The following is a 64,494-nucleotide window of genomic DNA, read 5'->3' as shown; positions in this document are numbered from 1 at the left end:
TGTCCAGTCACTCTGTCATCCATTCCTGCTGCCATCTGTGAAGGTGGCCAACTCTGCCTCGGGGCTCTAATCGCCCCGGTTCCTGCTGCCGCCCAACGCTGCTTCCCCTTGTCATAACCACAAGACTCCAGCTTCTAAGTTTTCTTTTCCTATTTGCCTCCTTCTTCTCAGTTCTGAGGCTCTTAGGATGGAGGGATAGAGTGAGTAACGTAACACGTCTTGCCCAGCGAGTATTCTTCCCAAATCTTTCTCTCTTACACCCTGGACCGAGACATGAAACAATAACCTAAAACACGAAGAGTATGTTCTGCCCTTCTTTTGTGACATCTGCATTGGAATTGAGACCAGCCTCCTGTGTCACGTCCTACCTCAAAAGGTCACAGGGTTGAGGTTAGAAGAGAGCTTGGGTAATCTTTATAGATTACCCCTTGGATCCATCAGAGTATAGATTAAATGCCGCAAATAGATAAAAACTGCATTCAAGACTTGGTTGGAATCCTTGAATTTTGTGCTTTAAAAAAAAATCAGCTTGCTTATTACTTTAATAATTTTTGTGTTTAACCTCCAAATGATGATATTAGAGAGATGGTTTTACTTTGCAGATGTGGCTAATTTTTATTCCTGATAAACGAAAAACTGAGCTGAATTCAGCCATGACTCTATTTTCTCTTTTAGGGTTTTCAAATTACTAGAGAAATCTTTATGTGCTATGTAAGAATTTTGATCAGATAAATGCAGCTTATGGGCCTGATGAGTATCACCTTGAGAATTTGTAGAATTTTAATCATTTTTACGGTCTGTATTTCAACATCAGCATCCCTTTGATTCTTTGCGGATATATGTCAAACAGCTTATGACCAGTAAAAAATAATTTAACACTCTATAAAGGTCAAGACTGAGATGGCAAGTTAGAAGTATTCAGCTGGATGATCAAAAGAGTACCTGAGTCATGAGCACACCCATCTGACTGCCACTAGCCACTGCACTTGTTCAATTCCTAAGGGAAATGCTGGGTAGAGCATAACGTTTGTGAAGAGTAGACTTGGGAGGTAAATCTGGAAAGATTTGTTCAGGACAGAATCCTTTTTAATAATTTTTAACTCCAGTTTCTGAGGGAAAGTAGGCCTGGGTGCTGCCAGACCTGGCTATGGGATTTGTGAAGCAGAAAGGAGATCCTAGTCAAGCAGAAAGAAATAAGGGAGGAGGGTGAAGGGAATTAAGAAACTAACCAGGGCATGGGAGTTCCCTGGTGGCCTAGTGGTTAGGATTCCGCACTTTCACTGCCGTGGCCTGGGTTCAGTCCCTGGTCAGGGAACTGAGATGCGTGGCCAAAAGAAAAAAGAAAAAAAAGAAACTAACCAGGGCAGGAATGAAGTAGCTAAGGGAAGGTGAGATGTAGAGGGGAGGAGGAGGGTCTTCAGGGCCTCCTCTGCCTGCTGTGCCTGTCCCCCCTTCACATGAGCCTTTCTCACCCCAAATTCCATAAGGAATGAAAAGTATAAATGGAAATATATAAATAAAAATGAGCTCTTCGTTATGCTGCTCTGCATGGAAAGCAATATCTATGTTGGATTTGTGTATATGAAAAGCAAGGCTTTTCAACTACTGGGGATTTAAAAATCAATGAATCATTTATGCCTCGGCTCGGCCTGCCTTCCAGCCTCTGGCTGCTGACTCACCTACTCGAATCTTCCTCCCCAGCCTCATCTGTGTTAGGCAGGCCTGTTTTTACCTTTGCAGGCCCTACGCTCTCTTACTGGTGAAGGCTTCAGCCAACATCATATTAAAATGCATCCCCGTCCTGCATTAAAAATTTATATTTTTGCTATAAATTTTTGAAAGGGCTTTTGTAATTTCGCTCTTGAAATTATTTGTCCGTGCATAACTAATTTAATTTATAATGGCTGTGATTTCTCCATAATCATTATGCATACTTGGAAATTGGAAGTGAGAAGATCCAACCTAAAAATTATTTGCAAAGGCAATAGATTTTTTAATAAATTTACAATTAATAAACTTGATAGAATGTTATATTCTGTGTCCATTTAATTGAATTATTATTTTTGAGTTTTTCATTTTTTTTTAGTATTTTATAGTCTGTTTTTAAGATCTCACTTTTTAATTTTGTCTCCAGAAAGCCTGTAAGTCCTAAGCACTTAGTTATAGTTGTTTAATGGATAAAAAACAGGCACCGAACACCCATTCACTCATTTGTGTGTTTTGAGGGGGTGGTTGCGGTGAGACTTGGGCTTTCTAGAAGGTAGAGTTTCATTTATTTGAATTTTGTTCAATGACCATTTAACTCTTTGCATTGGATGCCTCTTATATGTCAATACAAGTATAGGACATAAGATCTTTATTCAGTTAGACAAAATGCCATCTGATGATGATAAGTGAGAATGATCAAAGCTATACCTTAAGGAACTTACTATAAAATTGACAAAACTTGAGTTATTGGATATTCGAGATGAAGGAGAAGCAGGGTTCCCAAATAAACCTGAAATTTATACAACAATTTGCTGCAGAAGCAGAGGCCTAGGGAAATGATGAAATTAGTCAAGCTTGCCTTCACCCCCCTCTGCTGTCCCTAGGCCGAGTAGATACAAATCTTTACTCAACTTTGACTCCAGGGTCAGCTATTTCAATACATCCTAAACACCACTTCAGACTCCCTCACCCCATGACCTTCTGCTCTGCCTGCTATACTAATTCCCAAACTTAGCGTACCATCTTGGGATATTTTCGCTACTCCTGCTTTCCATCTGCCAAGCATTGCCAGAGACAGTTACAGACTCATGCTGATTTGGACCACTATGGAAATCCACACCATCTGCCTCCAACTGGGCTCTTTCTGTCACTCTAAAACCTTTATTAACTTTTCTGGATTCGCTATCACTCTCCACCAGTAACTGTTCCCTCCTCCTCTGCCTTGTTCAAGTTCCTAAACCCTCTACTCTCAACTTAAATTTCATTGGAAATTTCATCAGATTAAATGTGGTCATTCAGGTAGAGCAGTTACCATAGTGCCTGGCACATAGAGGGTTCTAAATAAAACACGTACTGTTATGACTGTTAATATTGAATGAATGCCATAATGTGTTGGATTAAAAGCTCGGGCTTTGGAGTCAGACAAACCTAAGGTTGAATCCTGATACTGCCATCTACTAGCTAATGAGCAAGTTGCTAAACCTCTCTAAGTCTCCGTTTTCTTATCTTGAAAATGGAAACAATAATATTACTACTTTAAAGGGATTTAGTGATAATTAAGTAAAAGTACTTATGTGAAACCATGAGAAGAGTATCTGTCACATGAGTACAGTGTTAAGCCACAAGGATTATTATTGCTGTTATTACTGTTAATACATCCACTTATTACTCTTCTTTTTCTTTCTTTTTTTTTTTTTTTTTTTTTTTTTTTTTTTTTGAGAAAATCATCATCTCCCTTGTGACAGACCACAGTTTTTAATGTCCTCACCTCCTCGGTATATTTCCATTTCTTCACAACTTCTTATTCTTTTTTTTTTTTAAGATTTATTTAATTTATTTATTTATTGGCTGCGTTGGGTCTTCGTTGCTGCACACAGGCTTTCTCTAGTTGTGGCGAGCAGGGGCTACTCTTGGTTGCAGTGCGCGGTCTTCTCATTGTGGTGGCTTCTCTTGTTGCAGAGCACCGGCTCTAGCGCGTGAGCTCAGTAGTTGTGGCGCACGGGCTTAGTTGCTCCGCGGCATGTGGGATCTTCCTGGCCCAGGGCTTGAACCCGTGTCCCCTGCATTGGCAGGTGGATTCTTAACCACTGTGCCACCAGGGAAGTCTTTTTTTTTTTTTTGCCGAGAGGCTTGTGGGATCCTGTTTCCCCGACCAGGGATTGAACCCATGCCCTCGGCACCGAAAGTGGGGAGTCCCAACCACGGACCACCAGGGAATTCCTGACAACCTCTTATTCTTTACAATAAATATTTGAGTACACCACTGTCTGCTGGGCACTGTTTTACGTGCTGGGATACTGGAGCCTTGGAGGAAGAAATCTCTCTTCTCTAAGGTCAATTCCTCTATCTGTACCTTGGATCCTTGTCCTTCCCAATCACCAAGGGATTTTTCTTGCAAACTTTCTGCCTCCCTCTTCTAGTATCTTAAACGGCCCCCTCTTCGTTGGCTCCTTCTCCTTTGCTTTAAAGAGGCTTCATGTTTTGTCAAGAATTTCTGTTCAACCCTTCTAACTAATTTAATTAAAATTGTATTTTTTTCCTTTTTATTTCCAAACTTCTTCAATATGTGGTCTCTCGTCTCCATTTACTCAGGATATCATCTCTCCTCAATTCCCTGTAACCTTGTTGCTACCCTCTAACTGACCACTTACCAAAACCACTTATTTTGTGATCTCCAGTGAATTCCTTGACACATCCAAAGAAAGTCTCTCAATCTTCATTTTCCATGTCCTGTTTTCAGCATTTGAACTGCTAACTCTCACCTCCATATTAATTCTTTATTTTTCATTTTCATTGATTGCGAACATTTTCAAATGTAGGAAAGTACATGGAATAACATAACCAGTATATGTACCCTCCACCCAGTTCTATCAAATCTGGCCAGATCCACTTTCAGATTGTGTTTAAAGAAATAAATATTTCAGATATAGTTATTTCTTGTATGCCCCTCCCCAGTCTCAGTCCTCTCCCTCTCTTGAATTTGGTGATGATCCTGCCCTTTCATGTTTTATATATTATTACTATTGCATGTATGTAGCCATAAGCAACAGGTAATATTTTCAGACTTTATATACTGTACATGTTTTGTAATTTTCTCTTTATGCTCAACATTATATTTTTGAGATTTTACTCTGTTCATACATGTAGCTTGAGCTATTCATTTTAATTTCAAAATAGTATTCAATTTCATGAATACCATGATTTATTTATTCATTCACCTACTGATGGACATTCAATTTGCTTCCTTTTTTTTTTTTTTGAGATTACCAATCATGCTGCAATGAGCATTCCTTTACATGTCTCCTTGTGCACAAAGGTTAGAATTTTGCCCAGGTCTGTAGCTAGAAATGGAATTTCTGGGTTGAAGGGTATTACCTATACAACTTTATTATACAATGTCAAATGGCTCTTCATAGCAGTTCTACCAACCTATACTCCTTATAGCAGTGATCAGTGTTCTATCTGTTCTACATTCTCAACAGCAGTTGGTATTGTCTGAATTTTTACATTTTTGTCAAAGCAATGATTGTTTCATAGTATCTCATGGCTTGAATTTTTTAAAATTTTTACTGGGGTATAATTGATTTACAATGTTGTGTTAGTTTCAGGTGGACAGCAAAGTGAATCTATTATACAAATACATAAATCCACTCTTTTTTAAGATTCTTTTCCCATATAGGTCATTACAGGGTATTGAGTAGAGTGCCCTGTGCTATACAGTAGGTCCTTTTTGTTATCTCTTTCATATATAGTAGTGTGTATGTGTCAATCCCAATCTTCCAATTTATCCCTTCTCCCTTTACCCACTGGTAACCACAAGTTTATTTTCTACATCTGTAACTCTATTTCAGTTTTGTAGATAAGTTCATTTGTAGCCTTTTTTTAGATTCCACATATAAGCGATATCATATGATATTTGTCTTTCTCTGTGTGACTTACTTCACTCAGTATGAGTATCTCTAGGTCCATCCATGTTGCTGCAATAGCTTGAATTTTTTATTTCCCTGAGTAGTAATGAGGTGAAGCACCCTTTCATGTCCTTTTGGCCCATTTGGATTTCCTTGACTCTGAATTGCTTATTCATATATCTTGTCAGTTTTTCTGCTAGGTTTCTTTCCTTTTTTTCTCACTGATTTGTAGGGGTTCTTATACATTCTAGATATGAATTCATTCATTCATTTAATCATGGGACTTCCCTGGCGGTCCAGTGGTTAAGACTTCACCTTCCAATGCAGGGGGTGCAGGTTCAATCCCTGGTCAGGGAACTAGGATCCCACATGCCTTGCGGCCAAAAAAACAAAACGTTTAATCAATATTTTTCTAGCATCTACTTTGTTCCAGGAATGGTTCTAGGCACTGGGAATGCAGGAATAATCCAAACAGATAAAAATCCCTGCCCTCATGGAACTTACATTCTAGTAGGGGAAGCTAAACAATAAACACAATTGATACGTAAAATAGAATAATGGATAATGATAAATCCTCTGGAGAAAAAATTAATAGGGAAGAGGAATAGGGAGTATGTGTGTATGGGAGTGGGAAAGGAAATTGTTGAACTGCAATTTTAAGTAAAATTCTCTAGGAAGACCTCACTGGGAAAGTGAGTTTTGAACAAAGACCTGAAGAAAGTAAGAGTGCAGGCAGAGTGAACAGCAAGTGCAAAGGCCCTGAGGCAAGAGTGTGCCTGGCAAGTCCTAGGAATAGCATGGAGCAGTGTTTAATTAAGCAGAGTGAGTTGGAGAGAGTGGTGGGAGAGGAAGTCAGAGAGGTGATGACAGCTAGAGTGTAGAACCTCATAGATTATCCTTTGTTAGTTATATGCATTGAAAACATATTTTCCCAGTCTGTGGCTTGTCTTTTAAGTTGCTTATGTTATCTCGAAGTGCATACATTTTGAAATTTAATGTAGTTAAATGTGTCAATCATTTCCCTTATTGTTTGTGCTTTTTAGTGTCTTAAGTAATCATTCTCATTCCCTATTCCAAGGTCATAATGATATTCTATTTTCTTCTGAAAGTTGTAAAGATTTGCTTTTCACATTTAGATCTTTATTCCACCAGATATTGATTTTTTTTTCTCTGTGGTGTGAGATAGGGATCTAATTTTATAATTTTCCATGTTGATTATCAATAGTTCCAGCACCATTTAGTGGATAATCCATTTTCCTCACTGATTTGAAATGTCAAATATGCTGCATAACAACTTTCCATATATGTGTAGATCTGTTTTGGGACTCTGTATTTGGTTCCATTGTTCTGTCTACCTCCATACCACACTGTCTTAATTACTATCGGTTTAAATCAGTCTTGAAATATAGGTCATGGTAGATTCTTGACCAAATGAATAACACAATTGAAACATTACTCTGGGAAGAATATTCTTATGACTGTCAACAGAGTAAAATGGTCAAAGGTGATATCACAAGGGCTTACGCTAAAGTGATGGCAGTTTGAATGGCGAGAAAACAAGGAATCTAAAAGTAATTCCAAAGAACATATTAACAAGATTTGTTGGCTGATTGCCTACAGAGCAATTAGGAGAGAGGAAGCAAGCACATGGCTTTGAAATTTCAAGCCTGGGTCACTGTGTGAAATAACGATGAGTTAGTTTTTTCATCCAATGCTTTGGTAACAATGGGTTATATTAGGCAAGGGATCTGGGCCAGAGATATATATTTGGTCTTTGCCTGCTTAGAGGTGACCTAGAGGGGGACCAAAGAAAGCAAAGGTCTGAGCTTTGGGGATTTTCCCTAGTTAGGTGGTGGAAGGAAGAAGTAGGGGGGGACATCTGAGAGGTATGGTAATCGGTACGGTGCATTCTATTAACCATAACAAGGATTTTTTGAATGGATGACGTAGGTCCTAGTAGCCCCAACACCTTTGAGTTCCCTCATTGGTATGACTGTGCTTTGGTTCTATGGCAATCTTCAAAGTCACCGGAACAAGTCTGTTGTCACAGGCAGCATTGAAAGCATATCCCTTGCTGGATGTGGGGAAGACGCCCCCGGTCCGACGGGTCTCTCCCTGCAGTTCCGCAGGTTGGCCGCAGGGGGCGGAATCTGCGGCGGCCTGGAAAACTGGCGGGGGCGGGAGGCGCCGCTCTCTCTCGGGTCAGGCTCCCGGCTCCCGGCTCCCCGCGCCCGGCACCCGGTGCCCGGCACGGAGCCGCTTCTCTAAGGACGTGCAGCCGAGGCGAGGGGGTGTGAGGACGCGGGAGGCAGTGTCGTCGGATCCGCCCGCAGTCCGCAGCCCCGCCGAGCCTGGAAGCTGCCGGGATGGAGCCGCCGCTCCCGCTTGGAGTCCAGCCCCTTGCCGTATCCGCCTGAGAGAAGGGGGGAGGGGAGGCCGCGCGGGGCGGAGGTGGGGGTCCGCGGGACTGCGGATCGCAGCAGAGGGGCGGCTAGGGGCCGGTCAGGACCCCAGGCCGAGCCGAGCGGGGGAGGGGGGCCAGCGCGGGAGGCGCTGTCTCCGACCCTGGGGAGGGAGGGTGGGCTGAGGGGCGGGAGCCTCCCTCCACCCCACACCGCGGGTCCCCTTCCGGGCAGCGCTTCTAGAAGAGACCCTTGACTAGCGCCTGCATACTATCGAGGGTATGGAGATAAAGGGTCCTGTCCGGGAGCCCTGCGCCCTGACCCTAGTCCAGAGGAACGGGCAGTATGAGTAAGTAACCACCTGATACCCACAGAGGAGGGGAGCCTACCATTACCTCCCAACCCCAAGCCGCGACAAGCCACCCACCCTCCTCCCACTGAGGCCGCGCAGGCAACAGGTTCGGGCCCAGGTGTGACGTGCCAGTGCTCTAACCACCGAGCTTTGTCCCCAACTTCCAAGCCGGTGGATTGATTGCTCCTGTCCGTGTGGCTCAGTGGAAGGACTCAATGGGCGGGGAAGCAGGAAGCCTGGGTTCTTAGTTCCTGCCCCTGCAACTGACATGGGTTGTGTAATCCTGGGCTAGTCAGTAAAGCTTTCTGGGCCTTAGTGTCCTCATCAGTTTAATAAAAACATTAACTGCTTTAATTTATAGCCTTTGGAGTTTTAACTGGGAGAATAATAAATGCGAAAGTGGTTTACAAAAAGTATAAGTACTGTAGAAACGCTTCATTGTTAACCTTACAGAGGTGCCTTTTCTTAACCTCATTCAGCTGGTTCCTCCAGTCTCACCACCCCCTTATTCCATGCGCTTGGAGGCATATTCATTAATTCAGTAATGGTTTTGTGTAGGCCAGTAACTGCCTCACTTATTGACTTGACAGTTAGAAAAAGTAATGAAATGTGTAGAAATGTAGACAACATTTGACATTTCATCAGGGTGTGTTACCTTCCACTCTGCCTTGCACATAGGAGCTCAGTAAAGACTGTTGACTGATTGATCAAAAGATTTTGATAAGCCATCACTATACTGCTGATCTCCCTTGCCACTAATGCCTCATCTAAAGTATCCCTGATGACCATCACATATCATAGGTAGGTCCCTATCGCTGTGTGCCCAAGCCACCTCCCCTGGTTGTTCACTGGTTTCTTGACATCAGTGAAGAATTGTTGATCACTGAAAATTTTTAAATTGTTGATCATTTAAATCCTGCCATCCCCCAACATTGGATTCTGCTTAAAAACAATTTTTCTCAGTCCCTGCTTTTAGATTGTCCAGACTCAATCTTTATCTATGCTGTCCACTTTACAGAGAAGAAATTCACACTGGCCTAGCCTGCCCTTTTCTGAGGCTCTTGGTGCCACTCTCAACTGGACGTCAACTGGTTCTATGGAGGTAGCTCTTCCCTAGATCCTGCTTGGTCAGTTCTGTTGATGTGATAAATTCATTTTATTTTTCCCAGATTTCATCAAACCCTGGAAGACCAGTTTAATGAAAGTAAATTCAACAGAAAAGTGAATTGAAAAGTGGAACACCACTGCCACTTCCAAAGGCAAGAATAGGGTGGGAAGATGTAAGCCTTGGGCAAATCAGTAAATTTTTTGTGCCTCGGTTTCCTCTTCTTAAAAACAAAATTATAAGGATTAAATAAAATAGCTACATTGTTGAGATGACCACATCCCGAGGTCTGGTCCCTTGGTTTGGTAGGTTTGGAACTCTATTCAGCTGATAAGGGAGTGAGCAGCTGGCCTTGAGGTAAATGCCTCATTCTGTCTGGTCTCTCGTACTGGAAGAACTTTTAACCTTGCAGTGGTAGCTCTCCTGATTATTTGTGTCCTCCCCATAGAGAAATCAAATTCTGTATTTCAGTTCTGTAAAATTTAAGGGTATAGCACAACTAACACTCAATGGCTTGATGTGTATCAGGTACTCTTCTAAGCATTTCATGAATTAGTTCATTTAACCCTCATGTGAGGGTTACTGTGAAATTGTAATATCATCATCATCATCCCCCTTTTCTAGATACAGAAGTTGAGGTGCAAAGAGGTTAAGTCATTTGTCTGAGTCATTACATTGTCTGAGAAGTTTCTTTTGAAATCATTTATTGGAGACACCTGATACTGTCAAACCATATATATATAACCCTCAAATCCTGGTCTCTTGGGTGCCTTCTCTGACTTGAGTGTCCAGAACTTTTTTACTTTGGGCCTTTTTATCCTAGAACTTGAAGCCTATTGCATTCTTTAGTTCTGTAGTTCCTGCTATCAACCATAGGAGAAATTTACTTGAGAGACTAAAATTACAATTAAAGGTAAGGCTTTTTTGCACACAAGGAATCAAACACTAACATTCATTTTTTTCAAGGCAAATGGATTATGATGCCACCTGTTGTTTCATCTTTAGCCTTCCTTGAACAAATCAAAGTATTTCCTAGGGATAATGCTGGGTCTGCATTCACAATTTTTTACTCTTTTCTGTTTCCAACTACCAAATTCTGATTTCCATTTTTTTGCCATATACCTATTATTTTTCACCTTTCTGTGTTGAAAGGAATGATTAGATTTAGGTAGAATTTTTATTCTTATTCTTAGCCCTACTCTCTTGTTATAATTTATTTAGTGACTAACACGTAGTAGATATTAAATAAATATTTGTGGAATTAACTTAAATTCCCAGTTTATGTTTTGTGATGGGTATTTTTTTGGGGGGTTGCATTTCTTTTTTAAATTGAGAAATAATTGATGTATAACATTGTATTAGTTTCAGGTGTACAACATAATTACTTGATATTTGTATATATTGTGAAATGATCACCACAATAATTCTTGTTAACATTCATCACCACACATAGTCAACAATTTTTTTCTTGTGATGAGAACTTTTTTTAATAAATTTATTTATTTATTTTTATTTTTGACTGCATTGGGTCTTCGTTACTGCGCACGGGCTTTCTCTAGTTGCGGCAAGCAAGGGCTACTCTTCGTTGCGGTGCACAGGCTTCTCATTGTGGTGGCTTCTCTTGTTGCAGAGCATGGGCTCTAGGCGCACAGGCTTTAGTAGTTGTGGCACATGGGCTCAGTAGTTGTGGCACATGGACTCAGTAGTTGTGGCACACGGGCTTAGTTGCTCCACAGCATGTGGGCTCTTCCTGGCCCAGGGCTCGAACCCGTGTTCCCTGCATTGGAAGGTGGATTCTTAACCACTGCGCCACCGGGGAAGCCCTGTTGTGATGAGAACTTTTAAGATTTACTTTCTCTTTATTTTTTAATAGATCTTTATTGGAGTATAATTGCTTCACAATACCCTGTTAGTTTCTGTTGCACAGCAAAGCGAATCAGCCATATGCATACATATGTCCCCATAGCCCCTCCCTGTTGAGCCTCTCTCCCACCCTCCCTATTCCACCACTCTAGGTCATCGCAAAGCACCGGAGCTGATCTCCCTGTGCTGTGCTGCTGGTTCCCACCAGCCAATTATCTTTTTTTTTTTTTAACATCTTTATTGGGGTATAATTGCTTTACAATGGTATGTTAGTTTCTGCTTTATAACAAAGTGAATCAGTTATACATATACATATGTTCCCATATCTCTTCCCTCTTGCGTCTCCCTCCCTCCCACCCTCCCTATCCCACCCCTCCAGGCGGTCACAAAGCACCGAGCTGATATCCCTGTGCTATGCATCTGCTTCCCACTAGCTATCTACCTTATGTTTGGTAGTGCCCAATTATCTTACATTCAGTAGTGTATGTATGTCGATGCTACTCTCACTTCGCCCCAGCTTCGCCCTCCCACCCGGTGTCCTCAAGTCCATTTTCTATGTCTGCCTCTTTATTCCTGCCCTGCAACTAGGTCCATAAGATTTATTCTCTTAAAAACTTTTAAATATACAGTACACTGTTATTAAGTATAGTCATCACTCTGTACATTACATCCCCATGACTTATCTGTTTTATAACTGGAAATTTGTACCTTTTGACCCCTTTCACCCATTTCATCCCCCCCACCACCACCTGCCTCTGACAACCACCAATCTGTTCTCTGTGTCTATGAGTTCAGTATTTTGTTTTTCTATTTCACACATAAGTGAGATCATGTGGTATTTGTCTTTCTCTGTCTGATTTATTTCACTTAGCATAATGCCCTCAAGGTCCATCCATGTCATTGTCTGTTTTGTGATGGTTTTTAACGATACAATCCAGTTGAATCTTTACTGCTGATGCTCAACACCATTTCTATACTGTGTTACTTGGGAATTATATTGGTTTTTGTTCATTTTCCTCAAAGTAAGCTCTTCCTCCTTGATCCTTGCTTTGTCAGTCTTATCTACTTTCTGGTCTCCATCTGGGTTTATAGGATTCTCTGCTTGACTCATGAACTTTGCAGTTTGAAAAGGGCCTGCCCCATATTCTTGTAGTCACCTTAAAATATTAAACCCCTGCAGATTAAGCAAGCAGGATCAGAGCAGAAAGACAGCATCAATACTTTTATTTCCCTTAGTCCTGTCTAAGCAGTTCCTTTCCCCAAGTTAACTCCTTCAAAGTTAACACATTTGAAAAAACTTTCAAAAAGCTAAAACGATAAGCCTCCCCAAAAGACAACAAAATGGAAATCAAACCTTTCAGAACAATGACTTCTAATATCACATGTTGAAAAGGTGTATTTAGAAATTCATCTCTGTTTATAGCTTAATTAAATGTTTGTTTATTCAACCAATATTTATTGAGCATCTATTAGGTAGGTGACAAAATTGAATATGATAGGGTCTTTGCTTTCAAGGAGCTCAAATCTGAGGGAAATAAATGTAACTATAACAGAGTGTGTTAAGTGCTCTATTTGAGGGGCAGGCAAAGGGCATGAGGCCAAGTTTCACAGAGGAGGTGATAGTTGAGCTAGGTCTCAGGAACAAAAGAAGAGAGTTCCTGGCAAAAAGAACCACTTGAAGAGTGATTTGGGGGGAAGGTAGGAGATGTTCAGAATGGCCATTTACCAGTAGGTTATACCTTGACTGTGGGCCACTAAGAATAAGTAGTAAATGAAAAATAGTATTTAAGGAGTACATAGGAATTTAGAAATCTTGCATTTCATACTGGGGGGCCATGTTCAGTCATGCTTACCAGAAGTACTATCATGGAATTAGAAACCATGGTAAAAACACAAGGGACGTAAAGGCAATCTGGTTGTGATATCTGCTACCTTATTGGTCACTGGGATTATTTTGACTGATTCAGCTGGCTGGGCACCTCCTCTTACTTCTCCATGAACCTGTATATTTGTTTGAAGAGATAGAATTATTCTTTGATAAAAGCCATGGGAATATAACCAGAAAGCTAATTGATGAAATTTATAATACACTTATTCAACAAACTTGAGTGGCTACTATGTGCCAGGTACTGTACTAGGTGCTAGAAATACTATGGTGAAAAGACAGCCATAGTCCCTGCCCTCATGGACTTCACACGTAGCTATTAGTTCTTCTCTCTGGTATGTGTCATCTGAAGGTGTGTGCACTGTAATTCATGCTCTTAAGTTTGTAAAGTGTTTTTAGGACATAGACTATTTTATGTTCTCTGTGGCATAGAACTGTGGGTATTCAGATACTGATCACCACTAATATGCTTTTAGACCTAAAGCAATATCATCATGATACTCAGATCCAGGGAACAAGATACAGCAAGTCTAATAAATACAGACTAGATTTGTATAACAACACAGCAATGTATTTTGTCGTTAAATGTTTGAGTTTTTCAGTAGCTATTCGTTGATGCATTCTTCTGTTTCCTAGGCTAATAATCCGGTTGCACAAGAAGGAACAGCATGTTCAAGATATCATTCCTATAAATAGCCACTTTAGATGTGTTCAAGGTACTAGCTTTAATTGCTTAGCTAGTTTTATAATGTTTTTCCTTGGTCATTATTGCTTTGTATAATACCATACATATTTAAATTTGTCACTGCACATAAAATGAAATGTATTACAGTCTGTGCAAAAAGATAACATTACTCATCTACCATTGAGAAGATGATAAATGCTGTTTAAGAACCCTGAAGGATTATATTGATATATATATATATTCTTACCTGCTACCCTGGCTGGGGTTAGAGATGTATGTAGTCTGTTACCTACGTAGGTAGTCTTTTATGCTGATGAACCTATATGTGGATTTTAATCACATTCTTGGGTTTAACTGATACACTGCTCATTGTAAGGTATCAAGGTCACTTGAATTCACATGCGTTCAGCACTTTCTCCCCACACTATTTGAAATTAAAACATTTGGCAACAAGCCTTGCCAGATTGTAATACCTTACACTCAATTGTGCTGATTCTCAAACCTTTGCATTGGTGAATCATAAGAAAATCGACTCTGGGGAGGAAATATTTGGCTTCCTGCCTTCGAATTTGGGGAAAGAGAACAGAAAATCTGTTGTTTCATCTGCTACAATGAGACTCAAAAATTGGGAGGTTTGTGTAGGAGGTGTTGCTTCTGTCATTTCACATTGCTCTAGAAAGGAAATAGATTATTAGAGAACAAATGCATTGTGTTTCCAGTGGGTTCATTGGCTTCATCAGACAGGCATTCTGTGTCAGCTGTAGCTTCTTGGAAAACTTGAATCCTACCTTGCATGGTTCTTTCTTAAACTACATTCAACTTTTTTTTATCACAAAACTAATATATATATATACTGTAAAAAGTTTAGAAAGAACAGAAAATTATAAAGGAAATAAGTAAATTCACATCCTTCAGAGATAAACACCTAACATTTTCCTTTTTTCTACACCTGTAACTTTTAGGGTGGGTGGGACTCATACTGTATGTAGATTTTTGTCTGTTCCACATGCCATCATATTATAAGTGCTTTTACATGCTATTAATAGCTGTCTGTATACTATTCCATTTTATGAATGGCCTATACTGTAGTTATTCCCGGTGTTTGACATTCAGGTTATTTTTTGTTAGTATAAATAAGTAATGAATCTTCCTGCATGTCTCTTATTTCCTTAGGATTTATCTCTGTAAGTAGAAATACTAAGTGGGCATGACTTTTTAAGAGAGCATGTATTAAGAATTAAAAATACCCACAGTGAATAGAATCCACATTGTATAGAAGAATGAAGTCTTTTATTTAGCCATTTAGCCTGCCCTGTGTGAGAGAGACATATTGAACGAGGCACCTGCATGCTCTAGTAAGTTACTGTGGTCACCTCACTTTTCATAGTGTAGTACCCTTTGTTACATGCTCAGCCCTTTAAGGAGGAGAAGAGCCAAAGAACATGACGTTAGTATCCTATTAACTCTGTACCTTTTTGTGCTATCAGTACTTCTAGAGTCTCGTTTACCCTGTTTCTCTTAGTCTTATTTTTAATAAGAAATAGATGGCAGGTTGCTAGATTGGAATCTAGGAAAATATGTGTGCACACACACAGTAGTTCCCCATGACAAAAGGAACGGTTACCTCCTTGAGTTTTCACATCCTTTGTTTCCCAACCTGTACATCTATTTTGAAAAGTCTCTAAGTACTTCGGTTTTAAAGAATTAAAGTTATCAAAGAGCAGTTGTGAACATGTAATACCTATGCCCTGATGCACTGTTGTCCCTTGCTTCATTCATCATGCTAGTAAAAGTATCAAGACTATTCTCTAATATTAGACAACTTAGGTAATTATCAGTTGCTTCTGTTGCACCTGAGTAATGGAGCCAAATATACAATCCAGGCTAGTGAGGGAACTAGAAAAGGCTGAGCCTACTACATTTGACCAAGGTAGATCCAAACGAATCCCAAGGAGTCAGTACCCAGAGTTTAACTAGCCAGGAGGGTCGGGCAGGTGCCGTTGGCCAAATCCAGGGAAGTCAGAGAAGAAGAGATGGGTTGGGTCTAGACACTAGAGGTAAGGAAGAAAGTCCAGGTGAGCCATAGAGAGGAAAGAGGACTCTGAACTTGGAGACTGTTTTTTGGCCCATTTTATACTTCCTTGTTGGGTGTGGTAAGCCTTGGATCCACAAGTGTTAGTGGTAGACTGAAGATAAAGAACTTCAAGTATTCTCTGCTCCTGTATGGGACAGGGGTGGAGGTAATGAGGTCCCTGGGAAATTTTCAGAGACTAGATTTGAGTTAAGAAGGTAATTCACTTTTAGGCCTTTGGGGTCACTTTCTCGGCTTTTTATAAGAATTATCTAAGTGATACAGTTAGATTATATTAAGTTAGTGTGTTATAGTTGAGGGGAATTAAACACCTTCACTTGGATTAACATGTTATATTCCCTACTATTGTCATTGCTTGATTTGCTTTGAGGCATTCCATGTGGTTACTTGTTCAGTTAATTTTTCTTTTAGTTGAATTGCTCATAGTCTTTAGAACATAGTGCTGTTAAAATCCCCTTTAAAAAAATGCTAAACAAAAAAGCAAAGGATTTTTTTAATGTGTTCTAAAACCTAGGAGTGGTGATTGAGAGAAGTAGTTATTTAGTTAGGTGTATACTTCTTTTGGTTGAAATGAATGGTTTTCTCTTTCCTGATTCTGTTCTTTCTTCTTTTCCTTCAGAAGCAGAAGAAACTCTTTTGATTGACATAGCTTCAAACAGTGAGTATCTTTCTGAATGGAGTTGATTTTCATTCAACAAATATTTACTTGAATACCCACTGTATTTAAGACACCTTTTTTGCACAACTTTTATCTTACCATTTTATCCTGTATTCTCCATTTTCTTAAGGCAGCCATACAAATAAGCATTACCTCCCAAAAACATTTAGCCTAAGCTTAAGAAAAAGCAGGTGGCTGGCAAGAATCTTTAAAAAGTTGAAAATATGATCTGCTTTTCTAATGCTGAACTTCTTTGAACTACCAGTATTGTTGCTAGCAGTTAAGTCATTGCTGTGGAATTGAAAATTGTAGGAGGGGCCAGTAAGTGTTTAAAGCACATAAGGTTTATGAGTGTTTTTTTCAACTGCTATTATGTTTTAAGCTTTTCTCCCCCCATCCATTTTTTTATTTTTGCATGTTAAATCATAATGTTTTCCTTTGTTTGTTATATTATTTTGGGAGGCTACAGAGTCCCTCTTGTACCAGGGATACCTTTTTTTTCTTAAAATAATTTTGGTCTTTTATTTAAGCCCATCCTCTCAAGGCATTTCTTTATCAGCGAGAACATGGTCTTCCTTCTCACTGTTTCTGTTCTCTCATTTTTATCTATTTGAAGCAAATCATCACTGACTTTCTGTGCAAGCTGTTCTCCATTTATCATCTAAAATTGTACTCTGTTAACATGGGGAGGAGAAAATGGGCACTTGAAAGCTACTGTATCTACTCTGTGTTTGCTGTGGGAAAGAGTATATGACCACATGAATCTAAATCAAATGGGTTACCTTATCTCTTGGCTGAGTCCTTGGATGAGTGGGACTTGGCCCTTAGCTTGGGACTATCAGTTTATACATAATTTTGCTTAGACACGGTCCCTGTCCTTGGCACTATTATTTTGTATTGCAAAGTTTAGATAGACTTTTTCTGGTTTGGGTTTATTAATTCTTTGTTTTGGTCATAGATTTTGGAAGTCTTAAGGGTTGATCCTGAAAGGCTGAGCACTTCCAGCTTCTAGCTTCTACTACAGATATCCAAGAGAGCAAATAACTTAATAGCTATGTCTTATTGTACAGAAAAAGCAGAAGGCAAGAACAGCACTAATAAAGCAAAATTTGAGCAAAGTTTGTTCAGCAGTGACTGACATTGCTGCTGAAATCTGCTGAAATACCTAAATGTCCTGTTCTTAGTGTGGAAATAGGTATTTGATCCAAAGCTGAAAAGTTAAACTGAGCTGTGCCTTTTCTCTTACAAACACCTAATTTATAGCATCCGTTTTGTTGGTCTCTCCTACATAGAAATTAACCATGTGTTGCTCTGTCCAGAGTTCAAGTCACTGGATCATATGGGAAGTAGTTAAGTAACCACTTGAATAAAATCCTTTGTTATTTCTGCCCATTTACTAATATTTGCACTGAAACTAGATTTTTATCTTGATGCTTAGGCTTCATACATAAACCTTTAGAGTACACAGTATGTTGCTGGAGAGAGACCTTGGGTTTGTTAAGCAGGCCTGATTTTACTGTAACTGTGTATTTTCCCACTGTCTGGATGTTAGTATTAAACATTTTTTAAAAATTTCTGATTATACAGGTAATACATCCTCATTATGTACAATTTGGAAAATTCAGAAAAGTTTGGAGTATCAAATTAAAATTACGCTCCTGAGACTTAGAGATCACCACTGTAATTAACATTTTTATGTATCTCCTTCCAGTCTTTTATTTATATTTTTACATAATTGGAATCCTCATATGTAGTTTTTATTCTGCATTTTCATTTAACAGTATATTGTGACCTTTTCCCATGTCATTTAAAATTATTTAAAAACATGATTTTTTTCTTTTTTTTTTAGTATTAGTTATTTTATTTGTTTGTTTGGTTTTTTATACTGCAGGTTCTTATTAGTCATCAATTTTATACACATCAGTGTATACATGTCAATCCCAATCGCCCAATTCAGCACACCACCATCCCCACCCCACCGCAGTTTTCCCCCGTTGGTGTCCATTCTCTACATCTGTATCTCAACTTCTGCCTTGCAAATCGATTCATCTGTACCATGTTTCTAGGTTCCACATACATGCATTAATATACAATATTTGTTTTTCGCTTTCTGACTTACTTCACTCTGTATGACAGTCTCTAGATCCGTCCATGTCTCAACAAATGACTCAATTTTGTTCCTTTTTATGGCTGAGTAATATTCCATTGTATATATATACCACAGCTTCTTTATCCATTCACCTGTCGATGGGCATTTAGGTTGCTTCCATGACCTGGCTATTGTAGATAGTGCTGCAATGAACATTGCAGTGCATGTGTCTTTTTGAATTATGGTTTTCTCTGGGTATATGCCCAGTAGTGGGATTGCTGGATCATATGGTCATTCTATTTTTAGTTTTTGAAGGAAGCTGCATGCTGTTCTCCACAGTGGCTGTATCAGTTTACATTCCCACCAAGAGTGCAAGAGGGTTCCCTTTTCTCCGCACCCTCTCCAGCATTTGTTGTTTGTAGATTTTCTGATGATGCCCATTCTAACTGGTGTGAGGTGATACCTCATTGTAGTTTTGATTTGCATTTCTCTAATAATTAGTGATGTTGAGCAGCTTTTCATGTGGTTCCTGGCCATCTGTATGTCTCCTTTGGAGAAATGTCTATTTAGGTCTTCTGCCCATTTTGGATTGGGTTGTTTGTTTCTTTACTATTGAACTGCATTAGCTGTTTATATATTTTGGAGATTAATCCTTTGTCCATTGAATCATTTGCAAATATTTTCTCCCATTCTGAGGGTTGTCTTTTCGTCTTGTTATGGTTTCCTTTGCTGTGCAAAAGCTTTGAAGTTTCATTAGGTCCCATTTATTTATTTTTGTTTTTATTTCCATTACTCTAGGAGGTGGATCAAAAAGATGTTGCTCTGATTTATGTCAAAGAGTATTCTTCCTCTGTTTTCCTCTAAGAGTTTTATAGTGTCTGGTCTTACATTTAGGTCTCTAATCCATTTTGAGTTTATTTTTGTGTATGGTGTTAGGGAGTGTTCTAATTTCATTCTTTTACATGTAGCTGTCGTGTTTTCCCAGCAACACTTAGTGAACAGACTGTCCTTTCTCCATTGTATATCCTTGCCTCCTTTGTCATAGATTAGTTGACCATAGGTGTGTGGATTTATCTCTGGGCTTTCTATCCTGTTCCATTGATCTGTATTTCTGTTCTTGTGCCAGTACCATATTGTCTTGATTACTGTAGCTTTGTAGTATAGTCTGAAGTCAGGGAGTCTGATTCCTCCAGCTCCGTTTTTTTCTCTCAAGACTACTTTTGCTATTCAGGGTCTTTTGTGTCTCCATACAAATTTTAAAATGATTTGTTCTAGTTCCGTAAAAAATGCCATTGGTAATTTGATAGGGATTACATTGAATCTGTAGATTCCTTTGGGTAGTATAGTCATTTTCACAGTATGGATTCTTCCAATACAAGAACATGGTGTATCTCTCCATCTGTTGGTATCATCTTTAAGTTCTTTCATCAGTGTCTTATAGTTTTCTGCATACAGGTCTTTTGTCTCCCTAGGTAGGTTTATTCCTAGGTATTTTATTCTTTTTGTTGCAATGGTAAATGGGAGTGTTTCCATAATTTCGCTTTCAGATTTTTCATCATTAGTGTATAGGAATGCAAGAGATTTCTGTGCATTAATTTTGTATCCTGCAACTTTACCAAATTCATTGATTAGCTCTAGTAGTTTTCTGGTGGCATTTTTAGGATTCTCTGTGTAGTATCATGTCATCTGCAACCAGTGACAGTTTTACTTCTTTTCCAATTTGTGTTCTTTTTATTTCTTTTTCTTCTCTGATTGCCATGGCTAGGACTTCCAAAACTATGTTGAATAATAGTGGTGAGAGTGGACATCCTTGTCTCGTTCCTGATCTTAGAGGAAATGCTTTCAGTTTTTCACCCTTGAGAATGATGTTTGCTGTGGGTTTGTCATATATGGCCTTTATTACGTTGAGGTAGGTTCCCTCTATGCCCACTTTCTGGAGAGTTTTTATCATAAATGGGTGTTGAATTTTGTCAAAAGCTTTTTCTGCATCTATTGAGATGATCATATGGTTTTTATTCTTCAATTTGTTAATATGGTGTATCACATTGATTGATTTGCATATATTGAAGAATCCTTGCATCCCTGGGATAAATCCCACTTGATCATGGTGTATGATCCTTTTAATGTGTTGTTGGATTCTGTTTGCTAGTATTTTGTTGAGGATTTTTGCATCTATATTCATCAGTGATATTGGTCTGTAATTTTCTTTTTTTGTAGTATCTTTGTCTGGTTTTGGTATCAGGGTGATGGTGGCCTCATAGAATGAGTTTGGGAGTGTTCCTTCCTCTGCAATTTTTTGGAAGAGTTTGAGAAGGATGGGTGTTAGCTCTTCTCTAAATGTTTGATAGAATTCACCTGTGAAGCCATCTGGTCCTGGACTTTTGTTTGTTGGAAGATTTTTAATCACAGTTTCAATTTCATTACTTGTGATTGGTCTGTTCATATTTTCTATTTCTTCCTGGTTCAGTCTTGGAAGGTTATACCTTTCTAAGAATTTGTCCATTTCTTCCAGGTTGTCCATTTTATTGGCATAGAGTTGCTTGTAGTAGTCTCTTGGGATGCTTTGTATTTCTGCGGTGTCTGTTGTAACTTCTCCTTTTTCATTTCTAATTTTATTGATTTGAGTCCTCTCCCTCTTTTTCTTGATGAGTCTGACTAATGGTTTATCAATTTTGTTTATCTCCTCAAAGAACCCGCTTTTAGTTTTATTGATCTTTGCTGTTGTTTTCTTTGTTTCTATTTCATTTATTTCTTCTCTGTTCTTTATGATTTCTTTCCTTCTGCTAACTTTGGGTTTTGTTTGTTCTTCCTCTAGTTCCTTTAGGTGTAAGGTTAGATTGTTACTTGAGTTTTTTCTTGTTTCTTGAGGTAGGCTTGTATAGCTATAAAATTCCCTCTTAGAACTGCTTTTGCTGTATCCCATAGGTTTTGGATTGTCGTGTTTTCATTGTCATCTGTCTCTAGGTAGGTTTTGATTTCCTCTTTGATTTCTTCAGTGATCTCTTGTTTTTTTAATAACGTATTGTTTAGCCTCCATGTGTTTGTGTTTTTTTACGTTTTTTTCCCTGTAATTCATTTCTAATCTCATAGCGTTGTGGTCAGAAAAGATGCTTGATATGATTTCAGTTTTCTTAAATTTACTTGTGGCTTGATTTGTGACCCAAGATGTGATCTATCCAGGAGAATGTTCCATGCGCACTTGAGAAGAAAGCGTAATCTGCTGGTTTTGGATGGAATGTCCTATAAATATCAATTAAATCTATCTGGTCTATTGTGTCATTTAAAGCTTGTGTTTCGTTATTAATTTTCTGTTTGGATGATCTGTCCATTGGTGTAAGTGAGGTGTTAAAGTCCCCCACTATTATTGTGTTACTGTCGATTTCCTCTTTTATAGCTGTTAGCAGTTGCCTTATGTATTGAGGTGCTTCTGTGTTGGGTGCATATATATTTGTAATTGGTATATCTTCTTGGATTGATCCCTTGATCATTATGTAGTGTCCTTCCTTGTCTCTTGTAACATTCTTTATTTTACAGTCTGTTTTATCCGATATGAGTATTGCTACTCCAGCTTTCTTTTGATTTCCATTTGCCTGCAATATCTTTTTCCATCCCCTCACTTTCAGTCTGTATGTGTCCCTAGGTCTGATGTGGGTCTCTTGTAGACAGCATATATATGAGTCTTGTTTTTGTGTCCATTCAGCAAGCCTGTGTGTTTTGGTTGGAGCATTTAATCCATTCATGTTTAAGGTAATTATCAATATGTATGTTCCTATGACCATTTTCTTAATTGTTTTGGGTTTGTTTTTGTAGGTCCTTTTCTTCTCTTGTGTTTCCCACTTAGAGAAGTTCCTTTAGCATTTGTTGTAGAGCTGGTTTGGTGGTGCTGAATTCTCTTAACTTTTGCTTGTCTGTAAAGCTTTTGATTTCTCCATCGAATCTGAATGAGATCTTTGCTGAGTAGAGTAATCTTGGTTGTAGGTTCTTCCCTTTCATCACTTTAAGTATATCATGCCCCTCCCTTCTGGCTTGTAGAGTTTCTGCAGAGAAATCAGCTGTTCCCTTATGGGAGTTCCCTTGTATGTTACTTGTCGTTTTTCCCTTGCTGCTTTGAATAATTTTTCTTTGTCTTTAATTTTTGCCAATTTGATTACTATGTGTTTCGGCATGTTTCTCGTCGCATTTATCCTGTATTGGACTCGCTGCACTTCCTGGACCTGGGTGGCTCTTTCCTTTCCCATGTTAGGGAAGTTTTCGGCTATAATCTCTTCAAATATTTTCTCGGGTCCTTTCTCTCTCTCTTCTCCTTCTGAGACCCCTATAATGTGAATGTTCTTGCGTCTAATGTTGTCTCAGAGGTCCCTTAGGCTGTCTTCATTTCTTTTCATTCTTTTTTCTTTAGTCTGTTTCACAGCAGTGAATTCCACCATTCTGTCTTCCCGGTCACTTATCCGTTCTTCTGCCTCAGTTATTTTGCTATTGATTCCTTCTAGTGTAGCTTTCATTTCAGTTATTCTATTGTTCATCTCTGTTTAGATGTTTGTTCTTTTATTCTTCTAGGTCTTTGTTAAACATTTCTTGCATCTTCTCCATCTTTGCCTCCATTCTTTTTCCGAGGTCCTGGATCATCTTCACTATCATTATTCTGAATTCTTTTTCTGAAAGGTTGCCTGTCTCCACTTCATTTAGTTGTTTTTCTGGGGTTTTATCTTGTTCCTTCATCTGGTATATAGCCCTCTGCCTTTTCATCTTGTCTATCTTCCTGTGAATGTGGTTTTTGTTCCATAGGCTGCAGGATTGTATTTCTTCTTGCTTCTGCTGTCTGCCGTCTGGTGGATGAGGCTATCTAAGAGGCTTGATGGGAGGGACTGGTGGTGGGTAGAGCTGACTGTTGCTCTGGTGGGCAGAGCTCAGTAAAACCTTAATCCACTTGACTGTTGATGGGTGGGGCTGGGTTCCCTCCCTGTTGGTTGTTTGGCCTGAGGCAACCCAACACTGGAGCCTACCTGGGCTCGTTGGTGGGGCTAATGACAGATTCTGGGAGGGCTCAGGCCAAGGAGTACTTCCCAAAACTTCTGCTGCCAGTGTCCTTGTCCCCATGGTGAAACAGATCCACCCCCCGCCTCTGCAGGAGACCCTCCAACACTAGCAGTTAGGTCTGGTTCAGTGTCCCCCGGTGTCACTGCTCCTTCCCCTGGGTCCCGATGCGCACACTGCTTTGTGTGTGCCCTCCAAGAGTGGAGTCTCTGTTTCCCCCAGCCCTGTCGAAGTCCTGCAGTCAATTCCCACTAGGCTTCAAAGTCTGATTCTCTAGGAATTCCTCCTCCCATTGCCGGACCCCCAGGTTGGGAAGCCTGACGTGGGGCTCAGAACCTTCACTCCAGTGGGTGGACTTTTGTGGTATAATTGTTCGCCAGTCTGTGAGTCACCCACCCACCAGTTATGGGATTTGATTTTGCTGTGATTGCCCCCCTCCTACTGTCTCATTGTGGCTTCTCCTTTGTCTTTGGTTGTAGGGTATCTTTTTTGGTGAGTTCCATTGTCTTCCTGTCGGTGATTGTCTGGCAGCTAGTTGTGATTCTGGTGTTCTCGCAAGAGGGAGTGAGAGCACGTCCTTCTACTCCGCCATCTTGTTTCCTCCAAAAACATGATTTTTTTTGGCAGTATGCGGGCCTCTCACTGTTGTGGCCTCTCCCGTTGCGGAGCATAGGCTCCGGACACGGAGGCCCAGCGGCCACGGCTCACGGGCCCAGCCGCTCCACGGCATGTGGGATCTTCCCAGACCGGGGCACGAACCCGTGTCCCCTGCATCGGCAGGCGGACTCTCAACCACTGCGCCACCAGGGAAGCCCCAAAAACATGATTTTTAATGGCTAATGTTTCACCATAGATATGCACCAAATTTTATTAAATTAACTCCTTTATAAATTTAAGTCACTGTCAAGGAACATGGTATATCTATCTCACTTACTCAGTTTCTCTTTGTATTTCTCAGTAACATTTTGTGGTTTCTTCATAGCTATCATACATTTGTAGGTTAACTGGTTTTTGATGGATTTTGTTTGCTGCTATTGTCAGTGGAACCTTTTTTTCTCTTCTAATTGCTTATTACTAGTATACAGAGCAGCTGTTGAATTTTAGATATTTATCTTTTATCCAGCCACTTTACAGAAATTTATTTTTATTTTGGGGGGGCTGTTTATTTTCTTTTTTGGTTTTGATAGACAGCCCTAGTCATCTGCAAATAGTAGTTTTGTCTCTTTCTAGTAGCTATAACTATTAGTTTTGCTTCATGTCTCATTACACCAACAAGAATTTGGAGATCAGTGTTAAATAATGATGATGATTTATGTTTAGGTCCTGGTTTCAGTGAGAATGCCTCAAGTGGTGCTTCATTGTTGAGGATGTTTTTACCTGTAGATTTGATAGGGTTTTTTAAAATCATGTTAAGAAACTGCATTTATTTCGAGTTTGTGTGGTTTTTAAAATGGTGAATGTATTTTGAATTTTATCAAGCGTCTTTTGTATTTATAGAGCTGGTTATATTGTTCTTCCTTATTTGACCTATTGATGGACTGTATTACACTAATTCCCTAATATTAAACCCTCTTTTGTTCATTATTCAACAAATATTTGTCGAGTGCCTTCTATTTGCCAGGCACTATTCTAAGAGCTGCACAATCAGTAGAGAACAACATAGATAAGGTTGCTCCTCCAGCTTTGGTTCTTGCTTCTGTGCTGTTTGATACTAGTGTCACGTAGATGCCTATAATCCATTAATGCATTCCATAAACATGTGAATACCTTTCATGTGCCAGGCACCGTGTTCTGGGGATATAGCAGAAAGCAATATAGTCATGGTACTTCATGAAACTTAGTGAAGGAAACAGAATTTAAACTGATAAGGTATAGTCGTATAATTGCAGGGGGGGTTTGGGTTTGTTTTGGTGGGGGTTTTTTTGGCCACACCGCGTGGTTTGTGGGATTTCAGTTCCCTGACCAGGGATCAAACCCAGGCCCTCTGCAGTGGAAGCCCAGGATCCTAATCACTGGATTGCCAGGGAATTCCCCATAATTGTAGTTTTGATAAATGCTATCAAGGAGAAATACAGAGAGTTTATAAGAGTGCTAACTAAATTAGGCAGGGTACTCAGGGAAGGCCTCTTTGAAGAAGTGACATTTAAATTGAGACCAGAGGGGATAAGTAAGAGACAGGTGAAAATGGGGAAGAGTATTCCAGGTAAAAGGAACTGCATGTGTAAAGGCCCCAAACTGGGAAGTAGCTTGACACTTTCTTTGAAATGAAAGAAGGCCAGGATGCCTGAAATAAGGCTCAGGCACCAAGGTAGGACAGGCTAGGACCAGATCCAGTAGGGTCTTGTAAGCCATGGTAAGGAATCTGGATTTTCAGATTTTTACAAATTGAAAGAATGTGAAGGATTTTATGCCTATGTTGGGGTGCCAGTTAGGAGGCTCCTTCAGTAGTTTAAGCTAATTAAAGCAGGGCTGTGAGTGGAGAGGAAGTCTTAATCAGGCCTGGATTTGGAAGTTTCTGGGAGGTTGGTACATGATTCCATGGAGGAGGGAAGGGAAGAAGCTGGCATAGCCCAGTGGGTGAGCCTCAAAGGAGAAGGGATTTTTCATGAGGGAGGCGGAGCGGGAATGGTCTGGAGACGGCATTAGGACAAATAAGGGCATCAGTCTTAAATTACATAGGGTGTGAAAGACTATAAATAGCCTCTAGTTCAGAGGGCCGCAGCGGGAGCTAGTCTCAGGGGCCAGCCAGTTAGTTTGCAGGTGACTCTGATTTTCAGTCTGGATGCACTAGACCACCTGGAGGAGTGTTTTAGAAACTCCCAGTGCCTGGGCTTCACCCCCCGAGATTCTGTTTTCTTGGCCTGGGATGGGGCCCCAAGTGTCAGTATTTCCTAAAAGCGCCTCTGGTAATTCTAATGCACGCTTAGTTGAGAACTACTGAGAGATGCAGGGAGTATTCAGAGGAGAAATTGAAGATAGAGGGGTGTTTGCTGATCACAAAGAGGCCAGAGGGGCTGGAAGGGAAGAGAGTGGAAGGTTGGGTGGTGGGGGCAATTTGTCCTCTTTCCCATGCAACATGGTGAGAGAGCATCTAGTGTTAGTTTGTAAGCAATTTCTGGAAACTTTTGTCCGTTGAATGGGTCAGTTTATTTTTTATATTTGCTAAAATATATCTTTCAAGGATTGTGGGACAGAGAGAATATGTGTTCTTGCTCTAAGTCTGTATCAGGTAGGAACTGCTCTTTTTAAATTTTCTTCTACTTTTAATATAAATTTTCGGAGAAAGAGAGGACCACTTGTGCCCTGAAGGAGGTTTTCCCATCGTATCTTCAAGGCTGCTCTAATTGACAGTCCTTATTCATGCCCCCTCTTTTTTTCTCCACCTTACAGTGGCACCCCCGTTAATCTTCTTATTGCTGGTCCTCTTGGGTGCCTTCTTTTTCATTTTTTTCCTCTATGTTTGTCTCTTTTCTTCCGATCACTAAATATCTGTGAATACAGAAACTTAAAGAAATGCGAAGAAAGAGAGAGTCAAAGGTTCAGAAGTGGATTTCTACCATAAGAAACTAGGATTTTCATTTTATTTTCTCATCTCTTTGTTATTTACAAGTGTGAAAGAGTCCAGTTTGGTAGTCATTAAATGCCTTCTGTCTGTGAAGTCTGATGTCATTGTTATCAATAAAGTGACCGATGAGCCCAGTTTGCCTGGGACTTTCCCGGTCTTAGCTTTGGAAGTCTTAAGTCCTGAGAAGCCCCTCCGTCCCAAACAACCCCGGGAGACCATTGAGAGTGTTGTGTTGGATAACCGGTATGTGCAGCCTGCCTCTTGCCCTTAAGGAGCTTATAGTTTCCAGGGCCATGAGAAAGCAATAAATGTAATAAATCAGTTAAAATAAGAATGTAAACAAGGACATGGGTTTCCTGGGTCACCATATCCAGACAGTTGATGGTAAATAGAGGGCATTAGAAAAGGGGAGACAGTATGTTATATACATAAGAAACTAAAGTCCCAGATAACTTTGCTTCTAATTATACTGTTTTCCAACTGACTGTCCTTGAACCAGACCACTCCTGGACATGGGTCATTATATTGTTTTTGTGAGTTTTTTTCAAGACATACATTTTTCACTTGAGGTAAATGAGGTATAGATGCTTCTTTTCAGAATAATTCAAACCAATCCCATTATGCTTTTCTTTTTCAATTAGCTTATAAATTCAATTGCCTGGGTACAGTCTGTACCTAGGAACAAACCATCATATCTCCTTTTTTCCCTTCGCACTTCAGAGACTCTTACTATATGATTTGGATTTGAAGTGGTAGGAATTTCCAGCTAGGAGATGGGAGGAGGGTGGTTGAGGAATTGATCTTCTGCTAGATTTTGGAGGTTCCTACAGTGACATTTGAGCAATATATCAGAAAGCAGGAAACTGTGATTTCAGTACGTACCATATCACTATATTGGGCTGCTCATTTACACAGTTTCTCAGCCTTCATTAGATTTTCCTCTGTGCATCACCCCCAGCACCACCACCACACCGAATCCCTTGATCTTATAGGCATGCGTCACACGTTAGAGGTCTGGAATATTTGCAATCTGGACCTTCTCCTATTAAATTGGTAAGTTGAAAATATCCCAAGAAAACATTATTTTCCGTAGCTATATGTACATGGATTTCCATTCTTTTTAGGTGGCTGCAAAATTCGGATTCAGGGGGACTGGACCAGAGAGCGCCGCTTTGAAATCCCTGATGAGGAACGCTGTCTGAAGTTCCTCTCAGAGGTCCTTGCTGCTCAGGAAGGTAACTCAAGCCTCAGCAGTTTTCTTTCTACTACTTGCATGAGACATGCTGTACAGAGGCAAGTGGCCATTAGCAAAGTACCTCACCCCTAGAGCCTTGATAGGTGATTTTTGTTTCTTCAGGAATGGCGCCAGGGATAGGTTAGGGAATAAGTCTATTCAGCTTTAAGGACACTGAGTCAATTTCCAGAATCTTCAGTTTCATTCCTTGGACAGCTTACTGCAGACTGTAATCCTCCTCTGGTCCCAGATGATCCCAGAGCTGCCCTCATTTTCTTAGTCTCTTCCTTTGTATTCAAGAATGGCGCTGGCCCCTGCACTTGAGTGCTGAGTGAATGGCCTTTGGTTATGGTATATTCCATTCAATGGAATAGTCATTGCATTCTATGACCCTTATCTCTCCAGCGCAGTCACAACTTCTTGTTCCAGAGCAAAAGGACTCATCCAGCTGGTACCAGAAATTAGACACTGAGGACAACTCTTCTGTTTTTTCAGGTACTGAAAAGATTCTTTTTTTCCCTGGTTGCTATGATTATTGCAGAGTCAATAGATTTTATCTGGGCAGATAAGATAATGTGGATTAATGTCAGTGTCAGATACCTTCTCCTATGGAGTGGTTTTATCAAGTCCGTACCCACCGACTCATGTTCACTCCTGATCCTTTCTGTGGCACATTAGCTCTTTCAGTGCCAGCTTAGCAGAGGGGTAAAAAGTGCAGGCTCTGGGGCCAGACTACCTGGGTTTGAATCCCCGTTCTCTGACTTACTAGTTATATGACCTTGGTCCAATTACTTTGACAACTCTGAGCTTCTGTTTCTTTTTCTGTAACATGGGAAGATTTTTAATAACACCTACCTCATGAGGTCTTTGTGACGATTAAGTGAGATGATGATATAGCTCCTTACTATCAACCAGGCATTGTGCTAAAAGTCTTCTATAAAGACTAGCTCTTATTATTCACGTTCCAAGTTAACGTAACTTACTGTTATTCTAGTTAATATGTCAGTGCTTCAGGGACAGATGTGCTTCTTCCCCCAATCTACGTTATCACTACTCTTATACCTTTCTGTTTGGTAACGCCACTGAGCAAATAGTGATCAAACCAAAACCGCTGATCAAAGCAAAGTCCTGTCAATCCTGGATAAGTTGGATGTTATCTTTTCCCCCCTTCCACTCTGGGTTCTGTGTCCTTCAGGGCTTCTTGGATTTGAGGATAATTTTTCATCTTTGAATTTGGACAAGAAAATAAATTTGCAGAATCAGCCTACAGGGGTTCATCGGGAACCGCCTCCCCCACCGTCTTCAGTGAATAGAATGTAAGTCCTGTGTTGAAACAGATTTCCCACGTGTGAGACACACATGGGAATTGTTTAAGGCAATTTCACTTTTGAATTCCTCATTTATTTGCTAGGCTTCCACGTGAAAAAGAAGCTTCTAACAAGGAACAGCCCAAAGTGACCAATACCATGCGGAAGCTCTTTGTACCAAACACCCAGTCTGGGCAGCGGGAGGGTCTCATCAAACACATCCTGGCAAAGCGAGAGAAAGAATATGTCAACATTCAGACTTTCAGGTTAGTCTCTCTTCTACTTCCTGAGGCTAAACGTTAGTACGTATAGGAAAAAACGGTCTTTGGGTATTTAAGGTATTAGTTTAATTAGCTCAATTCAGAATAAAAGCATAAAGAAAAGAATGGTGAGCTGATTCAAGCCCCTGTCTTTATGCTGGTCAATAACATACATATCCAAAATAATGCAAATGCTACAATTTCCCTTGGATTTTCTAATTACTAATGATACCACATCTACTAACCTTTCTATCCACTCTCAGAGAACCAAGTCAAGCTCACAGGTACTAGAGGATTGTCTCCTAGTACATTCCATAAGCAAGTGTGTTTATCTATCTGACCTGCTGAATTTCTTCTTGCCAATATTGGAAAATTAAGTCCGCCATTACCACTAGACTTTAATTTACCTACTTTGGGAAGTTAACTGAAGGAAGTTTCACCCAAGCATCTTGACTGGGAGGTCTATCTTGGATTCTTTCCTCTATTATATTTTTCATTTCATCTTGGTGATATCCTCTTTTCTGGACTCACTACGTGTGGTGTGTGCCGTGTACCCCGATGTTCAGAGCAGCAACGCTTTTCTTTGTTATTTTCGAACAGCATGTACCCTTTTAGTCCAAGATTCCAGTCCCATCTGCTATCCCGTTATGCCTCATTTATTCTAGTTCAGTCATGACTGTATCCCTCTGCTGAAACCTCCAGATCTTCAGATTTCCCGTGGTGCGTATATTTGTATGTAAACAGTTAAGACAGTCATGAGTTTCCCCTTCTGCTTTCCCCCTTGATACTATATCTGTCTCAACAGAATTTCCTACACAGATGTCCTCGCAATCCTTCGGGAAGTGAGTTTTTGGATTTAACTACAACTCCTTATGGAATAGTTATCCGTGTTAGACATCCTTATAGCATGAAGATACCTCTTTCCCATCCACAAGCTCTCCCTTCAAATATGAGTTTGGATGGAATGTAATAGAAAGGAAACGTGGTAGAGCAATTAAACTTGTGTTTTTTAAATAGAGACTTGGTTCCTTTCTGTAGGTTTACCTGATGTAAAATTTGGAGAGAATAAGCCCACTGCCTTTGTCATCTACATGCAAGAGGGTTTTGTGTGTGTATGTGTGGCAAAACAGTTTGAGAAATTATGTTGCTTATTGTGACCATCCACACTTGACCTTTGTTTTTAAATTATTTTTTGGTATCATGTATTAGATTCTTTGTTGGAACATGGAACGTGAATGGCCAGTCTCCAGATAGTGGGCTAGAACCTTGGCTGAACTGTGATCCGAATCCTCCTGATATCTACTGCATTGGGTAAAATACGCGTCTGGAATTTCATTTTGGCTGTATGTTTGGTGTTAGTTTATGTGACATTTTGCTTTTTTTTCCCCCACCATTTGTAAAAACCTACTGTAGACTATATGTGAGAGTTAACTTGTGGGTCAAATTTGTGAGATCATAAAGGAAAAGATACCTAAATTGGTGTAAGCAAGCATCTAATCCTCTCAAAACCCATAGAAAACTATATACGTCATAGAAACTGAGATTTGAGGTTAATTCTAACAGTGACTACTTCTAGGATATATAAGCAAAGCTCTACTGTTATCCCTTATGGAGGTTTTTTTGTTTGTGTTTTGCATAGCCTGTGCATATACCTGTGGCGGGGAGCCTTTTGAAAAGAAAACTACTTGTCCTTACTGATCACCTGAGTCAATAGAGCAGTTCTCTAAAATTTATCTTTTCCGCATTGTTTCATCTAATGTCTCAGAAAATGGGACAGGAGGCAGTCAGAGATAATTATGGGATGTGTATAAATCCGACATCCTCTTGTTTTCTCAGATTCCAAGAGCTGGACTTGAGCACAGAAGCCTTTTTCTACTTTGAATCTGTGAAGGAACAAGAGTGGTCCTTGGCTGTGGAGAGGGGTTTGCATTCCAAAGCCAAGTATAAGAAAGTAAGCCGCATTTAATTATCTTTTTTAGTATACAACTAAATAGAACTCACTAGAAGTTACTCTGTTATCTATAGCTTGTTCCAAAAGAGTGGTTTAATTGAATTCTTCCCCATGTGTAATACTGGAATAGGGCAGACTAATCCTTTTTATTCCTATTTCCTAGAAAAAAAATTCCCTAAGTTTCCCGATCTTATAATTTCATCGCTTAGGTAGTTTTTGGGAGAAAAGAAGAATTTTATTGTTCTCATAGCAGTAGTTAACTCAAATGATGACACATAAGGTAAGTGATTTTTGCAATGAGAGTTTAAGATTGAAATTGTTCGCCGACATGGTCAGAACTGGATGCTTTACAGAAAAGCAGTTTGAAGCACGTGGGTGCGTAGGGCAAGCTTTGGAATTGGAGCAAGAACAGGAGTGTTGTGGAATTTCAGTGAGCTCGAAACTTGGTTGTAAGTCAAGAATAGAGTTGACTTTAGCAAGGTGGCCCAATTTGTTGGTCTCTAGAAGGCACATGGTAGAGGCTACCAGAAGAGTTATTTTAATTATGGGGCTACCATACCAAGCCCTTTAAAAGGAGTCATTTGTCTAAGTAATTTTCATCTGCATCTTCTAACAGCTGATGTAGGTGATAAGACTCCTGAAGATGTTATTCCTCTCATATAGACTAATACACATTTCAGACATATTTCTAGTTCACAGACTTAAAAGTAAAAAGGATTGTTATTTTATACATTTTAATTTCTTAGGAAATTGTCAATCAGAAACTAGGAAGAAGAGGCAAAAGGAACAAGCCGGGATAGAGGCTTTGTCATTATTATTCGAATTTTTAATGCTGCCTACTCATGGTAGGCTAAAAAGTGATTAAAATAATGAACCTAGAGCTGAGTGTACTCGTTGTCTCCAAAGACTTTTAACTCCTACTGGTCAGAGCCAGATTAAAGCTTTCCCAGAGAAATTTTGTTTTCTCTTTATGAGGTCCGCTGGGAAATTAGAGGATTTGGATTCAGATTGGGGCATGGTTATATCTTCTTGGTGGAAAATTAGTTGTGGGAATTCGATATGTGGCAAAGAGTCGTATTAACGTGAACCTCTTCTAATTCCCTGCAACTCATAGGTTCAACTGGTCCGCCTTGTTGGGATGATGCTCCTGATATTTGCCAGAAAGGACCAGTGGCGATATATCCGTGATGTTGCTACAGAAACAGTTGGGACTGGAATCATGGGGAAGATGGTGAGTTACTTTGGAAATGAGCTCAATTATGATTTATGTCCATGTGAAGTTCAGGTGCTAGTTGCATCTTTGTACTAACTGTGGATAATTACTTTTGCTAACAGGGAAACAAAGGTGGGGTAGCTGTGAGATTTGTATTTCACAACACTACCTTTTGCGTTGTCAATTCCCACTTGGCTGCCCACGTGGAGGACTTTGAGAGAAGGAATCAAGATTATAAGGACATCTGCGCACGAATGAGTTTTGTGGTCCCAAATCAGACCCTCCCACAGCTGAACATCATGAAACATGAGTGAGTGGTTAAGTCTTCCTTAGCCTTTGAATAGTGCTGGTGAGGAGAGACTAAACGTGGTGAGAAGCTATAGAAATGTGAAGAGTGAAGGGATCGTTGTTTAGGGATTGGGGTCACAAAGAAGGGGGCGGGTTTGAGGAATAGCAGATGCATTGAGTCAGAGGAATTAGATTTGCTATCAGAGGAAAGGTTAGTTCTGTTAGTGGGCATCTAGGGTAATGGTAGAGGGGGGGTCTGTCAATTGACATCAGTTTTTATTATTTTTTATTATAAAATAGAAATGTTCATTGTGAATGTAATAAAAGGTAAAAGTAAAATATCCCTCATTTCTTACCTCTGCTCTCCCTAGCGAGTCCCTCCTTCCGAAGAAAAACACTGTGGACAATTCAGTGTGTATCCTTCCAGATCTGTGCTGTCCATTATGACAGCCAGTAGCCATAGGTGGCTGTTGGGCACTTGAAAGTAGCTAATCCAAATTGAGATGTGCTGTGAGCATATACACTGAATTTAGTAGGGAAAAAATGTAAAATATCTCAACTTTTTAAGTATTGATTACATGTTGAAATAACAAAAGTTTGCATATATTGAGTTAAATGGGATTTGTTTTTTTTTTAAAGGCATTGGGGTTTTTTTGTTTTGTTTTTTTATTTTTGGCTGAGTTGGGTCTTCGTTGCTGTGCACGGGCTTTCTCTAGTTGCGACGAGCGGGGGCTACTCTTCGTTGCGGCACATGGGCTTCTCATTGTGGTGGCTTCTCTTGTTGCGGAGCATGGGCTCTAGGCGTGCGAGCCTCAGTAGTTGTGGCACACGGGCTCAGTAGTTGTGGCTCACAGGCTCTAGAGCGCAGGCTCAGTAGTTGTGACACACGGGCTTAGTTGCTCTGCAGCATATGGGATCTTCCTGGACCAGGGCTTGAACCCGTGTCCCCTTCATTGGCAGGTGGATTCTAAACCACTGTGCCACCAGGGAAGCCCTGGAATTTGTTATTAAAGTTATTTTCACTTGTTTCTTTTACTTTTTATATTCAGCTACTAGACAATTGAAAATTACATTTGTGATGTGCGTCCAATGTCTTGTTTGTTTTTTTAATTAATTATTTAATTTAGTTTTATTTTTGGCTGTGTTGGGTCTTCGTTGCTGCGTGTGGGCTTTCTCTAGTTGCGGCGAGCAGGGGCTACTCTTCATTGTGGTGCATGGGCTTCTCATTGCGGTGGCTTCTCTTGTTGCAGAGCACGGGCTTTAGGCACACAGGCTTCAGTAGTTGTGGCACGTGGGCTCAGTAGTTGTGGCTTGCAGGCTCTAGAGCGCAGGCTCAGTAGTTGTGGCGCACAGGCTTAGTTGCTCCGCAGCATGTGGGATCTTCCCGGACCAGGGATCGAACCCGAGTCCCCTCCATTGGCAGGCAGATTCTTAACCACTGCCCCACCAGGGAAGTCCCTATCTCTTCTGAATAGTGCTGTTGTAGACTTTTCTCTATGCACACACAAACACACACATACTCATTATATAGGACTGTATTATCCTATTTATTGTGAATCTCTTTCCAAGCCAGTAACTATAGATCTACATTATTCTTTTTACTGGCTGTGAATCATTAAGAAAAGGGGCTGTGGAGATTTAAAGACACCAATGGATAATGTGAAAGGTTAGTGAAGAATGGGACATAATAAGGATAGAAACAAAAATCAGTTGAGGAATGGATTGTTAGTAGAAAATGGTTAGTTGTAAGGAAATTAATACTAGTAATTGAAATTCTGAGAGGGTGATGAGATTTGGAATAGTGGTTTGAGATGTGAATTAGTAGGAAAACAAAAGATAATTTGGGGGTATTAGGATCAGTAGAGAGTGGGGTAATTGAGGAAAGAGTAGGGATAGGTAGTGATGTTGGCCTCTTTCCATATTGTCTCAGCAATTAGGATCATATAGAATTCTGTTTCACAGTGGTAAAACAAGGCCTTGACATCAGTAATCATAAAATTGCCCTGAAATTCCATAAATTTATTTACCCGGGACCTTAAAGATTGGCAAAGAGATCCATTTGGAACTTGAGATAGCTCACAAGAGAACCCATTTTGGTGTGGGAATTTCAGGGTCTCCCCTGGGTGGCTCTCAGCACACCTGGGGGTCTGTTGCTGTGATTGGGAGCCTGAGGCTCCCGTGGCCTGCCATTCTCCTTCCTGCCTGGGACTTGGACTGCGGTTCTGGGGCAGGGGTAGACAGACTGGGTACAGCAGAAAGCCCTGGACCTACATTTGCTAGTGGGCCCTGCCCGAGAGAGCTGTCATTCAGACCATGCAGACCCTAGTGGAGAGCCTGCAGAACATCAGGGCTCAGAGAGGCAGAAAACGTTCAGATTCTCTTCCCCTAGAGACCTGGCAAGTAGCCAGGTGAAATTTTGAAGCTAGTCCAGCAAATAAACTACATGCTTTTCTCAGGGAGTTAACTCCTTGGTTTCTGAGTCCCACACATACACCGTATTTCCCTGTCTTTGTTCCTCATGTGTGCAGGCCCGTCCTCCTGCCTATTTTGTAATCCCTCGCCCCTCTCAGGTGTTGATAGTACTCGCCCCCAAAGGATAGTTATATCTTAAACCCCTAGTCAGATAGTGATAAATGAATGCTTATCAATAATCTCCCCATTTTCCTTCTCTCCATTCTCCTCTGGTTGATTTTTATGCTCATTACTGCTATTTCTGTTCATGTATTTCTTTATCCTCAGTGTTGTCATCTGGTTGGGAGATTTGAACTACAGACTTTGCATGCCTGATGCCAATGAAGTGAAGAGTCTTATTAATAAGAATGACCTTCAGAGACTCTTGAAATTGGACCAGGTAATAAAATTTTATTTTAAAAGGTACTTTCCTAGACAGCAGATAAAATTGTTAGGTTTATGAGTTAGATCCATGGGAGTTGTGTCTTACTCTAGAAGTAGATGGAAAGGTCTCACTGTCTGGGGAAAACATTGTGACTAGTGATGCAGTGAATACACACAAGGTTTGTAGTGCTTTTATTAAGTGCTTGGATGGGAGGAGAAGAGATAACGTTAGTGGTGAAAAGTCAATATAACATCATTCATTAAGTCTTTATTAAGAAGGGATTTCAGAGATTTGTATAAATGAGTTGGAGAATGGGTGGGGTTAATTGGAGAACACTTCCTGGAGGAAGTGGGCCTTCAGCTATGTTGATGTGGTTTGGCAGATGAAACAGGGAAAGCTGCTCTATGATTACTTGGCAGGCTCAGCAACAGCTTGGAGGTAAAAGAGGGAGGCCCTGTGAGGGGGTTGGGAGGCACAGAAGAGAAGTTTGGGAAAAATAGCACAGACTGTGGTCTAATGGGAACTGATTGAGAAGTTGGGGCTTGCTAGTTTATAGATATAAAACCTGTGTGAGAAGCATTGATATGGTAACATTTATATAAAACGATATTGAGGAACCTAGTTTTCTGTAAATTTGCCTTGGAGCCTGGCACAGGACTTGAATTTTTACTTTAGCATATGGGTACTGGCTGCTAAAAGTGAATGCTTCTTATTGAGGGAAGAAAATGTTTCAACTTGATTTGAATGTCTTTAAATCCTAACGTGAGACTTTTGACCCTCAGTCATAGTCAAAATTCCAGTGTTTTGCAGCAGAATGGTTTTTACAGTGGGCCTTTCTTGGCTGTGTCTACCTTCACATTGAGGTTGGCTGGCTAACTTTGCATTTCTTCCTCTGTCCTGCCTCCAAAGGGGGTACAATTGGAATAAGTTCTGAATCTTATGTAATTCTGGTAAAATATTTGAGTGAGGGTAACTTTCAAAACGATCTATTGGCTTGGCCGAAAAGTTCGTTCAGGTTTTCCACAAGATGTTACAGAAAAACCTGAATGAACTTTCTGGCCAACCCAATATAACTATTCACTGAATTTGGTTTTTGGAATTATCCAATCAAAATTTGTGTGCTTTTGGGCTTCGCTGGTGGCGCAGTGCTTGAGAGTCCGCCTGCCGTTGCAGGAGACGCGGGTTCGTGCCCCGTTTCGGGAAGATCCCACATGCCGCGGAGCGGCTGGGCCCGTGAGCCACGGCCGCTGAGCCTGCGCGTCCGGAGCCTGTGCTCCGCAAATGGGAGAGGCCACAACAGTGAGAGGCCCGCATAACGCAAGAAAAAAAAAAAAAAAAATTTGTGTGCTTTTTTAAAAAATTAAAACTGTGCCCAAACTATTATATGTATAGGATGGATAAACAACAAGGTCCTACTGTATAGCACAGAGAACTCTATTCAGTATCCTTGAAGCCCACGTGCCGCAACAAGAGAAGCCACCACAATGAGAAGCCTGTGCACCGCATAGAAGAATAGCCCCCACTCACCGCAACTAGAGAAAGCCTGCGTGCCACAAAGAAGACCCAATGCAGCCAAAAGAATAAACAAATAAATAAAATGATGCCAAGTAGGGATAAGCAACAAGGTCCTACTGTATAGCACAGGGAACTATATTCAATATCCTGTGACAAACCAGAATGGAAAAGTATATATATATATGTATAATTGAGTCACTTTGCTGTACAGCAGAAATTCACACATTGTAAATCAACTATACTTTAATAAATTTTAAAAAATCTGTGCTAACATCAGGGAACTTATGATTATTCAGGTTTCATTTTTCCATTTTACCCTGACCACCATTAGCAATAAAAAATTAGTGACATGCTCATGTGAGCATCCTGTCTGTGGGTGAGCTTAGATGCTGTTGGAATGTCAAAATTTAATTCATAAGGCACAGAAATTTTATGTATGTGCTCCGACAGTTGCACAAGATACGGAACTTAGATACTTAGAAATGGCTGATCAACCCAATTAGCACTTCTGTTAAGATGGTGTTACCCTGCTTATATGATACGTTTTTCTATCTCTAGCTAAATATTCAGCGCACACAGAAAAAAGCTTTTGCTGACTTCATGGAAGGGGAAATCAAGTTTATCCCCACGTATAAGTATGATTCTAAAACAGACCGATGGGATTCCAGGTAAAAAAACAAGAACCTCCTCATGGAATAGGTTAAGCCCTGATCTTATTTCTGTCTCTCTGAATTGATGAAGGGCTGGGAAATTTTTAGTTCTTGCCAGAAACAGATAGAAAAACCTAATGGCTCAGTGCTATTACAGAAGAGGTTTCAATTTGTGTGTGCTCACAGGTGAGCTCACCTTAGGAGAGTGTGAACTGCTCTGTCAGGCTGTTGAAGTTTTACGAGCTTCCTGTGATGCCTTATTTCTCTCACCTCAGCAGACTTGCTTGTTAGGTTTTTGCCCTTCTGATCTTACCCCTATTTCCTTACCTGTTGCCGTGTTCTGGCTCTTTTCCCAAACTCTTTTTCAACTCTTTAACTCAGGATACCAGAGGTGAAAACAAAGAGCCATGAAAGGTTCTTCCAGCACAGTGGTTCTCAATCCTGAGTTCACATTAGACTCTTTTGCCGGACTTCTAAAAATACGAGTGCCTGGGCCCAACCTCCACAACTGCTGGAGAAAGCTGAGAATCACTGTCTAGGGGGCCTGTTGATTTCTCGATCACCCCTAGTAAAGTGCCCCTGTCAGTATGTGCCTGGTGACTGTTTGTCTTCTACTTACTATTTCTTCGTTTCCTATGGTTTCCTACCTGGCTGAGCCCAGAAGTTTGAAAGAAGAAAAGAATGCCTGGGCATAGTCAGCTTCTTTAGACTCAGAGAGCGCCAGGGTGGGGTGGGGAGGAGCCTGTCCCATCCTCCGAGGGAGCTGCTCAGCAAGTGAAAAGTGACTCTGACAGATCTTGTGCACATTGCCTTGTTTATTCCACTCACCTGACTTGAGAGTCAACTGAAGAGCTACTGATAAGAACTTTATTTGTGTCACTGTCTGGATCAGGTGTACAGGTGTTGCTTATTTTAATAGAATGATGAATAGGCTTTTTCCCTCCCCTTGGTATTCTTATGGGCTGTTATTTGTTCAGACTTGCATGCTTAGGTGTTAGTTCATCTTTATTAGAAGAAGCTCGACTTATCCATAAAAGTCCAGGTTTAAAGAAATCTCTACTATTACCCATCTCCAGTGATTAAGCCCAGTCTAGGAATATAGGATTGGATTTTTAGATTTTATTAGTTGTCTATCTGTTGTGAAGCATCATTGCTGTTGATAGAGCAAACGAAGAGGAAGTGTTCTGAATATAATCCTGTCCTTTTGAGGGTATTTTAAGAAGATGCTATTCTTTTTTCCCCTGGGGCAACATTATTGAAGATATAATCCTAATCTTAGGAGCACCGTTTATTCATTCATTAGATAACTATTCATTGAGCACCTACTTTACATCAGATACTGTGCTAGGGGCTGAGAATGCAGTGACAAACAAGCAGACACAGTCCATTCACAGAGCTTGCAATATAGTAGGGAAGATAATAGTTGGAGTCGTTAGGGAAGGAGAAGCAGATAACAAGAGGGCCTAACTCAGGTCTGAACCAGTGTGGTAGGTATTCCGTTCTTGTGTGGTATGTTATTCTAATTCCTTACTTTTTTTGCAGTGGGAAATGTCGGGTTCCAGCCTGGTGTGACCGAATTCTCTGGAGAGGAATTAACGTTAATCAGCTTCATTACCGGAGTCACATGGAACTGAAAACCAGTGACCACAAACCTGTTAGCGCCCTCTTCCACATTGGGGTAAACACTTGTTTGTTCATGCAGTCGTTTGTGTGTTAAGTATCTATTCTTAGAGCGTTATTTAGACTCAGAACAGATCAGTAATTCAGTGAGCCATAAATGTTTTCATAACCAAATAATCATTTGCAGCATTGAGAAGTTAGTGCCCTTGACCCTCCTAAATGCTGTCCATATGGCCTTTTAGTGACACAGATGTTTCTCATGCTGCATAATGACTGGGTAGCACCCTTCACCTCCTAAAGTCATTATACATAAAGAAGAGTTCAAAGCTAGGTTTTAAAGGATGAGTAGGTCCTCATCAAGTAAAATAGTAAGGAGTGGAAGCACCAGGAGAGAGGTTCCAGGCAGAGGGCTGGGGACAGCAGGAACAAAGGCACAGACCAGTCAGAATACAACATAATCTGTATATAATGTTAAGAAGCATATTGTTAGTTCTACTAAGATAGTGAAGTCTTCCCATCCAGGAGCACAGGTTTGAAATTTCTCTTTAACTCTGTTGCATCCTGGGCTGGATTAATGACCAGTTGTTTAATTTTTTGTCTCTGTTGTGAGTAAAGTTTTTGTTTTCTAGCTGTGTGTTATTAGTATGCAAGTTATATCTTGGGATCTTGTTGACTTACTTTATTACAGCTAGTACATTTAGATTATTTCTTGTAGTTTTTCCAGACCTGCAGTCATGTAATCTGGCAGAATCTATATTGAGCAGTGCTTGATAGAATGGACGTTATAGCTAGACTGCTTAAATTTGCCTCCCAGCTCAACCACTTTCTAACTGTAACAATGGAAAATTTATGTAACATCCCTCTGCCTCAGTTTCCTCCTCTATAAAATGGGAATAACAATGGTACCTACTTAAGAGGATTAATGAGGTAAGACATGCGAAGAGCACAGTAGTGTAGATTTCTTTCCTCTGTGTGTATGTTGATTATTTTGGCTTCTGAGATAGGTTCTCACCAATATGTCTTATCCTGCTCCTGTCTTAGAGGGGAATGACTTCGGGGCATTTCTTTTATGTACAAAATTTGTTCTTCATCTTAGATTCTACATTTTATTGAGGCAATCATGACTTGACTTTTATCCACTTTGAAATTTTAAAATAATAATGAATAATAATAGTATGTGTTCCTCAAAAAGTAGCTAGTACATGCCAGAGACTGTACTAGGCAATTTACACCCATCTCATTTACTCCTCACAACAGTGCTTTGAGTTAAATATTTCTCATTTAACAGATGAGCAAGTGGAGAACCAGTGAGTTTAAATAAACTTCTTTAAGAGCATGCAGTTAGAAGGAGAGCTGAGATTCAAATCTTAAGCCTGTTTAATTCCCAAACTTATAGATGTTCTTTCTCCTACCTCCACAATGCCTGCAGAGTTCCAGAGAACTTACTGACTAGATATACCTTCAGATACTACTTTTTTTCTTTTTTTTTTTTTTTGCGGTACGCGGGCCTCTCACTGTTGTGGCCTCTCCCATTGCGGAGCACAGGCTCCGGACGCGCAGGCTCAGCGGCCATGGCTCACGGGCCCAGCCACTGCACAGCATGTGGAATCTTCCCGGAACGGGGCATGAACCCGTGTCCCCTGCATCGGCAGGTGGACTCTCAACCACTGTGCCACCAGAGAAGCCCAGATACTACTTTTAACCCACCTAATTTCTAGCTTGTGCTTGTGGACTGCCCTGTTTTCTTCATTTGAGTTCTCTTAATCCATTTTTTTAAAGGATGTCTTTCCCCCAGACACTAACCTTTTTGGTTTCATCAGCTATGCTTAGGTTTTCTGTTTGTATTTCTTTTCAGAACCTCAGAATATTTGTAATACTCCATATATATTAATTCAGAGCTCCCAGCAGGATATTTACAATTTTTCCATGCTTTCTGTGTATTTTTGTGTATCTTTAATAAAGGTCTACCTTTCTAGTTTTTAATACTTTTTAAATCACACAGGAATTAAAATGTGTTTTCTCTTTAAGATAAAAATAGAAGTAAGCAAAATTCACAGATAAGGCTGAAGGTCTCCAGTGCCTCTTCTATCCCCCACTCCCGCTTTTGCGCTAAACCCCACTCCCTAGCCCGGCCAACTACCCTTATGAATTTATTTCTTTCTAGACCAGCACTGTTCAATAGATTTTCTGTGATGATGGAAATGTTCTAGATCTATCCTGTCCCATCCAGTAGCTATTACCTGCAGGCAGCTATTGATCACTTGAAGTGTGACTGAGAGAAATGAACTTTCAATTTTATTTAATTTGAAGTAATTTAAATTTAAATGTCTTTATGTGGCTACTGGCTATAATATTGGATAGCACAGTTCTAGACCTTTTCTGTTTACCCATACACAATATGGTGGTGTTTTGTTTGTTGGTGTGTATATATCATAAATGGTCTCATACTGTATGTGTTGGTCTGCAACTTTTTTTTTTAATTCAGTGGTGTATCTTGGAGAGCTATCCATGTTATTACATAAAGATCTAGCTCATTGTACATATTTCTTAATTCCTAATTTTATTGGTAATTTCCTTTTCTAAAGTGGATGTATCAAGTGGTGACATTCTGTGGTAACATTTTCCCCTTCATTATCCTTACTGTGCACTAAGGGTTATGATCACGATAACCCACTGAGAAGAGCTTTGATTTTATTGGGTAACCACCCCATACTTTGGACTCTTGGGCACACTATGATTAGAGGCTTTAAGAACCACATTGTATTTCTTACCACCATTCACATCCGTGACTGTTAACAAAGGGACCAAGTACTCAGTGGCCAATTAATTTCAGAAGACTTGCTGTGGGCTGGCTGAGATTAAGCTGAGATGGGGTTCCCACCCCTGCACTTGGTAATGGGATCTGTTGCATTGGTTCTTAGACTTTGGTGGACATTGGAATTGCCTAAAGAGCTTCAAAAGCATGGACCCCGCCCCCTGGAGGTTGCGATCAGTGATCTGAGGCATTTGTGTTTTTAAGACCTACCCCCCCCCCTCAAAAAAAAGACATACCCAAGTTGGTCCTGTCACATATCCAGTATTTTGGAAAGGGTCTTATGCTAGAGGTCCAGATATCACCTCTGCTATTAACTGTGGCAGTGAGCAACTTAGTTGATCTTTTTGTACCTTGGTATTCTCAACCGTGAGAAGAATAATCCTTGCTTTGGTAGCCTCACAGGTTGTTGTGAAAATAAGATGACATATGTAAAATACTTTTTGAAATAAAAAGTTGCAAAGGGACTTACCTGGTGGTCCAGTGGTTAATATGCCACGCCTCCAATGCAGGGGTGCGGGTTTGATCCCTGGTCGGGGAACTAAGATCCCACATGCTGTGCGGTACGGCCAAAATAAATAAATAAAAATTTTTTTTTTAAAGTTGCAAAATGTTGAAAAAGAATTTAAAAAGTATAAAATTCCTCTTAATGTAACACTGCAGTAGGCACCCTGGTGACGCTAGTGATTGCTTACTCCTAAGTTCTCTAATCATTATGGTTCAGATATGTAAAAACCTCCACAGTCTTTGAGACTCAGCTTTGATGTTCTTATTTTCCACACTTTCTTTACAGCCTCTACTGCATACATCAGTCTTTTTTTTTAAATTGAGTTTGTGAAGTTTTCTATTCTAAAAAGAAACTGGGGCCTTAATAAGTGAAAATGCTATGTTAATTATGTTTGTTTTGGGCATCGATTTGTATAAAGCTTTAATAGTAAAATAAAAAGCACAGCTGTGTCAAGAAGCCGAAAGTGCTGTGTCAGATGGGAGTTTTTTCGATCTATTAGGCAAGATGATTTGTTTATCGTCATGCTTTTACTCTGATCTGGGACATTTTGTATCGGCCATTTTCTAAAATGGCCATAGGGTCTATTTACTAACATACTCTTATCATCATATAATCTGAGCATTGATATTATATTGGTATTATGATTCTTGGCATTGTGCATAACAGCTGATAGAGTTAAATGCTTTAGTCATTTTTTCTGCTGTTTTAGCACTTTATGACCATTGTTAGAAAATGTGATAGGTATGTTTTGACACTATCAGTTTGTATAGTGCAGGAAATAAGTTTTAGCACAATTGTCACATTTTCTCCACCACCAAATTACTTAACAATGGAGCAAGAAAATATTCTTCCCAAATATTTATTATTGCCAAGCTTCGTAGCACAGAGGTTTAACTTTTCCAAGAAGTTAACCAATTAACCTTATCTTTACCTTACAGTGTGTGATCCCATAATTTATGTTTGTTTTAGTGGCCTTTTTAAAGATCGTTAGACTCTTAGAGATATATAAGTTGAGAGTACATAAGACTAAAATAAGGATCTGTCTGTTTTTCTCAGGTAAAAGTTGTGGATGGAGCGAGACTTCAGAAAGTGTTTGAGGATGTTGTTTGCACCACAGTTTATTTGAAATGGTTGCTATAATGACCGGTTTTAAACTGTCAGGTAATCTTAAAGGAAGATGAGCTACACGCATGTAAGACTGAAAAGAGGGTTCATTTTCTTTCAGGTGAAGGTTGTGGATGAACGGAGGTACCGGAAAGTGTTTGAAGATATTGTACGCATCATGGACAGAATGGAAAATGACTTCCTTCCTTCCTTAGAACTCAGCCGGAGGGAGGTGAGGAAACACACACAGCTGCCCATCTGTTGCCCATCGTGGTCGCATAGGGGAAGCCATGTAACTAGGAGAAGGCAACACTGCAAAGTCATGAAGACTGTGTGAGCTGAAGGCAGACTGCCTCCACTTTGGTCCCAGCACTGCCATCTAGTAGACATGTGGCCATAGGCGAGCGTCTTACCCTCTCAGAGCCACAGTTTCCTTTTTTGGATAAAGGGGAGGTTGTGAGGATTACCCGAGTTAATACATGCAAAGCCCTTAAAACACCTCCGGGCACAAAGTAAGCCCTCAGATGTTAGCTGCTCTTATTTAATACTTCAGAGTTGCTGGCCAGTTCATATCTCAGGAACCAGGACTTGGTCATGGGATGCATGCCCTGACCCCAGGTGGGGTTATACTCTTAGGATCCCAGGAACAATCAGAGTAGCCTAGAGAAGTAGCAAGAGCTGCCTGGCTCCTTCTCTGCTGTTGTGAGAGGGGACAGTGGGTAGCTGGCTCACTTGGCGAGTGCATCCGGCAGTTAATAATGGTTAATAATGACCTCATTCTTTATTCATATTCTCTATGGAATAATCCAACTGACTTTCTTCCCCTACTAGTGATGCATGTTTGTGTCTGTCTGTTATTCCCCAGTTTGTGTTTGAGAATGTGAAGTTTCGGCAACTACAAAAGGAGAAGTTCCAGATCAGCAACAATGGACAGGTTCCCTGCCATTTTTCTTTCATCCCTAAGCTTAATGACAGCCAGTACTGCAAGCCATGGCTTCGGGCTGAACCTTGTGAGGGCTACTTGGAGCCAAGTGAGTTTTCCCTTTACCATTGTCTCTGCTCGCGATGTACCATCCCCTCATGACTGCCATCCCCTCCCTTTGATTAACTTCTTGTTTTCTAACCATACGTCTCTCACCTCCACTGTCATTGTATTGGGGCTCCTCCCTCTTCTGTGTGTCCCATCTCTCCTTCATCACTTAATGATTTTTTTAGAGGACACTTCTTCTGTTGGTTCTCATCCCCTTTTTGCTTTTCCACTGGAAGTTTCTGTTATCATGTACCATCTCTTACATTTCAGATGAGACCGTGGACATTGCCCTTGATGTGTATGTCAGCAAAGACTCTGTGACCATCCTGAACTCAGGGGAAGATAAGATTGAAGATATTCTTGTCCTTCACCTGGATCGAGGCAAAGATTACTTCTTGACCATCAGTGGAAATTACTTCCCAAGTTGTTTTGGTACATCCTTAGAGGCTTTGTGCCGAATGAAAAGACCAATCCGAGAAGTTCCTGTTACCAAACTCATAGACTTGGTAAGAGGCATCCTAAGACATGCATCTCCTTTAGATAGAATTTTCGCAGTGCTTAACTGATGTCCTCCTTCTCTCTGTGCTTCCTCTTTTGTCAGGGCTGGCTGGGGAAGTGGGGGGTGGATGGCAAGTGATAAATACGAATAAGAATGTCACTTTAACACGCCTTTCATTGGATTAAGCCTAAAAGGAAAGAGGAGAAGGTAATATGTAATTGGCTCTTGTCAGGAATATGAGATAATACAAAGTTCACTGAATTAGATTAAAGCCTCCCTTCTCAAAGATTTATAACTTTGAGATCTAAAGATATGCTTACTTGTTATGCTCTTCATACTTTCAAGTCATTTTTGTATAAATTAGCATGTACATGAGGTCCAGTAACGGGGCGGGGGGGTGGTATTATCCTCATTAAATATATGAGAAAACTGAGGCACAGAGACAATAACTTGCCCAAAGTAGAATAAATTAGTGACAAATCTGTCGCCCAGATTTTCTGACTCCCAGTCCAGAGCCCCTCACTATATCATCATATCTAATCCAAGTCAGACTCAGCTGCTTGTTGGAGCCCAGGCCATAAGTGAACCTCAGAGTACCTGCCTCAGAACCCCCAGGGGTCCTTACACAAGTGCAGGCCCCTCCCCCCGCTCACCTCTGGCAACGGAATCAGAATCTCAGGGTGTGAGGCCTGGGGATCTGCATTTTATCAGCATCCTGGATGGTTATAATATGCACTGAAGTTTGATACAAGTTTAATGTGACTCACTCAAGAAAAGAAAGGAGGAGGATTTCTCTTCCCCGACACCAAGCTATAATATCAATGTCCTTATGGAGGGAATGCTTATTATCTTCAGGAACGAAAATTAATTTAGTAACAAGTTCATTCTGTTAAGAACCTTTCTTCTAAGTGAAAATATTGTTGGATTTGTGTGCAGACCTCTTTGGGCTATGAAAATATACTCTTGGTCTTTTACCAAAGAAAATTAGATGGCGTGACAGTCCTATGTTATCATTACCATTAGTATTCACATTGATCCTTTTGGCCTAGCCGGAGCAGTGATTGTATTATCTAGTGGGGAGGGCTAGACCGGCGGGCAGGCTGCTGCCTTGTCGGAGTGTAATCTCTTCTGTTGCCGTGGAATTGTTTTAGCGATGACTCAGATGGCAGATTAAAACCCTTGAGTTCAGTCCCAGCATTCTTTCTTGGAATTATGCTTGTTTCCCTAGAGCCCTCATGACTGAGTGTATTAGCCCTGGTTGAGAGACAACCATTTTTTTTTTTTTTCAGAAATTCATATCCTGACATTCTGTTACTTTTCATGATACTTATTTTTTCTTCTACCACCATATTCCTATCTTTTGAATGTATTATTTCACCTTTTAGAATATGTTCTAAATGAAGTTGTCTCCCTTTCTTTTCCCTACCACTTGCCTCCATCCCAGACACCATTTCCCAGCTTTCTTTTTCCCAACTTCTATTATGAAAATGGCAAATGTGCAGAAGAGTTGAAAGAACAGTACAGTGAACAACACCCACATGCCTTATACACATATACTGACATATACTTTTTTTTGCTATACCATTTGAAATTAAGTGGTGATGTGTCACTTCACCAGTGAAAACTTTGGCCTGCCTCTCTTAAGAAAAAGAACAACTTCTATACCAGCACAGTGCCATTATGACACCTAAGAAAACTAGCTACTCGGTATTCAGATTTCTCCAGTTGTCCCAATAATTTCTTTCATAGCTTTTGTAAAGCCAAGATCCGATCTGGGTTCATGCAGTACATTTGGTGAGGTCTCTGCAGTCTCTTTTAGAGTAGAACAGTTCTTTCCTTTTTTCTTTAATGACTTTGCCTTTTAAGAGTCCAGGACAATTGTCCAGTCAGGGGTCTGACATTTCCTAAATTTGTCTGATTGTTTCCTCTTGGTAATTTTTAAACCTGTCTTTTTGTACTCCCTCCTCCCACCTTATTTCCTATAAACTGGAACTATTTGGTCAGAGTTGGCAGATGCATTATACTACCCTTTACTGCAATTGTCCCATATTAATTAAAGTGACAAGAAGGAGACTCAACCAGCATTAAAAATGTTTATTTTATTTAAAATATTATCAAGTAATTCAACCACATTTGACCATGAATAGGAAGTAGTCAAAATCTTTAGTGGAGTTAATGGCTCTATAGGAAGGCTGTTTTCTTCTTCTTGTGCACCCATGATTCAAAGTTTTAAAAAATAGAACTCAGATCATTTTTCATTACAAAATTGCTGAGTTCTTCTTAAATTGTATGTGTGTGGTCGCCATTTATTCTGTTAAAGCTTTTATTTTGTAGGATTTAGGGTTCTGATTCTTTTCACAGCCTGTTGCATTTAATAAATTCCTGGATCTCATTGATGAGGAAATTATCCATATTAGTGTGGGGCAGTAAACAAGAAATCTAAGATTATCTGTACCCCATTTGTAATACCTTCCCACTGTGTTTTGCTTGATTTTGACCTTCTGAAATGCTTTCTTAGGTTTGTTTATTCATGCTTGTTCCAAGATCCAAGATGATATTTCAAATCCCATGAGACAAGGCTATTAATAATGATACCTGTTGTCCTTTTTTGTATTATTTACTCTAAAATTTGAGTGAAACCAAAAATGAGTTCAGTGCCTGTGTTGACTCTCCCTGTACTGTTTTCACAAAGATTCTTGTGCCACATGCTCTTCCCCGCAAATGCAGAATAAAGTAACTGGCATAAGTCCTTTTCATTCTTCCTGATAGTGACTTTGCTGCTACTAGAACTATTGGGTGGCAAACAGAGGAGAATCTGTTTGTAATTATCTTTATTCTTTTCCAGAATTAAGATAGATTTTTCTGGTTTATTAGCATATTAAGTAGCATATAATCATCAATATTTATTCATTATACATTGGATGCAAAATATTATGGAGTTTATGTGGGTTCTTATAATTTAAGAAAGTTTACTTGTATGCACAATACAGCTAAATTCTAAATCGAGGTTAGTAGGGAGTTTGGTTACAGATAATCTAAACATTAACTACCTTTACTGGATCATGTCCAGTGTGTTTAGTAAGTCAATATTTTGGAAAGTCACTTAGAATGAGAGTTGTGGAGCTTGTAATTTGTATCAACAATAGATTCCTTTCCTGTGCTGTTTACTCAAGCCCTTATATGCTATAAAAGCTTATTGATTGACCAGCTAATCTCTGTGAAAATCAGTCTCAGATTCAGCCTGTTTTGGTGTGTGAAGCTGGATAAGTAGGGTGGGAGCAGTGGATAGAGAGTCTTTTTTTAAAAAATATTTACATGTTATTACTCTGTTTTATGTTTTTGTTTTTTTGTTTGTTTGGTTTGTGTTTGTTTGTTTTTTTGGTGGTACGCGGGCCTCTCACTGTTGTGGCCTCTCCCGTTGCGGAGCATAGGCTCCAGATGCGCAGGCTCAGCAGCCATGGCTCACGGGCCCAGCCGCTCCACGGCATGTGGGATCTTCCCGGACCGGGGCACGAACCCATGTCCCCTGCATCGGCAGGCGGACTCTCAACCACTGCGCCACCAGGGAAGCCCAGTTTTATGTTATTTTTTAAACTTATTTTATTATATTTTATTTTTGGCTGCATTGGGTCTTCATTGCTGCACACGGGCTTTCTCTACTTGTGGTGAGCAGGGGCTACTCTTCGTTGCAGTGCACGGGCTTCTCACTGCAGTGGCTTCTCTTGTGGAGCACGGGCTGTAGATGTGTGGGCTTCAGTAGTCACAGTGCATGGACTGTAGGGCGCACAGGCTTCAGTAGTTGTGGCGTGCAGGCCCAGTAGTTGTGGCTCGTGAGCTTTAGAGCGCAGGCTCTGTAGTTGTGGCACATGGGCTTAGTTGCTCCATGGCATATGGGATCTTCCTGGACCAGGGATCGAACCCATGTCCCCTGCGTTGGCAGGTGGATTCTTAACCACTGTGCCACCAGGAAAGTCCCTGTTTTTCTTTTTAAATTAACACTTTTGCTCTTTTTTTTAGTATTTATTATTTATTTATTTATTTTGGCTGCACCGGGTCTTAGTTGTGGCATGTGGGATCTTCACTTGCGGCATGTGGGCTTCTTAGTTTTGGCATGCAGGTAGGATCTAATTCCCTGTCCAGGGATGGAACCCAGGCCCCCTGCATTGGGAGTGTGGAGTCTTACCCACTGGACCACCAGGGAAGTCCCAGGGGATAGAGAGTCTTGAAGTCAACAGATGAGTTTATACTGGAGCCAGAGGGCATCTAGATCCACCGGAAGTCTTTAATGAGTTGTATGTGGCTGTAAATGGACATATTTGGAGGAACATTCTGGTTTGCATGTAGACTGGACTAGTAGAGAGGAGGCCAGGCTTGAACCCACCAGTTAAAGGTTTGGCTTGTAAACACAGAGGTGAAAAAAGTTGAGGGATGGGGGAACCAGCTGTATTTGCTTGGGGACATGTCTATTAGGAGAACAATATCAAAAATTTGAAATAACATGAATAACAACTTGGTGATTAATTTGTCCCCAGTAATCTCTCCAAGTAGGTGTTTACTTTGTCTTACTGATCTAACAACCCATTTCTTATCCTGTTAAGTGTGTGGTTTGTGTTTCTTTTTATATTTCACATGAACGAATCCTTTCTAGAACTTCAGTATCCATTCAGTTTTCTGCTTTTTATTTTTAAATTTGATTCTGCCTCTAAATGACTCTTTTTACATGATTTTAGCTGCATTTACTACTGGAAAAATTCCTCTAAGGGTGAATGCTGGGATGAAGAATGATTTGCAGTGCATTTGTAGTATGCCAGTGTTGCCCTGCTGGGGACTCCTGAACGCTTTTCCCTTTTTTAATGTGATCAACACGTAGCCTTTTGCAGAAAGTGGGCAAGTCAGTTGAACTAAGTGATTAGCAGCAACCTTAGGACTACCTTAAGAGAATGCTCTTTATTAGTGGGAGCTAAGTGGTGTTTCTATTTTCAGAGTTGAACCTAGACTTGAAATAAATATAATTTACACCTACTTTATGCCTGAAGTCAGAGAAATAAACTCTCAGTGTAAATCTGCTGTCCCTCCACCAGTATCAAAGTCCTTTTGATTTCAGAGTTTTCTCTTGTATCCATTCATTTTTTAAAATAATTTTTATTATACTATTTTTAATTGTATTTATTTTATTTTTGTCTGTGTAGGGTCTTCATTGCCGCACGTGGGCTTCCTCTAGTTGCAGCGAGCAGGGGGCTACTCTTCATTGCAGTGCACGAGCTTCTCATTGCGGTGGCTTCTCTTGCTGCGGAGCATAGGCCCTAGGCATGTAGGCTTCAGTAGTTGTGGCACACAGGCTCAGTAGTTGTGGCTCGCAGGCTCTAGAGTGCAGGCTCAGTAGTTGTGGTGCACAACTTAGTTGAGGGCTTAGTTGCTCTGTGGCATGTGGGATCTTCCTGGACCAGGGCTCGAACCTGTGTCTCTCCTGCATTGGCAGGCAGATTCTTAACCACTGCGCCACCAGGGAAGCCCCATTCATTTTTTAAAAAATATTATGTTCCCATTATTAGTTGAGGTGCTTGCTCTCTTCTGCTTGACCTACCTCGATAGCCTTTTAACGATTCCCTTCACCTCTGTTTCTCTAGCCTTCTATTTTCCCTCTTCAGGGCTGTCAGACTGATCTTTCTGTAATACAGCTTTGGGGCCTATCACTTCCTTGCTTAAAGTTAGGCATGTGGCTCCCCCATGCCTGCTGAATACGATCCAAATTGCTTTATCTGTCATTCAAGGTCCAGCAAAGTCTGACTTCAACATACCTTTTTAGATTTATTTCCTACTATTTTTCTCATTATCCCCTCCTGCTCCCCACAAACCAGATGACTAACTCTTCCCTAATCTCACCTTGTGATTTACCTTCTCTGCAACTTTGTTTATTTCTGTCCCCTCCCACTTGTAATGTCCCCACCCCATTTCTGCCCTTTAAAATCCTGTGCATCTTTCAAGGGCTAGTTAGGTTACATCACCATTGTGAAAAAGTCCCCTGACAGCCCCAGTTGAAAGCCATCTCTCTTTCCTTTGAACCCCTGGTTTTTTGTTTGTTTGTTTTAACCATTTATTGAGAACTCATATTGGTGAATTACAGTACTGCCAGGCCATAAATTCTGGGAATCCTTACCCCAATTCAGTTGTAAACCCGAGTCAGGGACCGTGTCTTTCCCCTCTCTGTAGCTTCACTTTTCATACCCCCCCCACCCCTCAAAGACATTTAGCTCAATGCCTTGCACTGGTAGGTAGTCAATGCCTGAAGAAAACCTTTTGGGGGGCTTGGTTTGACAGGTTAGTATATAAAAACTCTGCCTGGTTTTACTCATCATATCATGTGGCACATATTCATAGGAGGGAAAATAGAGAAGTCTGTCAGACAAGCAGATTCTCGCTTTGTTAATAAGTAGTTCTAAATTTTAAGAAAGGTTGTGCTCCAAAATTTAGTTAAATTAAATGTTTGGCACTCAGAATTAACTTCCACATTAAGAAGTGTTATAATTACAATACTATGAATATTGTATACTTTTTAAAGCACTGTTACTCTGATTATTTTTATTTCATTCTGTAGATGGTATTTAAAAGTCTAGGTAAACCTACAAGAGAATGTTTAATTCATAATGTACCTAATAATACTAAAAACCCTACCCAGCATATATAACAGTCATTTGGGACAAATGCATTCAGCATTACTACTTGGAGTATCAGGGAACACATATTTCCCCACCTCCAACCTCCTGCACATCTGTGAAGGTAAGATCAGGATTTTTCCTTTTACTCTCAGACCGAGACGTGGGATTTATATCCAAGTTCTTGGCGGCCCATGGCGGGGTTGGAAGTTGCTGGGGAGGTGCAGGGAGCTTTGAGAGACCAGGCCTGCTTCTGGCATACTGTGTCACCACTGCCCCACACCCCCTGTGTTGTAGACTGCTTCCGTGTCCCTGTGAGGTAAATGTTATTATCCCTGTTATAGAGATGAAGAAACTGGGTCTCTATGAAGTTTACTAACTTGCCTGCAGTCTGTACAAAATAATAAGAGGTAGCATGAAGATTTGTACCCAGGACTGTCTGACACCCATGCCTGTACTCTTTCCACTAACCCTGCTGCCTTATAACTGTCTTTAGCCTGCTGGGAGTAGAATACATTCTCCAAGCTTTCCCCTGCCTCTCTGTCTAAGAAGCAGTCAGTTTATCCTTTTCAAGTTATCTAAGGGAGCATAGTGGTAATGACTGTGGAGTCAGTCAGACCTGAGTTCTAATCCTGATTCTGCCACTTAATACCTAATAGTGTGACTGTGGGCAAATGATTTAATCTCCCAGAGCCTCAGTTTCCTCATCTGTAAAACGGGAATAATATCTACTTTGTGCATATGTGCAGACTAAATGACATTGTATAAGAGCCCATTGCAGTTACTGCTACATGGCAGATGCCTCCTAAGTGGTGGCAGTAGTTACTGTCGCTGTTGTCATTGTTACATTGTAATAATAGCACAAAAGACAGAGGCGATTAAAAAGGTACCTTCTTCCCTCTCCCCTGTTTCTCTTTCTTCTCTTATCCTCTATAGGAAAACCCAGTAGGGGATAATGATGGATCTTATGGTCCACAAAGGTCTGAAATGAAATGAATTTGCATTTCAGAGGGACTTCCATATTTGAGGACTTTAGGGGCCCTTGAGGAGGGGAGAGGGTACCGGGCAATGGAAAGGAGTGTGAGATACTGCTTGGGAGGCTAGCTTTGGTGGTGAGAGGCATGGCAGTGGAGAGGAGAGAAGCTTACCATCTCCTGAATGGCCGCTGTCGGGCTCACAGCCAAATTCTTCCACTGAAGTGGCGTCAGGGTGAGCGAGGTGCCACACAGTATAGCGACAGGGCCTGCCTCCAGGCAGCACGGGAAAAGGAAATATCAGTGGGTGTCTGGCTGGCTCAGCTGGCAGCTGCCAAAGGACACAAAAGTCTAGGACTGGACATGTATGTTTCTTGACGGATAGTCTCAATATACTGCACAAAATTTGAATACGCATGATAGAGAACTTTGCATATGAGAATGTGTTCCATTTTCAACAATCATGATCTATTTGAAGAATTTAAAATGTATCTAGTGAGGTAGTGCATTCTAATAATACTGATCTGTTTCTAATTCTGTAAATTAATTCTAATCATTTTCTATCTGTCAATGACTTTCTTTTCCTGCTCTGCTCTCAGGAAGAAGACAGCTTCCTAGAAAAGGTAATGCAATCCATTGGTGGTTATGTGTTTCCCTGTGCTTGATTAACATTTAGCCATGGTCCCTGGAATTTTTTTTTAATTTATTTAATTTATTTTTATTTTATTTATTTTATTTTTGGCTGCATTGGGTCTTCGTTGCTGCACACGGTCTTTTCTCTGGTTGCGGCAAGCAGGGGCTACTCTTCATTACGGTGTGTGGGCTTCTCATTGCGGTGGCTTCTCTTGTTGTGGAGCATGGGCTCTAGGCATGTGGGCTTCAGTAGTTGTGGCCCACGGGCTCTAGAGTGCAGGCTCAGTAGTTGTGGTGCACGGGCTTTGTTGCTCCACGGCACGTGGGATCTTCCCAGACCAGGGCTCGAACCCGTGTCCCCTGCATTGGCAGGCGGATTCTTAACCACTGCACCACCAGGGAAGCCCTCGTCCCTGGAATTTATCCCGAGGCTTTCCCATATCAGACACCTCTGACTCCATGAGAATCCCCCAAAGTCCTGCCAGCTGTCTTTAAGTGTGTCTGAAGTACAGGAAAGGTATTTATTTTACTGCACCAGTCAAGTCATTGAGACCCAGTACATAAAAGCAATAGGACTCAAGGTTTCAGATTTGTATTTTTGAAATAAGAAGTAACTAAAGAGCTGTCTTGATGTATGTGAAAGCTTGTGAGATGGAGGAGGGTACCGTTTGCCATTTTCCATTTCCGATGATAGTAAAAGCAGAAATGAATTTCTGTTGCATTAAGAGTGATTTGGGGGAAGTGATAATAGTGATTAATTACTGAAAGAATACACAGGTATGATCAAGAAATAGATCATAGACGAGAATCCTAGAGCTGAATGAGATCATAAGGGATCGTCTGGTAGAGCTCCCTGCCTTCAGACAGGGTAAGGTGTCTTCTCCATTCTAATAGACAACCAAGGCCCAAGAAGGTTAAAAACCTCGCTGAAGTTATACTGCTCCTGACATCAGGGGCATGGGGCAGAGGGAACTAGAACCTGGGTCTTCTGAATACCCAGTGAAGGAACCGAGCGAACGCTCCTTCTGCGGTGCTTCACCACCTCCCCATCTTCAAGCTGGAGGGTGCCTGGCTCCACACAGGGCCATCCAGTAGAGAAACATGGGCGTGAAAAACATTCTTAAAGTACTTTCACACAGTATCTAACGTGACCTCCCCATTTGCTGGAGTTTAATGCAGTTTGTTGGTGGAGATGGTGTACTGTTTTTGTGCTTCAGTTAATAGCACTAACGTTACAGAGTGTGAGCTTATCAGGCACTAAATGTGTCCCATTGAAAGAAGAAGACAAAGCATGGCAGGTTTCCCTTTGAAAATTAGAGTTCAGGATAATTTGTGGACTTTTTAAAAAAAGAAGTATTGTTTCTTGTGCATAATCTTTCTCGAGACTTCAGAGGTACAAGTATGACATTTCATATTATCACACATGAATTTGAAAATGGATAGTGGATGGTGTATATAACCTACTGGCATTTTATTAACCTTTTGAAACCACTAAGGATTGAGACGGCTCTGCTTCCCAGCCCTTCCCTGTTAATAGCAGGCCATGTGTCTTTTCATCTTGAACAGTGCCTTGTGTTGCCTTAATGCCTTAGTACAGGAAGAGTGATAATTGGATGTCAGATTTTTTAAAAAGTACATGAATCAGTACTGAATAATTTATATATGGTAAGTTTGAAGGTGTTTGCTAAGGAATCTGTACTGGTGTTGCACTTGGTCCAGAAAGTGAGCAGAGTGCATTATGGACAGTGTTTTGGCTCAGATATCATCTAGATGCCTGGATTTAATACTTGCAACTGGAAAGAAGTTAGTGGGTGAGCCACTGATAGAAGGTCTGGCAACTATAGGAAACGTGAATATCAAGTGATAGATTCCCAGGGAAAGAAAGAAAGGAAGCAAAACAAATGTGAAGAAGATAGATTTTAAATGATAACCAACTGTCATGCTGCCTTCTCTTCCTTATTCCCTTAGAAAGGCGCACAGTGGCTTTAAAAGGTCACCAGTGCGTATTGAAGAACAGAACGTCAAGAAGAACCCTCTGCTCTGTTCTAGTGTACACACTATCTGGAAGTAATGAAATGCTTCTCTTCTTTCCCTTAAAGTGACATGGCTAAATAAGGGTTGTGGATCAAATTTACAGCATTTCCTAAATTTGAACATATATATGACCTTAAGCCGGAGGTGTAGGAGGGGGAAGATGCCAAAAATTGGTCACCATTTTCCCCACTAGATTTTTTATGAAGGCTGCCTTCAGATGCCTTTTAAGCTATTTCAGATATCTTTTTGGTATAATTTATATTTGACTATATAAACATAAGATAATTGAATTTATTCCCCATTTTCAAGTTCAGATTTAGTTACTGATCTAATTTAGGTCACTTCTGAGTTTTCCTCTGAGATTCTTTCAGGAGACTCTAACATAGAGTAGAAAGTTAGGTGAAAGGAGTCAAAGCCCCAAGAATTCTTTGCTGAGCTATTACTATAAAGAATAACTTCTGGACTCAGAGCCTAGACTTTTCGTGGTATTTCTGGCTCTTGGTATGCTGTATTCAGTTTACTATTTTTGTATCTTAAGACTTTGAGTTTTAGTGCCTTAAGATTAGACCTTCTGGGCTTCCCTGGTGGCGCAGTGGTTGAGAGTCCGCCTGCCGATGCAGGGGACACGGGTTCGTGCCCCGGTCCGGGAAGATCCCACATGCCACGTAGCGGCTGGGCCCATGAGCCATGGCCGCTGAGCCTGCGCATCCGGAGCCTGTGCTCTGCAACAGGAGAGGCCGCAGCGGTGAGAGGCCCGCGTACTGCCAAAAAGAAAAAAGATTAGTCCTTCTATCAAGCCTGAAATATTCATATATGTAGGTCTAATGTGAATTGTCTTTCATTCCTGAGGACCAGAGAACATCATTTAAATCAACAATGCAAGCTCTGATATTTGTGGTAAGACCTGAAAGAAGAAAAAGTTAAAAGTCAACAACAACAACAAAAAAAAGTCAACAAAAACCTAAGTAGATGCTGCTCTCTCAAAGTGCTCTGTTGACAATTGTAATTTAATGGTCCATGAGTCTCCAGTGGTGTGTGGGCTCTACTGTGACTGTATTGCTGGTTCTCAGTGTCACCCTTGAAAGGATTTGCAGCACACAATGCATCCACGTGATAAACATAATAAACCCAAGTGGAATGCTTAATGGTTAAGTGAAGCATCTAGAAAAGGAGATCATTTAACTGTGGGAATCCGTATCGAGTGCCTTCTGACCAGGAGTGTCCCAGTGAGAAAAAATGAAAAGTCTTAAGAGGTGAAGATCAGATTATACCCACATAAGCAGAATTTGAGGGAGATTGTTACACATAGAAATTTTCATTGAGACCCTTTTGATTCTCACCCCTTTTTATCTATTAGGAGAAATCCCTGCTGCAGATGGTTCCCTTGGATGAAGGTGCCAGTGAGAAACCTCTTAAGGTCCCCAAGGAGATCTGGCTCCTGGTAGATCACTTATTCAGACACGCCTGTCACCAGGTGAGTGAGAGTGGGCCTGCCCTGCAACTTTGGAAGGTGTGTGAGTCCAGTGGGAAATGATAATACCTCACGTCAGTATATACAGTGCTTTTAACTTTCCCAAGCCACCTCCGCAGAGCAACACTGTCATATCAGATTGCCTGGGCAGATGGAAGTATCCCCGTTTGCAGATGTGAGAGCTGAAGCATGCAAGCTAGGTGATTTACCTAAGACCACGGCCTAAGAGTAATGGCGGAGCAGGGCCGAACAACTCCCCTGTCTCCTGGCTACACATGCTTTCCCCTGGACTGCTGAGCACCTGAATCTGTAACGCCTGCTTTAGCTGTCATGGAAGCATTGCAGATTTCAAAGTCCAAAGCAAACTTCAAGCCCATTTCTTTAATTTGGTCCTCACTTTTCAATCCTACCTAAAATACCTGCCACCCCTAACCCATTCTTCCAAAAAAGAAAACTTTCTTGGGATTAAATTGAAAGATAATGTTGTCTTACCTATGGAAAAGTGAAGAACTTGAAGGCAAGGTTTGGTATGGACATGCCCTTTTACTCCTGCCCTAGCATTCTGTGTATCAGTATTTGAATGTGGTTCCATGTTTGGACTCTGCCTTCTACTTGTCAGGAGGCTAGAAGTGGGAACACCTGTTCTCCCCATGGAGTCCTCTAGTCCCCTGCCATATCAGGTACAGGCTGAAACCTTTGAAGATAATTTTCTAGTTTGAAATAAAATTTCAGACGGATTATAGAGATGATAAAGGGAAAAGGGGCCATTGTCACACCTTTTATATATTAGGAACATATTCGTGTTCCTAATCACGAATATGCACCTCACCCTGCCCTTTGCTTCCTGCTGCTCTCCTGATCCCTGCGTGATCGTCAGAACCTTAGTGCTGATCATTTTGCTGTGTTCCATTCATTGTGACCTCTTTGGTAGGAGGACCTGTTCCAAACTCCTGGAATGCAGGAGGAGTTACAGCAGATCATTGATTGTCTGGATACCAGCATTCCCAAGACAATCCGTATCCTTTTCGACAAAGGCTTAGGAAGCTGGATGTGTACTTGCCCAAACTCTTCTTCCCACCTACATTTGATTTTTTTTCCATCTTTATTTTCTTTGTAGCTGTCTTTTATTATAAGGTAATCATTGACTATACAGTTAATTCCTCTCAGGAACTTTCAACCTCTCTCCTTATCAGACTCTTACTAAAAGGAATCAAGGGTTAGATAATGACGACTTTTAATTGGCATGGGACATAGGACCCACAGCCATGGTGCTGTTCTGCTTTAAGCCAATGATCACTCCTGTCACCAGGACAGGGAGGAGGATGGGAAACGGTGGTGACTAGTTTCCAGTGTGAACTGTCATTCTACAGGCCACATTCCCTTGACTTTCAAGTTGGGCCAAACCTCCCAAAAGTCTTTGATCAATTCTGTAACAACTCAGCTGCAGCATACCTGGACCAATAAAATATCAAACCCCAATTAGGATCAGGGTGCTCTGAATAAGAGGAAGGAAACCGTACCTGAGGGAGCTTGAGGAAGGGAGAAAATCGGGTCTAAGCGTGGCCTTTTCCTTGGAGCCTCTTTCACTTGACGGGAGTCAATCCAGCTGGCAGTAATCACTCAGTGGCTGAGGCGCTGCTCATTTTCCTGGAAGCCCTGCCAGAGCCTGTCATCTGCTATGAGCTCTATCAGCGATGCCTCGACTCTGCTCAGGATCCCCGGATCTGCCGACAGGTGAATTTTATGGCTCTGAGAGTGTGTTTGAGGCATATTCCCCCACAGAGAAATCATTGATTTTTACCAAACCAGCTGGGCATCCAGCTATGTGATAGGATGGGTCTGGATCTGTTGTTCATGGCAGGGCACCAGCATTGAGAGTTGGGACCCTTAAATTTTAGATTGTGTTATTTCCTATTATATTTGCCACCCTTTTCCAGTTGACCTATTGAGTAGGGTGGATACCTCTACTCTGGGGTAAGATTAGTGAAACAGATCGTACATGGGATTCTGGATGACATGACCAGGAAGGGTGGGTGACACTTGTGAGCCTTTCTTTTTGTCTTCTTGGTGTTTGTTTTTAATCTTGAAATGATTTTGATGCACAATAGCTGAGAATACCTCTGAATCAGACTAGTGAGTATCGGGAGGTGCTGCCACCCATGCTAAATGCCATTGCAGAGAAAACCACAGCCACCTGCCTAGGGAGATGGGAAAAGGCCAGGCTAACAGCCGTCTGCTCCTGAGGCAGGGCGTGCATGCGAATGTGTGGTAACTGCGTGACTTGCTCGTTGAGTGGACAGGGGCCAAACAGGATGAGCATTCTGCCTCAGGAGTTATCATTTGACAGGTACTATATTGGTCATGAGTAAATAAAGGAGGAGTCCTGTAAGGGTTGGATTATAAACTGCTTTTATGGCAGCTGTGAGCTCTTCTTACTCCCTTCCTCCACCTGTTATCCTCACTGCCCACCCCCTTTTTTAAAAAACAGGTGATTTCCCAGCTTCCAGGATGCCATAGAAATGTTTTTCGTTACTTGATGGCATTCCTTCGAGAACTGTTAAAATTCACTGAGCACAACAACGTCAGCGCCAACATGATCGGTAAGAGCACTTCCTAAGAACGGCCACACGGGGGCGTTGGTCAGGACGGTCCGTGTACAGTGCACACGTGTATTCCCTCCCTAGTGTCCAGGCCTGCGGCAGTCACTTCCTCCCACTGCCCTCATCCCCTGGCCCCCCTAGCCCCCATCCCTGAGGCTTCACTTAGGTTGTGTCTGACCAAGGGTTTTCCCCTTTTCTTTGTCTCGCCCTCTAGCTACTCTCTTCACTAGTCTCCTCCTAAGGCCTCCACCCAACCTTATGGCAAGACAGACTCCAAGTGACCGCCAGCGTGCTACCCAGTTCCTTCTGAGTTTTCTGCTTGGGAGTGATGAAGACTAATAATAAGCCTTTTCCTCTTACTACTCTACAAGATTCTAGAGGCGGAAGATCTTGGGCACCAAGTATTTCAGAATGATTTGAAAAGATATGCCACAGGAAGGGTCTGTTGCAGAATTTTGAGGCTGTTGGCATGAAAAAGTTCTGTTTCTAGTGCGAAAGGAAGCGAGTTTCCTAATCCCTCCCTTACCTACACAGCAAGATACTTTTAGACTTATATTGCCAAGCCAAAGTTACCATATTTTGGTGTTTTTCTGTTCTCTCTTTGTAAGGCAAAGAAATCTGTATTTACACTCCTTTACCCGGGGATGTGTTTGTTGCCCTCCTGCCCAGCTGTCATGATTGTCCTTAGCACCCGAGGCCTAAACTCTGAGATGTTCCCGTTCTAGGCCTACAAGCACTACTTGCTGTAGCTCAGACTTGTATGTAGTCCTTCGTCTAAAGCACTTTGGCCCCACCCCCTCCCCGTATCACCCTCTTTGCTCTCTACTCTGCTAATACTATCATGTCAAAAGAAGTCTGGGTGAAGCTAGTGACTGCTTGGGTGTCTCCAAAAGTGAGTTAACCATCTCCATGTGGTTGTTACATGCATTTGTGCATCTCTACTACAATGGCATCTGTACATTTCTCTAACATTGGCCTATTATGGATCTGCAATGGGTGGAACCATATTCTCTTGTCTCAGACCACACTTAGTAGCAGAATGTTAGGGACTGTTAGAGATGACATCTCATTGATGTGAGAGAATCACAGTCAGAGTGGAAGCACTTTGAGTGTTCAAGAGTGAGAATATTCATGCTCAACAGGTCCTGCTTCCTACCATCCATTTTGGTTCTTACTCAAAGTTTACATGCGAACCAATCCTGGGTGTCTGTGGGGCCCATCCCCCACTTAGAAATCCACCTCCAGAGCAACACTTGTACCACAGTCAAAAAGGGAGGTTGCACCTCAAGTGGGCCTCTCTGTAGAAACTGCTCCTTCCCCCAGCAGGGGCATTGAGGGTAACCCTTAGAACCCCCCTCTCCAGTCTTCTGAAGTACCAGGGGCAGATGTCACCCACTCCCTCATCAGGACTGACTCTGGGCTCTACAACCAGCTGCCCTTAGCTCCCAGTCACCTTCTCCAGTGCTGTGTAAAAGAGACTGTGCAGTAGGATGAACCAAGCACCTTCTCTCCCACCCAAGACAACCTTCTGAGCTTGTCATTTACTCAAGCTCCTGCGGGGCAGCCCTTTTTTAAGAAAATTAATCTGTGTTGGTTGGCAAACCAGCCACCAGCCACTGACTGCAAAACTGCCTGATGCAGTTAGCTTCCTCCTGGTTTTCTTTCATTAAAACCACCCTGAGTTGACTCATTGTCACATGTTCACATGAACTCCCAGGAGCCTCATGTATAGGCTCTGTGTGTGGTCTTGGGCATTGACTCTTCTAGAGCATCAAAGGAGAGAGCTGTGGAAGCACCGCCATGAGTGGTTCTCCAATTCCCCCATCTCTTATGCATTGAGTCCTTTGGGGGAAGAAAAGGTATGTATCCTGTGATATTCTGGCTAAAGCCTTTCCTGATTGGGAATTACAGAAGTAGGAGTCAAGTTATTGGTTGCCAAATAGCTGCAGATCTGTTAGGCCAGGGGCTGGGTGTTGAACTTAGTTAATGGCAGACTGAGCAGAAGAACAGTGTTGTCATCTCCACTAGTCCAGAAAGGGATCGCTGGAGAGGCAGATGATAGAAGCTGGAGCAAGGTCGTAACACAAAGGGAAATGCCTGTCCTAGACACATTTCCCAGTCTGCTGCCACCCGGGGCCTTCGGGTGGTCAGGGATGTGGTGAGTGGGGCTGTGTGTGCAGCATCCGGCTCACTCTTCAGAAGGCAGATGCACTCAGTTGATTTACTGCCTCAACCTTCCTTCCAGCTCTGGTCCTGGGATGTACACAGGGTTGAGGGTTTTAGACAATCTCTAGGGAGGGGGGACAAGAAATAGAGCAGACAGAAGAAATCTGTTTCCCTGCTGTGCCTACTCCAGCCCCACCCTCTAATTCCTGAGTGCCTCTCATGTACTATTTCCTAGCGCCTCTGAAGTAAGGAGTTTAGATCCGGCTGGTAGGGAAGGACTCTGAATCTATCGTTTTAGGGAAGAAGCAGTTCAACCCCACGTGGTGATGTTGCTATTAGTCTCCCTTTCACTGTTTCCTGATTCTTATTCTGTAATTGTTTGTTGTATTTTCCCCAAATGTCTTGGTCACTAGGCAAAGCTGCTAGTGGGATTCTGTATTTCATGTCATCTTTTTTATTATAATTTATTGCAATTTTTTTTTCTGAATAAATATATGTTGTGTGAAAAACCAAAGTGTGATCTTAGGAAGAACTGAGGAGGGAGGCTTATGTCACTGGGTCCCACTTGACTGCTGCAGTCCCCACCGCTATGCCTGGACTGTCATTTCCTGTCTTACAGAGAAATATCGTAAGAATTCTCAGTATATTTGCCCTTGGAGAGGAGAAGAAGCCACATATTTTCAGAGGTTAGTAAAGCAGTCACAGTGCTTTCAGAGGCCAGCCAAGGATTCTTGTTTTGACCCTGGGGATTCAGGCAACAAAATAACACTGTTAAGAGAAAAGATGTTGATTCTTAATATGCCCATAAATGTCACACTGGGTCAGATCCATGATCTCGCCAGCCCCAGGAATCTGACAAACTTCGCTGTCCACATTTTGGGAGAACCCAGTTGGCCTTGGCAACATAGCCTCAGTAGTGTAGACATACCTCCCAAAGAGCCCATTTTCACGTAATTCATTTTGCAACTTTTGAAAAATCAGTTTTGAACTTATATTACCTCTTGGGGTGACAAAGTCCATAAATTTAATTGGCTTTTTCTTTTTTGGCTCTAATTTGAACTCTGAGACTTTAAGAGGAGATCCCTAATTGGAGCATGGTGCTTATTCCCCTGCCACCGCCGATCTCTAGTATGGATTTGGGCATTCTGATTCCTTTCCCTTCAAGACTGAAGAGGCCTCTGCTGGAGGCTGCTTGTCAACCAGGGCCTCTTACAGTCCTCTTTGACTGTGAATTTGACCCTGGTGCATGTGCTGATTCAGTGTTGTCATGAACGGTTTTTCTAGCCCCACCCGAAGCCTTGGCAGAAGAAGGTGTTTCCTTTTGCGAGTGATTCCCCACAGTGGACGGAGACTGACGGCCAGCAGTTTGTACACAGCAGCGGGCGGTGTGGCAGAGCAGCCTCAGTGACTGCCTTCCCAGAGGTTAGAAACCGTATCCCTGGCTGCTGTTACAGAAGACCCGTGAGGGCTTTCCTGACCCCAGGGCAGGTTGAAGACCTGGCTCTTAGTGTAGCCTAATGATCTAAAGCTACATGCTGCCATGGCGAGATCACCATGAAATGTTAGGGAGAGAACCTTGGTGGTGATCTGATCCAATCTCCTTCTGATGGGCAAAGTCAGGCTCAGAGGGGACAATGAGTGACTTAATGTCCTTTAGATTAGTGACATGGCATATGGCATAGTGGGAAGAAAAGAGCTTCAGCTTTGGAGTTAGACCTGGTTCTTTTCTCTAATTTTTTTACAAAATTTTTCAAACATATAGAAAAGTTGAAAGAAGGGAACAGTGAACAC

General features: G+C 41.2%; 1 protein-coding gene across 2 annotated transcripts; it reads left to right on the top strand.

Moving 5' to 3' along the window:
* Positions 1-7,825: 7,825 nt before the first annotated feature.
* On the top strand, positions 7,826-60,876 carry OCRL (OCRL inositol polyphosphate-5-phosphatase). 2 transcript variants are annotated; one of them, XM_007450480.1, is made up of 24 exons: positions 7,982-8,020; positions 8,278-8,366; positions 13,859-13,938; positions 16,619-16,657; positions 28,470-28,580; positions 28,985-29,074; positions 29,775-29,895; positions 29,991-30,152; positions 31,356-31,457; positions 31,983-32,097; positions 33,212-33,328; positions 33,433-33,620; positions 36,338-36,449; positions 38,508-38,617; positions 40,142-40,277; positions 44,765-44,875; positions 45,509-45,674; positions 45,944-46,179; positions 54,399-54,422; positions 57,824-57,940; positions 58,869-58,953; positions 59,544-59,671; positions 60,426-60,537; positions 60,752-60,876. In XM_007450480.1, exons 1-24 carry the CDS (start codon positions 7,982-7,984, stop codon positions 60,874-60,876), a joined length of 2,715 nt encoding a protein of 904 aa, XP_007450542.1. The 2 variants fall into 2 exon arrangements, with proteins under 2 accessions (XP_007450543.1, XP_007450542.1); XM_007450481.1 differs by lacking the exon at positions 54,399-54,422 and having other exon boundaries at positions 7,826-8,020.
* Positions 60,877-64,494: the final 3,618 nt, after the last annotated feature.

Source organism: Lipotes vexillifer, unplaced genomic scaffold (genome assembly GCF_000442215.2).
Source record: "Lipotes vexillifer unplaced genomic scaffold, Lipotes_vexillifer_v1.1 scaffold215, whole genome shotgun sequence".
Taxonomy (NCBI): Eukaryota; Metazoa; Chordata; class Mammalia; order Artiodactyla; family Lipotidae; genus Lipotes; species Lipotes vexillifer.
The sequence above is the reverse complement of the archived record's forward strand: the minus strand, read 5'-3'. Positions and strand labels throughout refer to the sequence as shown.

Excerpts from the sequence above, each read along its gene's own strand:
- OCRL (XM_007450480.1), top strand. The coding sequence starts at position 7,982 with ATGGAGCCGCCGCTCCCGCTTGGAGTCCAGCCCCTTGCC. Across the intron at positions 40,278-44,764 it reads GCGCCCTCTTCCACATTGGG|GTGAAGGTTGTGGATGAACG; the intron begins GTAAACACTTGT and ends ATTTTCTTTCAG. Across the intron at positions 45,675-45,943 it reads TGAGGGCTACTTGGAGCCAA|ATGAGACCGTGGACATTGCC; the intron begins GTGAGTTTTCCC and ends CTTACATTTCAG.